The following is a 72089-nucleotide window of genomic DNA, read 5'->3' as shown; positions in this document are numbered from 1 at the left end:
TATGAATTTCAAAAAAATGAATTAATAAATTATGAATGAAGAAAAATAGTATCATAAAAAGTTAATAAAAACAAATTAATCATATTTCAACTAATAATAACAGTGTTATGCGCATGTATATGTAAAGTTCATTTTTTAATTTAAATTTCAGAGTATTTAACTCCTTGCCTGCCTTTGACAGCAATAGACGCCTTTGGCAGTGAATGCTCATGTTTTAATGTAATTCACGCTTTTAGACGTACAATCCTTCTTGACTCTCAGTCTTTCCAGTCAAAAGGGACTGGACGTCTAGTGCCGTCAGTGGCAGCCAGTGAATTAACAACAGCGCAGCTTTTAGTTACATGCTGTTATACTGCAAGCACAAACAACAGATGGTACTGTAAATGCTCCACTAGCACCATTCTGCACCCATGGTGCTGTGTGTTTGCATAAATGCTCGTCTGCAGTGCTGTGCTTTATGTAACCGGTAGTTTGGGGCCGGTTGAAGGTGTTACAGTAACACGTTGTGCCCTGACTGCATGTGAGCAACAACTCACATGGGGCCTGCAGCTCACCCTCCTTCCTCCCCCTTCAGGTGTTTGGATTAGAAGAGGAAGGAATGAGTGGAGAGCAGGAGGAGGGGCCTCGGAGGGTATTACTGTGAAATCCTTCTGCTGCCCGTTCCAGCTTCATATTTTGACTAGTGTCACTTTTCAGGCTGGTCTAGGTGTATTCACTCATACGGTTTAATTAGCGTGTTTCCCCAGTTTTGATTCACTGAGTGCTCCATATTACGGAATAGTGCCAAACCCATACACTTTATCATTCTTCAGATTTAAATGTGTTTCATGTTTTATCAGGTAAAGCAAATAGACAGCAATACGCCACTGTTTATGAGGTTATTGGCCCAGTAAGCCAACCTCAATTCAGTTTGTTCTTCAATCTCCAATGACCCAGCAAAGAAACAGGAAGTCCACATCCACGTGTATATTGTCTGTTTGTGACACAATATCAACAGTGGGATGTGGACTTACTGGCCTTTGTTGATTCCAGGCAGAACAATTAAAGTGTCTTCAGTCTGATGACAGAAAATAGTAGAAACCTGTGTATCCACATGTTGCCTTCCCTACAACAGAATGAGTCATAGCTGCCTGTGAGCATATCAGCTTTATCTTCACATTCATTTCACATTGAGTAACTCACTTTGTGAAACTTGTGGAAGTTGAGAAACACTGGCTCACAGTGCTTTGTGAATGTAAATTTACAGAGGGGATAAATGGACCAGAACACGAGTCCATAGGCTGCTCTACTTACTGTCACTTGAACCAGGCCGACTCTAGACAGATGGATGGGCCTGTTGACACTAATCCACAGTATGAGGTAATGGAGTTAGCTTGTGTTTATTCACTGCTTCCCTGCCACTCCTGACTTACTGACTGCCCTACTTAACCAGGAACTCACGTGGCACAAAAACAAGCGCACACACAATCCGTCTTTCCCAGAAGCTTAGGGGATCATAACATATTGTGCTTGAGTGTCAGTTGATCGAATGGCAGCTTTAGTCCAGTTTGCGTACCTGTTACTCAATGGGAATGCAGTGCGATACCGATTAAGCCATCTTCTCCCAGCAGGATATCAATGAGATTGAACAGGCATGTGTTGATTTGAAGTTTGTGAACGTTTAAGCATGTGTTGGTTTGTGAAACCTTTACTCCTATGGGTAAAGTATGTGTAAAAAGTGTGGCGGTATGGTAAAGGTACAGTCAAGGTGAGAAGAAAATGCACAATCCGTGAGTGGCTAATTAGGAGGACCGGGACACCTACAGGTGGGCCGACCTGACGTTTGGGCTGGTCGTAATGTAAATTTTTAATTAAGCTGTCAGCTAAACTTGTTTATAACGGCATTAATGCACCCCCCTTTGAGGGAGAAATTATGGTACTTCTAGCATCCCGTAGTTTGGAACCCAAGACCCCGAGACGTGCTCCCTATGCCGCCAGCCCTGGGACTGTTGACTTGATCCTGGGAAAACGTAATTTTGGGTTTTAATGGCTGAAATGAGGCAGCGTGACGAACGTGAACCGTCTGGGTGTTGGCGCGCTCCATTATGATTGTTTTCGAGCATGTTTGGATGAAAGTACAGCGAAGAACCTACACTGAAAAAAATAGCTGGTGGCTTTACTTGATAAAATCATTATAACAATTTGCATTTACTTCTATTAAGTAAATTTGACTGCTTGTGAACTGAACCTAATACGGCAAGCAGTGGATTTACTTGATAAAATCATTGTAACATTGTAATTGGGGCGGCCGTGGCGCAGTTGTTAGTTGGAATTGTCCTTGGACAGAAGGGTCAGCAGTTCGGCTATGACTGCCCATTGTCGAAGTACCCTTGGGCAAGGCACTGAACGCTGATTTGCCTCCAATGAGTTGAGAGTGCCTTGCATGGCAGCAGGTCCATTGGTGTGTGAATGTGTGCGTGAATGGGTAAATGTGTGCTAATGTAAAAGCGCTTTGGACATGGTAAACATGTATATAAATGCTTTATATAAGTACTGACCATTTAACAATTTGCACTTACTTCTATTAAGTCAATTTCGCGCAAATTGTTACAATGATTTTATCAAGTAAATCCACCAGTTATTTTTTTTAGTGTACCGGCTTGTTGGGCAGCTGCCGTGTCCGCCCGAGACGCCCATTAGGTGGGCAAAAGCACACGGAGGCTTGGGTTGAAATCCTTAACTTTGTGTTTTTTAGACCAAAATGTGGCACTCTTGCCATTTATTACTGGCATGCACAGATACAGTAAACAGTGAAAATACATGTTGAATAAAATCATTTTAATGAGAGCACCACTAAAACTTCCACCATGGAGGCTCCAGGGACTTCGTGCTCCTGTCGTGGCTGCCCGAAGCTCACTATTTTTGGGCACAAAGACGGAGGATTGGTGTGAATCCACGATCTCAGGCAAAACATAACTTTGGCATTTTAACCCAAAACATGGCACTCTGAGGTGGACTGATGGGCGCGAACTACCCTGAAATGCACAGATGTTTGAATTGTGTAAGTGCTTTGGAAAACAGCCGTTTAGTTGAGTTCAATCATTTTATCTTTCACATGTAATTTTTTTGCAGTTGTACTTTTAAATCATAAATAATATGAAATCAGTGATAACCAATGATATATTACATTAAATTATTTACAGTACTCCCCGACAAATTTGAATATTAAGAAAGAGTTGTTTTATTTTGACAATTAATACAAAAGATTAAACCAACAAAATTGTAGTATATGTCAATTTGCATGTAATGGCTCATCTCAATCAGTTCCTCGTAACTTGTCTGATTCTGAAGATTTTTCAGCTTACCATTAACAAACTTAAAAAAAAAAAAAAAAATGAATAAGATGAAAAGCTTCAGTTTTGTAAACACTTGCCACGTGAGTTAATCAAAACACCTGCAAAAGGTTCATGAGCCTTTAAAAAGTCAGTTTAATATGTAAGATAAAATTAAAGATAGTACCCCAAAAATAAAATGGTAACTGAAACTCCCGGGCTGAAAATGAGTCCCACTCTGGCCCTGCTCAGCATCACAAGAAGGGTACACAGTTTCAGCCTGTGCATTACTACTTTCCACGTGCAGTCCATTGAATTACAGTACAATTTAGATGCCGTTTCCAACACGGTCTAATTTTGGCTCTTAAAATTGCACGCCAAGTTTATTTTACGAACAAAAGAAAAATATTTCTTCCCATAATTGGACCTTGATGAGAATTCCCCTGTGACTTTCATTGCAATCCTTTGTTTCATTCATATTTTTGTTTTCTTTCAGTGGTTCCAGTCAAAGGTACATGTGAGAAATACCATATGAGTTGAATGACTAAAATGAAATTCTGTGATGGGCCGTTTAGGCCAAAAATAACATTAACCGCATGAACGCACACACCCACACGCACACACACATACAAATATTTTCACTCACTCAAACAAAAAGACTCACTCAAAAACCCACAAACAATAACCAAAACACATTCAATACCCACCCAAAATCTTTCTCATGGACCGAATAAATCTCCAACGTACTTCCAAAAACCTCTCACATGCACAATAACCCCCCTTTATCCCCCTCCCAAAAACTCCAAAAACATCCTCACAAAAAAACGTTCATGCCTTCTCACACACCCAAGCAACTGTCACACTGAGCAAAAACCTTGCACACTTTCTCAGGATTATATTTTGGGGTAATTAGGTCAAAGGTCACAGTGGTCAGATAAGGAATTTTGCGATAACTCAAAAACAAATAAAGGGATAATCAACCTTGCAGGATATGTTTGTAATATGAAACGGGAAATGGGGTTAAATTTAAAGGTTATAAGGTCAAAGGTCACACATAGACTTCATAGTGATATTGACGGGTCAGATTCGGCCTTCAGTACGCCATGCCTTCACGTAGGGGGCCATCCCACAATCCACCAAAATTATTCGCAGTCGGTCGCAACGACACATGCAGCGATCAAACGCCGGCTTTATGTAGAAAAAGTACAAAACCTGTACCGCATTGTGAAAAAAGTCAATGGGAGAAATTTGCCGCTACAGCATTAGCATTAAACTTCACAATATTTACTTAAAATAAATGATACCTGCACGTTTTTTTTTGCTTTTAACCAAGAATCGAGAATCTTTTACATCCATACCTATAAAGAATTCAGGGATTTAAGCACTCATTCACAAGAATTTTCACAGGAAAAGTTCTGTTTACATATGACGGCCGCCACATTGACGGACAGACTAGTATCGTAATTCGACATATTTACGTGAAATAAATGCTACCTGCACGTTTTTTTTTTTTTTGCTTTTAACCAAGTATCGAGACTGTTTTTCGTCGATATCTAGAAAAAAATTAAGGGATTTAAGTAGTTTAAGTATTTAGCCAACCACTAATTGTGCAAGTTCACCCACTTGAAAATATTAGAGAGGCCTGTAATTGTCAACATAGGTAAACCTCAACCATGAGAGACAGAATGCGGAAAAAAAGACCAGAAAATCACATTGTTTGATTTTTAAAGATTTAAAAAAAATAATTATAATAATGAATAATAATTTTTTTGAAGAATTTATTTGCACATCATGGTGAGAAATAAGTATTTGGTCAATACCAAAAGTTCATCTCAATACTTTGTCATGTACCTTTTGTTGGCAATAATGGGGGCCCAATGTTTTTTCACAAGCTTTTCACACACTGTTGCTGGTATTTTGGCCCATCCCGCCTTGCAGATCTCTTCTAGAGCAGTGATGTTGTGGGGCTGTCGTTGGGAAACATGGACTTTCAGCTCCCTCCACAGATTTTCTATGGGGTTGAGATCTGAAGACCGGCTAGGCCACTCCAGGATCTTGAAATGCTTCTTACGAAGCCACTCCTTTGTTGCCCTAGCTGTGTGTTTGGGATCATTGCCATGCTGAAAGACCCAGCCACGTCTCATCTTTGATGCCCATGCTGATGGAAGGAGATTTTCACTCAAATCTCTCGATATATGGTCCCATTCATTCTTTCCTTTACACATATGAGTCGTCCTGCTCCCTTTGCAGAAAAACAGCCCCAAAGCATGATGTTTGCACCCCCATGCTTCACAGTGGGTATGGTGTTCTTCGGATGCAATTGAGTATTCTTTCTCCTCCAAACACGAGGACCTGTGTTTCTACCAAAAAGTTCTATTTTGGTTTCATCCGACCATAACACATTCTCCCAGTCCTCTTCTGGATCATCCAAATGCTCTCTAGCGAACCGCAGACGGGCCTGGACGTGTACTGGTTTCAGCAGGGGGACACGTCTGGCAGTGCAGGATTTGAGTCCCTGGCAGCGCATTGTGTTACTGATAGTAGCCTTTGTTACTGTGGTCCCAGCTCTCTGTAGGTCATTCTCTAGGTCCTCCCGTGTGGTTCTGGGATCTTTGCTCACTGTTCTTGTTAGCATTTTGATGCCACGGGATGAGATCTTGCATGGAGCCCCAGATCGAGGGAGATTATCAGTGGTCTTGTATGTTTTCCATTTTATAATAATTGCTCCCACAGTTGATTTCTTTACACCAAGCGTTTTACCTATTGCAGATTCAGTCTTCCCAGCCTGGTGCAGGTCTACAATTTTGTCTCTAGTGTCCTTCGACAGCTCTTTGGTCTTGGCCATAGTGGAGTTTGGAGTGTGACTGACTGACTGACTGACTGACAGACATTGTGGACAGGTGTCTTTTCCACCGATAACGAGTTAAAACAGGTGCCATTAATACAGGTAAGGAGTGGAGCCTCGTTAGACCTCGTTGGAAGAAGTTAGACCTCTTTCACAGCCAGAAATATTGCTTGTTTGTAGGTGAGCAAAGGTTTTCCACTCTAATTTGGAAATAAATTCTTTAAAAATCAAACAGTGCGATTTTCTGTTTTTTTTCCCACAATCTGCCCCTCATGGTTGAGGTTTACCCATGTTGACAATTACAGGCCTCTCTAATCTTCTCAAGTAGGAGAACTTGCACAATTGGTGGTTGACCAAATACTTATTTGCCCCACTGTATGTCTGCTCTATCACAATGGTTTCAGTTAAACCACATTTTTGGGTATGCAGCAGCCATTGTGCAATTTTATACCTGGTTGTTTTTCCCTATCCTTCAGCTGCTTTTGTGGAAATCTAACCTCTGGCTCTTTTAGGAAATGACTTAATGGTTTTCCTTCTGAAATATGAAGACATACAGTCTTACACAAGTTGGACTGAGATGTCCAGAGCCTCTTTGGTCTCACTCACCTGAGGCCCGGCCTCTTGCTTTCATGCCTGCTTTGCGACCAACTGGATAGAACTGGATGAGAAAGTAGGTCTGTGTGGCTTTGTGAGCACACATCATTATGCTGTGACACACTCTGGGCTCGTGGGTGTGTTTGTGTTTGAACAACGTGAGGCACAGTAACTGACCAAAACGTGAGCTGAACATATACAGTGTCAATAAGGCAACAATGCACATGTGCACTCGTGCTCTGGTCCACTTTATGCACAGCATGCAAAAATGTAACACACTTGCCTCTAAACTGATTTTTCTGTACAAAAGCCAATTTGAGAGTTTTGGATGTCATTCTAAATCAAAATTTTCTTTTTGTATAACTATTACTCAACTTGCCATTAAATACAGTTAAGATTATCGATCATTATTTTGTTCATCTTACTTCTGACTTATATCTGCCCTTGCTTCCCACTGTATCTATCCCCTGTCTTCTGTGAACCTCCTGCTGATTCCTGGTAATGTGGCATTAGCCACTGTAAGATGGATAGTACAGCCCCCTGATGATTTAAGTTAAGTACGATAAACACACCATATGAGTTATGTTCCTTTGATACATTTTGGCAAATTTTTAGAGGGAAAGAAAGGTATCAGCTAATTCTTGGTTCGAAATGTTTTCTTTTGATTGAGTTCATACTTTTAAACATTGTAGTTGTGTGAATAATTTTCTCTGTGATCTTACAAAAAGGGCTGCATCTCTCTAGTCCTCCCAATATGATAGTTTAAACTGTTCCAAATGATTATGCAAATGGTACTTTTCTTAGATTTTCCTTGATAGTCAGTTACACTGAGCATATATTTTTCGAATCGTCCACTTTTGGAGCAAAATCCAAGTTCCCCCTGATGACAATGGTCTTTTTTCTCTTTTTTTCTTTCCCCACAAATGACAAAATTTCGGTACAATACAGGAGAAAAACAATTACCTGGTCAAAAAAAAGTGCCATTTCAAGACATTTATAAATTGTTAGACGAAACAAAAAACAGCTAAAAGTGCATATCCTTTATCTATCATTTGAGAGGCATAAGACAGTATAGCAAAAATTATTACTAATTAATTAAAATTATTACTATATATTATATATTATATATATTATATATTTTACTATACTGTATGTGGTCCCTGCCCTCCACACAGACCGATTTCATATGAAGATATACCGTATATTGAAGTACCTTTTCAATTGACTGGCCCATAATTTTGTGGGTAAATTATGCACTAACACATTATATACATACCGGTATATGGCGGAAAACACTCATATGACTTAATGTTCCGCTCTGAAACCCCCCCCCCCCCCCCCCATTTGGACAAAATTGTCCTATATGCATGTATGGTACATCCTTGGAAAGCTTAAAATCTTCTATTATCTGGGGGACAATTTTGAACAGGAGGGCATTTTTTGAGACCTTAAAAGTAGGTCAAATCAGGTGAGTGAAAAATACACATTTTTGAGAGCTTTTTCGTGAAATTTCTCATTGATAACAATGTTTTGGAAACCCATCCTGGTACATAATAAATAACGAACACTTCAAGAGGATCCCACTTTGTCTACTCAAGTCTTTGATATTCAATGTGAATGCACTAAGATGTGGGTGGATGTACAATAATAAAGGAAATTGGTGTTTGAGTAAATGTAGATTTAATTTAACCCTGTGTTTTATTTTGTAAATAAACATGGCTAAACGGGGAGTTAGCTCTATAGTTAATGATAACTTTACTGCATACAGTTTTTGATCTGGCTTCATTTTAATCTGTGCAAAGATAAAAAAATCCAGGGGAATTTTAGGGGCTAAATTATAATACCATAATATTTTAATTTTTGCAGTGGGCTTTTAAAATATTTTTCCAATTATGATTAGATTGTGAATGCGAGATGCTGAGAATAAAAGGCACGATACGCATGAAGGGAACAAATAAATGTGAGTACATAACACTATCTATTTATTGTATTTAACCTCGAAGCCTAGGACCTAGGGTTCATGATTTAAGCATCTAATGTATCTAATACATCGATATCATCCCATAATAAGCAATCCAAACGGCAACTGGGTCAAAAAGATAATCGACAGCATGCTAGTCAGTTAGCCTGCTGTGTCCATAATTCTCGCGCTAGTGTTCGACTGCAATGTATGTCTTTTTGTGGCTTTCTGGTAACTCGCGGTGAGAGCATGAGAGGGATTAATGAAAGACACCATGATTTGAATGGGATATTATCGCGTATTTACCTTGTTTCGATCCAAAAACTCGGTGTAGCAAGTATCACTGAGTGTCAAGACACAGCTGTGAATGGCCGCAGCCGGACTTTGTAGGGATTTTATGTGTGAAACACGGTAATATAAAGAGTCACAATGCAGTAGGCCCAGACAAAAAATAGTGAGCGAGATTTTCTTTTTCAAATATTTACCCGTTTTTTAATATATACATATATAAAATATTTAACGTTTTTTTTTATTTCAATTTTTCTTTCTTTGGATCGATTATTTATCATCTAGAATATTGGGGGAAAAAATGCAACAGTAAAAAAAAAAAAAAATACAATTAAGCAATCGTTATGAGGTAGATATCCGTGACCTATTTAAAGACACTATTTTTTCCATTGTGACGTAATTTGTTTAAACGTTTAAAATATGCAAGTTTTTTAAAGTCACGCCAATTTTTTAAACTAAATATTAGACATCAATTAATGATTCTAACCTAAAAATGATTGACATTTCAAATAATAAATATAATTACCGTACTTAGCCACTTTTTATGGCTGGGTCGAAACAAAAGTGCTTGCAGAGGGTCTGTAAACTGGGGTCTCCAGGGTAAAACGGCCAAATTAACTAGAAACTGCTATGACAGCATATACAGCATATACATATACTGTACATTTTATTCTATCAAACATAACAGTTCTTTTGACTTAAAATACAGCAGTTTATTTTAAAGAGGGGTGCAAGAGCAGAAACTGCTTTTTCAGCCGTGTCTGTGTTTTCCGCCATATATATTTATTTATATATATTTATTTTTAATTTATATATTAATCTATTTTTATTTTTTATAATGTGTGTGTGTGTATATTTTAAATCAATGTATCTTTTTTAGATGAAATGTGCTAATTTATTCAGATTTCTCTATTTCTATTTTAATGTGTCTTAGTTTAATCGGTTTTACTATGGCTAAAGTTATTTGTTATTGAAAGATTCCGTGAGTTGAACATAGCCCCACAAAAAAACCATTCATTTTTTAAAACTACTTAAATCTGTTAATTATTCCTAATTAATGTGTTAAAGTCCCACCCTTTCTTTTCTTTCAGATTTTGAAATCTACCTCAAAAGAACAAAATTCCAAAGTTAACAAACAACAATTCAGTCTTCTAGGAAAGCATGCTTTGAAGCAATTAATCCTCACTGCATGCACTTTCAAACTCAAAATGATTAACACTGCGAGATCGCCTGAATTAATGGACAGAAAGTGTATTTTGGCAAACATGTGACACACTGACTTAACTGCTCTGCTTTCATAACGGAAGGTTGTAGTCATCCACCCGCCATGGTTGCTCACTCAGCTGCTGCCGGCACCCCCCGAAGATTGGCCTTTACATTCCAATCTGTGGAGCAAATAAAACTCATGGCATCATTCTTTCCTCCATGCATTTCTGCAAATTACATCTTTCATATGTGTAATTTGTTAGTGCCTCCTTAAAAGGCACCTTTGTTTCTGTAACTAATACTGGGGGAAACACAACCTGTTGATTGATAACGGCTCCTCTCAAGAGGGGTCATCGCAACGACAAAACATTCCTGCTGCCGGCTGTTGGAATCAAAGCCAAGCACGACACGTGACTGGAGTGAAGTCTGCTGTTTTGTGATCCAGCTGGCTCTGTATATGGTCAGGATTCTTGGAGCTCAGACCAGATTTCCTCTCAAGTACATCAAGGTGGGAAAAAATGGAAGGGGAGGAGAGTCCAGGAGACATAGCCATGTTAGGACGGCCATATTTAACTCTTTTAGTGCAATTGAAAAAGATAAACGTCCAATCATGTGGCTCCTTTAATCCTTCTGCTGTCAATTTCACTTAGTTTGTCACTAGTAGACATCATCCAATTGAAATGGATGGCAGCGACTGAACATTAGTTCCTCCTAGTTCAAATGGATTGGACGTCTGTTGCCGTCATTGGCAGCCAACGAGTTAAACATTTGGCTTCTGTTGCTGCTGCCTCGTTTGGCTTCGATAAACTACGTCCACTGCACCTCTTTTCCCTGTTACCCCACAAACAGCTGTTTTATCGAGGGTAGGTTCACTCAAGGCTTCGGGTTGGAAAAGTTACTTTGTGGACAAGTGAAAAAAATAGGTGGTGCCTTATTGAAGTCATTGGGAGGAGTTGACCTACTTGTACATTTTTTGTGCTGCCTCCAGTATGCAGGATTTTGAGCAACCTGAAATCTGTGTGTACTACTATTACTACCTCTACTATGATTAATAAATGTACTGTTTGTGAAAAACATCTCATCTTATGAGGCAAATAATGGTTTATAGAATGGATGAGTGCATGATGTCTAACGCACGGATGGTATACTTTATTATGAATCACGACCATAATGAATTACATTTACGCTCATGATTGGAAGGTTTTTTTTTTTTTTTTTTTGTGTAACTTGTAATTTTAAGTAACCTGACTAGAAATGTCCCCGAGCCGATCATGTTTTTCAGAGCATCGAAACCGGGTGAAAAGGATCGGTTTTTAATTTAAAGAAAATACCGTAAATATAATTTATGCATCATTTTTAAGGGCTAAAAAGTAAGAAAATAATGCAGAAATGCAACCAAGCAATGGCATTAGCAAAAGAAACTAAAATATGCACGTTTTATACTCCGCAACACTCCCGGAAAAATCGGAAGAGTAAATACTACTGTAATACTACTGTGTGTGTGTTTTTTTTTTTCCGGTATTGGATCAGAACTCAGTATCGGCAGATTCTCAAAATCAGGTGACTCGGACTCGAGGGCAAAAATATGCGATAAGGACATCCCTAAACCTGACGCACCAGATTGACTGTTCCATACATCCGCCACGCCAGGGAAATATTTTACAAGTTCATCTGGGAAAGATCCAATTGAGACCGTTTTCATGAGTAGAACCTTCAAAAAAAATTTGCCTGCTGATTGGATTGATTATAAGTCGCATTTTTGGGAGAACTTTACTTGATAAAATCAAAACACATAGAACAGATATGCCATCTTGAAAGGCAATTTAAAATAAAAATGCAATAGAGAACATGCTGAATAAATGTATGAACATGATGCATGAAAAACGAAATGCGAACGTGGCTGGTATGTTAACGTAACATAGCTATTAAGAGGTTTTCAGATAAGTAAGCCTTGCAAAAGTATTCGGCCCCCTTGAACCTCGCAACCTTTCGCCAAATTTCAGGCTTCAAACATAAAGATATAAAATTTTAATTTTTTGTCGAGAATCAACAACAAGTGGGACACAATCGTGAAGTGGAACAAAATTTATTGAATAATTTAAACTTTTTTAACAAATAAAAAACTGAAAAGTGGGGCGTGCAATATTATTCGGTCCCCTTGCGTTAATACTTTGTAGCGCCACCTTTTGCCCCAATTACAGCTGCAAGTCGCTTGGGGTATGTTTCTATCAGTTTTGCACATCGAGAGACTGACATTCTTGCCCATTCTTCCTTGCAAAAAAGCTCGAGCTCAGTGAGGTTGGATGGAGAGTGTTTGTGAACAGCAGTCTTCAGCTCTTTCCACAGATTGTCGATTGGATTCAGGTCTGGACTTTGACTTGGCCATTCTAACACCTGGATACGTTTATTTTTGAACCATTCCATTGTAGATTTGGCTTTATGTTTTGGATCATTGTCCTGTTGGAAGATAAATCTCCGTCCCAGTCTCAGGTCTTGTGCAGATGCCAACAGGTTTTCTTCCAGAATGTTCCTGTATTTGGCTGCATCCATCTTCCTGTCAATTTTAACCATCTTCCCTGTCCCTGCTGAAGAAAAGCAGGCCCAAACCATGATGCTGCCACCACCATGTTTGACAGTGGGGATGGTGTGTTCAGGGTGATGAGCTGTGTTGCTTTTACACCAAACATATTGTTTTGCATTGTGGCCAAAAAGTTCAATTTTGGTTTCATCTGACCAGAGCACCTTCTTCCACATGTTTGGTGTGTCTCCCAGGTGGCTTGTGGCAAACTTTAAACGAGACTTTTTATGGATATCTTTGAGAAATGGCTTTTTTCTCGCCACGCTTCCATAAAGGCCAGATTTGTGCAGTGTACGACTGATTGTTGTCCTATGGACAGACTCTCCCACCTCAGCTGTAGATCTCTGCAGTTCATCCAGAGTGATCATGGGCCTCTTGGCTGCATCTCTGATCAGTTTTCTCCTTGTTTGAGAAGAAAGTTTGGAAGGACGGCCGGGTCTTGGTAGATTTGCAGTGGTCTGATGCTCCTTCCATTTCAATATGATGGCTTGCACAGTGCTCATTGAGATGTTTAAAGCTTGGGAAATCTTTTTGTATCCAAATCCGGCTTTAAACTTCTCCACAACAGTATCTTGGACCTGCCTGGTGTGTTCCTTGGTTTTCATAATGCTCTCTGCACTTTAAACAGAACCCTGAGACTATCACAGAGCAGGTGCATTTATACGGAGACCTGATTACACACAGGTGGATTCTAATTATCATCATCGGTCATTTAGGACAACATTGGATCATTCAGAGATCCTCACTGAACTTCTGGAGTGAGTTTGCTGCACTGAAAGTAAAGGGGCCGAATAATATTGCACGCCCCACTTTTCAGTTTTTTATTTGTTAAAAAAGTTTAAATTATCCAATAAATGTTGTTCCACTTCACGATTGTGTCCCACTTGTTGTTGATTCTTGACAAAAAAATTAAATTTCATATCTTTATGTTTGAAGCCTGAAATGTGGCGAAAGGTTGCAAGATTCAAGGGGGCCGAATACTTTTGCAAGACACTGTACCTTAGCTGGGAGCTACGATGAATCATTAGTATAAATTCTTCTATTGATTATAATTTGAAGATCTTTCAATACTGTTGATTTTAACGGAGGCGTCTACTGCTTTATGATGGTGGCTGTTTACTAATGCCAGCGACTCTCTCATTTTGCATCTAGTCCTCTATACATGTGCTAACGCCGCCCACTCTGTGATTTCGCATCTAGTTCTATATACATAATATCGACCATAGCCGATGTAATAATACGACTTATTCTCGTACTATTTTCCATCCATCCATCATCTACTGCTTAATCCAGGGTCGGATCGCGGGAACAGCAGAAGACACACGTAATTGATTGTTTTACTTACTTTTCTGACTGGTTAGAGCAGGGGTCCCCAACCTTTTTTGCATCACGGACCAGTGTGATTTGGGTCTTTTTTTCACGGACCGGTGTTCTGTCAAATTTTGCTCCCAAAGCTTTTGTGGCGTTGAAAAAGGCCCTCTTTTATATTCAGTTGGACTCTCAATGTTATCCAACGGTGCTAAAGAACTATTTGCATCATAAACATACATGTGCAACATGAAAATGGCGTAAATTAATGCTTGATGACACAGCGAAGTCCTTAAGTGACAGAGCTGCGTGCAGTTGTTATGTGCAGCTAACATGTCAAACGTAAGTTAATATTCCTTTCTTTAAAGAAAGTTTGTAGTGTGTACTTTGGAATCGCTGCATTCGCCTTAATTTTTAACGTTACGCGCATGCCAAATTTGTCTGAACACCGGCAATGTGCGGCAGAAAAATACAGCAAACATAAATTAACATTTGTTTTTAGCCCCGTCGTGTTAAATGCAGGGAAAGTACAACTTGTTTTGTTGAGACGAGATGGTCCCGAGATGGGAGAGTGAGAGAATCCTGCTTCACAAAGATACAGTGTTGGAAATTGTACTACAGTATTTAGTGCTCTCCTAGCGATGTCAGGATATTCCGAAATGACTTTAATCCAGAACCTCGGTAGAGTTGTTGTCTCAAATGTACGTTTAAGGTCGCCGTGATTTGCAATCTCTACAAGCTGATATTCCTGTTGCACAGACATGCTCGAATCACTCGGTTTACGAATCCACTCCTTCGCAGTTCCTGGGTCTTTAGTGAAGCATAGATTTTGTTTTCTTCGAGATTGTAGGCTCATCTTCTGGCTCGTCAGGGGCCCTTTTCCCCGTAAAAAAAAAAAAAAAAAAAATCGTCTGTTTTTCAGTCATTCTAGTGTGGGGGCTAATTATTTCCGGGAACAAATGTGATGGGCGACGACTTACGTCACACGTTATTATCGAGGCCAAGTGCACATAGACATACAAAACAAGATGTACTGCTAACAGTCCAATCAATGCATTTCTATGACGACCTCCTATCCTGTAGTTGCATACTGTATCTAGAGTAGACAGGGATATTGGTGTGTTAAGCGGCACAGGCCAAAGTCAATCGGTCAGAATGCAGTCCTTAATAAATTATTTATTATTTCTGCGCGGCCCGGTACCAAATGCGCCATGGACCGGTACCGGTCCGCGGCCCGGTCGTTGGGGACCCCTGGGTTAGAGGACCGGCACGGCACTCAGCTATGCTATTCGGCACTTGTATTCCATGAAGCCAGATGTGTTTAATGATACTCGTCGTGCAGCCACCTTTGCATAATATACTGTAGTTGTGTTGCAAATGTTGCACGGAGCTGACCGGTCTTTTTTTTCTGTAAAGTTGAGCCAAACTTTTGGATCGCAGCCGCACTTTGTCATTGGTTGTAATCAAGTTGCAGTGCACAAGCACGCACTTCTTGTGGCTTCTTCTTCGTGGTTTTTGGCAGCAATTTTTTTCTGCTCGGCGGCCAGGGCATCGAAACATGGAATCTAAATTTTAAAATTCGAACGGTTCCGGGACCATCGGAGTGTTAGAACCGGTTCCCATCGATACTTGATGCCCAACCCTATTTGTAATAAGTGCAACTATGTGACCAAGTAAATTTTGTGGGAAATCATTAACTCAATTACATTTTAGAATGCTAGCGTGACAAAGTAAAACAGAAAGTTAACTAAATGAAAAGAGTGAGAGAATGCGGAACAAAATGCTAAATTTGCATCTATGTGCAAGTACAGCCTGTCCATCTGATTGGATGGAATAGAAATGAAATCTTTATTGTCATATACACAGTACAACGAGGTTTCAAGCTTCACCACAACGTGTACCACATTAAACACAAGCAAAAGTGCAATCAAGCTGATATACAAACAAAGTTTACAGTGTACACAGATTGGAACTGATAACAGCAGCGCCAGACAGCGACAAAAAGTAGAAACCCTATTATGAATCCAACAGCCAGGATTGGCTGTTAATTGCCATTTTTCAGTGCCACTGGCAAAATGCATTGGATGTCTAGTGCCGTCAATGACAGCCAGCGAGTTCAACAACTGTTCTATAAAGGGTTAAAGACGTTTTATTTTCTTTGTTCTAAATTCAGAAATGGTTTACCTGAAGTGAAAACTTTAAAATGAGGAATCTTTGCATTACCTAATATGGAAAACTCATTGCTTTAATGAAGAACAACTTCAAATGATTGGCTTGCTTCATCTTAAAGAAATGAGTTGACACAAGTTTTAAAAAGTCAAAGCTTAAATAGAAGGTGTGACAGATTGCTACAGTAAATTAATTAAATTCATCTAATATTCCTTTATTTTCAATTGTACTTTACTGCAACTACAGTGTTTCTTCTTTTTATTCTGTTCTCATATTTTTCTTTGCTGCTGAAAAAGCAAAACATATTAACACAAGAGGTTATTTTTAATCAAAATGTAATTGGTAGGATCTCATTGGAATTAGTGAAGGTCTGCAAAGTGTCACTTTAATTTCAGGTTTTCTATTTAGAGGACAAGCTGTTTGCTTGTTAATCTTGACTTATTCTTGACCTCATTTAATAGAATCCCACCATGATTGGCCATTAAATATGAATCACTGTTGTAAATATACTTGCATGACACACTATTTGCGCTTTGTTGGTCCACGTTTTCAAAATGGACACGTGTTTGACGTCCATATCGGCTCTTTATCATCATGACACAAGTCGTGCTCTTTGATATATCTTGCCTGCCACTCCTTATGGATTCTTGACACCATATAGACAAACCACCACCTAAACACTGTATGCTCCAATAACACGTATGACTGTGACTTTCCACAAGGTCACTGAACCTGGAGCACTTCCAAAGTCAACAGCAAGTATAGCACATGACCAACTGTCATTTCCATGGTACTCAGTGAAATAAAAAGACATTTTGTCTTGTATCATGTGTATTTGCCTTGCAAAGGTCGACTGAATTGAATGATAAAAGTGTTTTCCATAGCGCTATGAGCTAAAAACTGCTATGAATTTTCTTTGAAAATATCTGTTTTTGTCTGTATCTACTCTTGCTGAAACACACAACATGTGACTGCTGACCTAATTTTCAGCCACGGATGAGGAATTGAAAACAAAAACATTGGCAAGTGAGGCTAATTTGCCATGAGTGAACCTTCCCCTAATATATATTTGAGTGTACACACACATGCACGCATGCACGAATGTACACACACTACACCTTCCAGGGCCCCAACTGGAATCAAAACAAACATTCCACAAGCACCCAGCCCTGATCTCTGGGTAACACAAGCGGCTATGTTACTCAACTTTAACTACAGGCTGCATAGCAGCAAGGTTATTGTGTAATATCTTCAACATGCTTTCCAACCTACACAACAGGTGTTTTTGTTCTCCATTGAAAGTATTTACACTCACACATAATACAATACTACGACGGCGTATAAGGACTTCACGAAAAAAGAAGAAAGAAGAAAAAAAACAGGCCTACGAAAATAAAGTAATAATATTATGTGTTTAAACTTGTACTATTATGAGAATATAGTCATAATATTTCATAATTTTACATACGCAACATCAGTGTTGTTTTTAACAGCTCTTTTAATTTTCGTTTCTTTCTTAGTCTTTTGGACGAAAATACTTATTAGTTTTACTCATGTTTTAGTCATTTCAAAATGTATTTGTCTTCATCTAGTTTTTGTTGACAAAAACTAAGACAAATCTCATCTAGTTTTAGTTTTAGTAGGTCATTCAAAATGTTTTCGTCCGTAAAATAAATAAGTAAAGGTTTTGAACAATTTCAAATGAACATTGACAGACAAGCACATATTGTAGGGTCTACAAGGACAACGCCAACCTGGTGATAATAATACACACTCAGCAAGAAAGCAGTACATTATTTTCAATCAATTACACCCATTTGGACGCCACAAACTATATGTAAAAAATGTGATATGAGAGTTTAAGAAAACGCTCGCTGCTAACGCAAACGTGAATGCTATGCTAATGCTACGTGTTACAGTTAGTGTGTGATGATGACTCAGAACAGAGCTCTCAAGTCTAAAGCAACAATGCATATTCTCTCTTGCTAACAAGAAATCTTACCATGTGTTTCAAAACAAGCAAGTCTGGAGTCTGCAGCACGTCACATGAGTGACACAACCAGACAGTGCTACGATGCAGGCTAACTACACATAAAAATGTTATACAGTGGTAACTCTACATACGAAGTTAATTCTTTCCAGGACCTTGTTTGTAAGTCGAAATGGTCAAATGTTGAGCAGGATTTTCCCATAAGAATACATTACAATTCTATTAATTCGTTCCACAGCCCAAAAACCTACACTAAATCCTTACTAAATACTGCTGTTACTGTGCCAAATAGCAATTGCAAAGAGCAAAACAAACAAATTATGTATAAAAAATGGAATAATGATGTAATAATAGTAGTAATAATATTAATAATACCTGTCATGATGTAACAAATCGGGTTCTAATTTGGAGGTTGTCTTTTGCGTGGTGTACCTGAATGCACCGCGTGGCCGACGACAGAGTGCAGTTGAGATTTTACTTCCTCTTTTAATGTCCTGTTGTTGCTGGCGTCAGCTGACAGTTGCCATGTTGTGATGCACAAGTTCTGAAATAAATGATTAAAAACCTGACGAAGCTGGCGATCTCTTTGGCGATGGTACCACAATAATAATTATCACCTTAACTTATAAAGACCGGTTAATGGAAATCGGAGGGGTATTGTCAAGCAGTTCACGTATACGCACCCCACGCTCATATTTTTCTATCATTTCCATCTTCATTTCAATGTCAAGCCTCACACTTTTTCCTTTTTTCTCCACTTGCTTTAACATTCTTGGAGCCCATGTTGATTTCTCTCACAAAAAAATCCGCCGTGCGCCTGTCTTTCGGGAAAACAATGAAATGGCGACGCTGTCATAAATCATCGTATTTCTAGAATTTCGTTGGATGCAGAATCAAATGGCGAGTCAAATTTTACGTCGGATGTCGAAAAGATCGTGTGTCAAAGCGATCGTACAGTATGTTGAGGTACCACTGTACATTGTGAGCATGTGATGGTAACTATGGCACGTTTTTGTCTCGTTCTCGTCTTGTTGGATGAAAACTAGCATTCGTCTCGTTATGTTTTAGCCTCCCAAGCCCCGTTTTTAGCGTCTCATCGTGTCATGAAAAAATTGTTCGTCGACGAAATATTTTCGTTATCGTCACTGCTGACGAAAACAACACTGCGTACCATAATGTAATTTTCAAAATTTTGTGAGACGTAATGCTGTGCTATGAATTTAATGACTGTATAGTATTTGTGTGAGAATCACATGCGAATATTACGTTTCATAACAAACGTTGTAATATTACAAATTAGCCGTGCTGCATCCATACATTTTACGTAAAGAAGTTACATAACAATAATACGCCTTTAAAGTCTACTTATTGTCGTAATGTTCCAATCTTTTTTACTGTAATGTTACGACTTGATTCTCGAAAGACTATTTTTTCTTTGTTTGGTCCTTATACTCCGTCGTACAATACGAGCAAAAACAGAACAAATTAAGTAAAAGATCATGTTCGGTTTTTCTCATACGCTACTAATTTGGGATGTGTCATCAAACGTTTCGTTTATGCATTTTCTGCTCCCTCTTCCTTCGCCATTTTTTGTTCTGTTTTGTTTTGTTTTGTTTTGTTTTGTTTAAACATCACTTACTGTAAGCCAAGCAAAAATGATTTTGTTGTGGTTACATTTAAAAAACATTTTTGTTTTTTGGTAGGACATCAAGATGCAAGTTACGATTATGTTACCCCAAATCATAAGAGGAGAAGCGGAAACATATGCTTGAAGGATTTATTATTGCAAATTTATGAAAGATCTTGTGCAACTGTGAAGATGCCCAAAGAGGTGGCTTTGCTTAGTTGATTTTGCAAATTCTATTTCAAACTCCTACTTTGTGACAATGATAGAGATCCAATCCAATTGAAGTGGGTGGGCAAATCAATTGGAAGCAGGGGCGTCACTAGGTTTTAAAAACAGGGGGGGCTTAGCCCCCAGGAGTTGCACAAGAAGTGGAAGTAGGTGAACGTAAAGTACAAGCACAAAACTTCACAAACAGCTGACAAAGAGAAAGGCTAATGCCATGACTTTTGCTCACAACACAGTAATTGTTTGTTCTCAAATATTTGTAAATCACACAGATTACATATTGGGCACATATGTACCAAAATTGCCTGTAATTTCAAACCCTGAAAACTACTACTAATTACTTGATAATATCGTAATAATATAAAAGATGGTACACAAGAAAGCCTGCCCGTCTCATCAGACCACAGGACATGATTCCAGTAATCCATGTGCTTTATTGACTTCAACAAACTGTTTGCGGGCTTTCTTGTGTACCATCTTCAGAAGAGGCTCCCTCCTGGGGTGACAGCCATGCACACCAATTTGATGTAGAGTGCGGCGTATGGTCTGAGCACTAACAGGCTGACCCCCCACCTCTTCAATCTCTGTAGCAATGCTGATAGCACTCCTGTAACGAGTCATGTGACATTTTGGAGGGAAAATGACAAGCAGTACTCAATCTGGACATTTAGGGATGTACTTAGATTTTAAGGGGTGTACTCACTTTTGTTGCGAGGGGTTTAGATATTAATGGCTATATTTTGAGTCATTTTGAGGGGAAAATAAATTAGCTCTAAAATATATAAGCTGCACACAGACTGCTTTTCATTGTGTCAAAGTGTCATTTTGTCAGTGTTGTCCCATGAAAAGATATACTTAAATATCTGCAGAAATGTGAGGGGTGTACTCACTTTTGTGATACACCAGATATCCAAACATTATACATACATACATACATACATACATACATACATACATACATACATACATACATACATACATACAGTACAGGCCAAAAGTTTGGACACACATTCTCATCCATGCGTTTTCTTTATTTTCATGACTATTTACATTGTTAATTGTCACTGAAGGTAATTAAACTATGAATGAACATGTGTGGAATTATGTACTTGGCCCAAAATTGAAATAACTAAAAACATTTATAATATTCTAGTATCTTCAAAGTAGCCACCGTTTGCTCTGATTACTTTTTTTGCACACTCTTGCCACTCGGGGTTGGGATCTCCCTTTTTGTTGCATTGAATGAGGTGTTTTGAAACTTTTGGCCTGTACTGTCCGTGAATGAGTTCAGCTTCTGTACTCATCTATGTGTAAAGTGAGAAACAAAGCAGATGCTCCAGAAGGAAGTCACCCCAAGGTAGTGGTAAAAAGACTTAAATCTGTACACAACCTAGACCATCATAATGCATTTCAAACTAACTAGCTAGCAACAGCTAAGTAGCAGCGTTATTTTAGAACTGGGATGTAACTTTTGACAGCAAAACAACAAAGGTCAGACGTGCGCAGAGATTGTCTGTAGTGTGCAAGCCACGTTTTTATTTGTCAAAGACAGAGTATTTGGTTTATTAATTACATGGAACTTTCTGTTGTTAGCTGGGGGCTGGAGCTAACTAACTGTTTCTACCAGCAGTGATAAATACTTTCTTGAAAACCTTCTTATGTCCATCCTTCATCCATCTATTCACATTCGCCTCTCTGCTCTGTGTGTGTCAGAGGTAAGGCCCCACCACCACCACCACCACACACACACGCACACAAGCAAGGTCACAGGGAAAACAACGCCACTGATTGGACGTAGTAGTACGAGTAGTAGTGCATCCATGCATGTGGCGCATGCAGTGGACAAATCTTCAACCCCTTACCTTTCACCCCGCTCCTTTGTGAGCAAAATTGTTTAATTATTTAGAACGTGTTATGGAACTCTGCTAAAGCGGTTAGCTGATTCTCGAACTGTGATAACATTTAGTTCTACTTACCTCATGGCTTTGACAACATAGTGCTACAATCTGCAAGCCTTATCTTGAAAATAGCCTACCCTAACTGGGTTCTGGGTGGAGATACTCACACATATGACATATACATTTTGACAAAATTCAGAACTGCTCGCTAAAAGTTTTCATAAACAGTCATCTCATAAAATGTTCATTTATTTTTATGTTGGTAAACACTTTGGAGACCCAACCATATGTGTGCAAGCATAATAATACGCCCGCACAGATTTTAGGGGAAATAATTAAAAGAAATGCACAACAACCTGTTTTTATAATATATGCCCCTGTTACGTCAGTCCGAGAGGGAGTTAGGGGCTGCAAGTCAACAAGGACTTCTGTGCTCTCACATGTTCATGAGAATGTGCATGGAAACCGCACTAAGAGAGGTTGATGGAATGGTGAGTGTGAAGTTGATGGTAATATGGGTAGTGTTACGGTGTTCAGTGTGGGTGAGGGGATTACAGTCATACGTGGGCCTGACCACTCCTTGTTCCGGTGTTATTCAAGCTGCCGGCTGACTCAAACAAGTTTGATTGTGACAGGAGCAAATGTGTCATTATTATCCTTGTGCATTTAGGCAGACAAAAGTGTTTCAGAAAGTAGAAATAACTAATGTTTTTTTTTTGGGGGGGGGCTGTTTCAAGTTAAATCTCATCTCATTCAACAAGCCTGTTCCGAAACCAGTTTTTATTATATTTTGTCAAACTGGACTTTTCTTTAAAAAACTAATCCATTGACACTTATAAGTGTCCATTCATGCAGCTCTCTCCATCCTTCTGCTGTGAATCGGAAACAGTTTAATACTAGTAGACGTACAATCCATCTGAAGTGGGAGGGGTGGCAACCCTCTTCAAATGGATTTGACGTCTATCACTGTCGAAGGCAGATGACGTAAACAGAATGTTAATGTTTCTACGGATCATGAATATGCCGTGTTCTGATTTCCTGTGTTGTAACTGCATGTACTGTAGTAATGAAATATCTGTCAAAAAACAACTCTAAGTGAATAATGGCACTAATGTGCCATAGCTAAACTTCTCTCTGTACTTATGTGCTATGTACTTTTGTTATAGTGGCTTGTTTAATGGGTGCTATTATCTTTGAGTGTCTTTAGAGAGACATTCCAGATGGGTTTCTACTTCATAGTTGGCCAGTATTTATTCTGATTCTGTCTGCACTAAACAGTATTCATGAATCTTTCAAAAAAACATTCACGCGTATTAGGCAATATGTCATATACAGTGTGTCACAAAAGTGAGTACACCCCTCGCATTTAAGTATATCTTTTCATGGGACAACACTGACAAAATAACACTTTGACACAATGAAAGGTAGTCTGTGTGCAGCTTATATAATAGAGTTAATTTATTTTCCCCTCAAAATAACTCAAAATATAAGCCATTAATATCCAAACCCCTGGCAACAAAAGTGAGTACATGCCTTAGTGAAAATTGTCAATATTAACATACAACATGTCAACTGTCAATATTTTGTGTGGCCACCACTATTATCCAGAACTGCCTTTACTCTCCTGGACACGGAGTTGACCAGAGCTTCACAGGTTGCCACTGGAATGCTCTTCCACTCCTCCATGACGAGCTGCCGGATATTTGAGACTTTGCGCACCTCCACCTTTCGCTTGAGGATCCCCCAAAGATGTTCTATTGGGTTCAAGTCTGGAGACATGCTTGGCCAGTCCATCACCTTTACCCTCAGCCTCTTCAATAAAGCAGTGGTCATCTTGGAGGTGTGTTTGGGGTCATTGTCATACTGGAACGCTGCCCTGTGACCAGGGCCGGAGTGGGACTCATTTTCGGCCCTGGAATTTCATGCCTCAGACCGGCCCACTCATTTAAAATTATGTCATTATGCATACACGTGTTAAGTTCAGTGTTCTCTAAAGCCGTGTACTGTAATTCTGTGTGTTCCAATTCAGTGCAGGTCATGGTTGTTTAACAAGGTGGCTTTATTTTAACAAGTGCAACACAACATATTTTGAACAAATTTAAAAATGGATTTTAAAAAAAACTATATTAAATGATACATTTGAAAAATAAATTAGGCCTGTCAAATGATTAAAATTTTTGATCGAGTTAATTACAGCTTAAAAATTAATTGTAATTAATCGCAATTCAAACCATCTATAAAATATGCCATATTTTTCTGTAAATTATTGTTGGAATGGAAAGATGAGACACAAGATGGATATATACATTCAACATAAGGTACATAAGGACTGTATTTGTTTATTATAACAATAAATCAACAAGATGGCATTAACATTATTAACATTCTGTTAAAGCGATCCATGGATAGAAAGACTTGTAGTTCTTAAAAGATAAATGTTAGTACAAGTTATAGAAATTTTATATTAAAACCCCTCTTAATGTTTTCGTTTTAATAAAATTTGTAAAATTTTCAATCAAAAAATAAACTAGTAGCCCGCCATTGTTGATGTCAATAATTACTTACACAATGCTCATGGGTGCTGAATCCTATAAAATCAGTCGCACCCAAACGCCAGCGGAGGGCGGCAAAACTCCATAAAGCACAATTAACAAGTGGGCATGTCATTGTACTGTCATTTAAATCTGTCTGAGCAGGGCATGTGCGTTAATTGCGTCAAATATTTTAACGTGATTCATTAAAAAAATTAATTACCGCCCGTTAACGCGATAATTTTGGCAGCCCCAAAATAAATGAATAAATAAGACCTTTTCTGCAACATCAAATATTAACAAAATGAGTGCTTACAGATAAAACAAACATAGCAACATAACAATATGAAAAATAAAGAATACGTATTGCACATTGTAACAACTTCTAATGATACTATTATCCATTTTCCATTTCCACTTTAAAAACGCCACGTAATTGATTATATTAATTCTAATGTTCACTCGCTGAACGACATGGCAATCCTACCTTCCAGCTCTGCACCTGTGGTGTGTTCATTATGGCTAATGCTTGCTGCTACATATCCCTTGTGAGGTGCTACAAGAAGCCAAAGTTTCCACAATTACATATTGTCGTATCACACGGTGCAAGTTGCATTTTATTCGCCATCTGGCCTTACCACTTTCGTTGTAATCCTCTGTAGTTTGAGGCAGCAAGGTCGTTGCATGAAAAAAATTAGCTATTTTCGCGCATTTTGCCGATTCTTTCACGAGTGCTTTTCTCTTTTTAATTCTTATTTTTCAGCGCCACCCTTGCTCTTTTTATCCATCCGAGCACCGAGATAGCAGCTAATTTGGCTCAATACAGACTACAATTAGGGGGCGGAGCTGCATGCTGTATTTTTCGTCTGCACACGTGAGGATGAGTCTGGAAAAAAAAATAATACTGTTTTTTTTTTTTTTAAGACGGCCCACAGGGACAGCGGTAACAGAATGTAAGTTATACTCAGTGACACTGTCATAAATAAATACCAAACAAAAAATGATAACAGTGTAATTTTTTTTTTTTTTTTTTAATAAAACGCGGACCGGCCCATCTGGCCGGCCGGCCCTTCTGGAATCGTCCAGAAGCTCCCGATTAGTCACTCCGGGCCTGCCTGTGACCCAGTTTCCGGAGGGAGGGGATCATGCTCTGCTGCAGTATTTCACAGTACATGTTGGAGTTCATGCTTCCCTCAATGGAATGTAACTCTCAAACACCTGCAGCACTCATGCAGCCCCAGACCATGACATTCCCACCACCATGCTTGACTGTAGGCATGATACACTTATCTTTGTACTCCTCACCTGGTTGCCGCCACACATGCTTGAGACCATCGGAACCAAACAAATTAATCTCCGTCTCTTCCGACCGTAGGGCAAGGTTCCAATTATCCATATGCTTTGTTGACATGTCTTCAGCAAACTGTTTGCGGGCTTTCTTGTGTACCGTCTTCAGAAGAGGCTCCCTCCTGGAGTGACAGCCATGCACACCAATTTGATGTAGAGTGCGGCGTATGGTCTGATCACCAACAGGCTGACCCCCCACCTCTTCAATCTCTGCAGTAATGCTGACAGTATTCCTGTGACGATCTTTCAAAGAAAGCATTTGGATGTGACGCTCAGCACTTGCGCTCAGCTTCAGTGGACGACCAACCCGAGGCCTGTTCTGAGTGGACCCTGCTCTTTTAAAACGCTGGATGATATTAGCCACTGTACTGTGGCTCAGTTTCAAGGTGTTGGCAATCTTCTTGTAGCCTTGGCCATCTTCATGTAGCGCAACAATACGTCTTTTAAGATCCTCATAGAGTTCTTTGCCATGTGGTGCCATGTTGGAACTTTCAGTGACCAGTATGAGAGAGTGTGAGAGCTGCACTACAAATTTGAACACACCTGCGACCTATGCACACCTGGTCCTAGTAACACTAACGAGTCACATGACATTTTGGAGGGAAAATGACAAGCAGTACTCAATTTTGGACATTTAGGGATGTAGTTTCTAAGGGGTGTATTCACTTTTGTTGCCAGGCGTTTAGATATTAATGGCTATATTTTGAGTTATTTTGAGGGGGAAAAAAATTAACTGTGTTATATAAGCTGCACACAGACAACTTTTCATTGTGTCAAAGTGTCATTTTGTCAGTGTTGTCCCATGAAAAGATATACTTAAATATCTGCAGAAATGTAAGGGGTGTACTCACTTTTGTGATACACTGTAGACTGTACAGTACAGTGGAGTACAGCACACATACTGCATATGCGTGATATACTTGCTAAATACAAAACTCACTGCGTGCTTCCTATTTTTGTGCGGGTCACTGTGCATGCTACATGTGACATGCAATGTCTTCCACTATGCAGGAAAGGGAAATCCTTAATCATGTGACTTGAATGGGATCTGGATGTGCATACTTCTAGAACATTTCATACGTCCCAATGCAATCTCTCTCTCTCTCTCTCTCTCTCTCTCCCTCTTTCTCTCTCTCTCTCTCTAAATAAATAAATAAATAAATAAATATATGTATATACTGTATGTACAGTATATATATCTCTATATCTATATATATCTATATAATCGGTATTATTCCTGTCATCTGATTTTGAGTCCATAAGGGTTTCCCTTAGGCTGCAGAGGGGGACCAGGTAACGTGAGATCCTTGTTTTCTGCTCTGTTTACCATGAGCATCTTTGCCGCAGGAAATCAACAAGAATGGCACGAAAGGAACCAACCTCCATCACTCCAACCACTAGCATGCCCCCCTCCATGGTAGCTCTTCTTAACCTCTCCTCTCCCTTCCTGCACACATTGACCTAGTTTCCTTCTGACCTGCTTATGCAAACTACTGTGAAGTACACGTTTAGTCAGGAAACTGGAAGATGCAGTAAAATCCTGCTGCTTGCAGGAAATATTTAATGTGATATCAGACAGTTAACTGAGTTTTCCTTTTGCATGTGTGAGTGTGTGTTTGTTAAATATGATTTGAAGCATTGTGAAGGGCATTGATGTATCAACCTCAAAGAGGTGCTTTGTTTGCAGGCTTAGATGGAGGTCGTGGTTACCCCCCCCTTGTTTCCTGCTCTCACTCCCTCCCTTCTTCCATCAGCCGTCCCTCCCTTTGCCCTTTTTGTTGCTATTACCATGACCTTGTTTTGGTGCACTGAATGGTGAGAGGATTGCTGGGGAAAAATATTAAATAAAAACTTTATTCATTGGCTGCCATTGAAAGGGATAGATGTCCAATCCATTTGAAGTGGGAATGTGGCAGCGAATGAACGAATGGACATCTACTCGTCAATGGCACTGAAAGAGTTAATATTCAAACCCTTATAATGGTTAATGACATCAGCTCTTGAATATAGATCTATTCATCACTATGATACAGTGTGATAATATTAGCCATAGTAAAAAAAAAAAAAAATGCGGGGCTTCTCAGTGTTAACACAGACTCTCACTTGACATGGATGTGGGCAGCAACAGCCAAAGGCTCACTGTGTCGCTGCCCATTATTTGTGCACATCTAACAGTGATGACTCACCCTCTACGGTTGTAGGATGTTTTGCTTACAACCTGCTCTAGTTAATGTTATGTCTACTGAAAACATTTTAAGGGACAGCCTTGTCCGAGTTGCTCAGTCAAAAAACAACAAAAGTGGACTGTCCTGCGGTCTTTTTCAGTGCAAAAATATTATTGAATTTATAATTACCTAACCACATACTTACTGTAGCTTTGGGCGATAAATCAGTGTTATGAATTAATTCGAGTTGTTTTGTTTTTTGTGCGGATGATTAAAAAAAAAAAAAAAATTGGAGTTCTGTTGTTTTCTTGCCAAAAAAAGGAAATTAAGCAACCAGTTATTCAATAGATTATTCCTTAAGTAAGAGTTTTTCTTTTTTGTGACGTTATCACTTTGTATTTGGGGCTGACAGAACAAATGGGAGATTTTTTTTTTTTAAAGACATGTTTTGCACGTTATATATATTTTTTTTCAAGATTTAACATTTCCTTAAACGTTTGGGGCAAGTGACTATTTGTGCTCATTTCAAAAAGTACTTAACCCTATAAACACATTTTGTCATGAAGGTATTACTATTTGGTATAAGTGTAGCCTATACATGACTCAAAAAGTGATGTCCACATATGCCTTGTTTTGTGTTTGGGCCAAAATTGACTTGTTTTCAAGTTTGGATGTGTAAAAATCAATAGTACTTTTTACATACTTTAACTTGAAAACAGATCAATTTTGACCTGAAAACAATATACTGTACTGTACGTCAAACACTGCTCCAATTTGATTCACTAGCAACAATGTGGGCAGATTTTTAACACAATACAAGGTTAACCAACACCAGGTCTCACTTATAAATATATATATTTTAAGTTATTATTCATTTATTATAGATTAGACAAAAAGGTTGTTGTATTATCGATAGAGAAAATGTTAATTGAATATAGGTTTAAAAAATATTTAGTTGAATTTACTTAAACCAACACTAGGTAACTTTCTAGTTTTGGTCGATTTTACCAACGTTGGTAGACAAAAGTAGTAGTGTTTTGCCTTAAGAATGGTGGACCAACGCACACCCGCACAGTGTCATAAAATTTGGATCTCCTGGTCATCTGCAGGTGGACTAAACGACATTTCTGTTTCCAGAGGCTGTAAGAAAGATGAATAGTAACAAGGTAATGAATCCAGTTGTGGCTAAAGAACACCATATGATGGTTAGCAACCATGTGGCTTAGTGTAACTATGCACCCCCGCCCCACCTGAACTCATCAGCACTGACGAGTTCGGTTGAAGGGGGTGGTTGGCATCGGGCGTCACACCAGCGAGTGAAAGCCGGGCTAATGTTTATTTTTGAGTATCCTTTTATCCCTGGTAGCCTTCCTTTTTTTCCCTCCTCGGACAAAACGCTTTGTCTCTTTGGTTGCGCTGTCATCTTTGCAGAATTCACACGAAAGCGTTCGCATCGACTTCCGTCTTTATAATAAAAGGGTGAAGTGAAGTAAGCCGTAAAGCAGTCAGCACATTTGTAGTTTTTTGTGTGGCAGGGTTCCTGCCACCCTCCTCAAAGTTAATCAGTGCCGATGAAAGATACAGACCCCTCAAGATATATAAGAGGTGTCATTCAACTAGTTGTCAGTCGACATATAATCACAAATGTTATGAAAATATTTTATAAAGGTTGAAAAGTTACCTAGTATTGCTTTAAAAAAGTTTTTTTTTTTTTTTTTCATGTCAAGTGTGTGCCCGAATTAAAAAAAAAAAAAAAAGACACAATTTTGCTATGCTCTATGAACAAATCTGAACATCACCATAATAAAAGTATGTAGCTTCAGTTTTAAATAATTTAGTTTATTTTTCAACTATGGTGAAGTCAATAAAGGCTCTTTTATGGCAATAGTTTGACTCTGCAATGGGTTGATTCAAGTTATTTTTGATGGGAAATAAATAGCTTTTACAGACACTTATGGTACGAGCCAGTGTTCTGGAATACCCTGTATTGTATTCCAAGGGCGTAGTAGGTATGGTCTCAGTATTGGTAGGGACGATATAACAGAATAACCTGCATGTACACTTTTTGCTGGGGACGGGAATTTAATGAGACCAAACAGATTATTGAACGGGGGTTAGGGCTACATTTCTCATGAATATGAACCAAATTAATTGCTAGCCTAAATGATTAATACAAAATACAGTGGGGCAAATAAGTATTTAGTCAACCACTAATTGTGCAAGTTCTTCCACTTGAAAATATTAGAGAGGCCTGTCATTGTCAACAATGTTAAACCTCAACCATGAGAGACGGAGTGTGAACCCCCCCCCCCCCCCACACACACACACAGAAAATCACATTGTTTGATTTTTAAAGAAGTTATTTGCAAATCATGGTGGAAAATAAGTATTTGGTCAATACCAAAAGTTCATCTCAATACTTTGTTATGTACCCTTTTTTGGCAATAACGGAGGCCAAACGTTTTTTGTAACTCTTCACAAGCTTTTCACACACTGTTGCTGGTATTTTTGCCCATTCCTCCATGCAGATCTCCTCTAGAGCAGTGATGTTTTGGGACTGTCGTTGGACAACATGGACTTTCAACTCCCTCCACAGATTTTCTATCGGGTTGAGATCTGGAGACGGGCTAGGCCACTCCAGGACCTTGAAATGCTTCTTACGAAGCCACTCCTTTGTTGCCCTGGCTGTGTGTTTGGGATCATTGTCATGCTGAAAGACCCAGCCACGTCTCATCTTCAATGCCCTTGCTGATGGAAGGAGATTTTCACTCAAAATCTCTCGATACATGGCCCCATTCATTCTTTCCTTTACACAGATCAGTCGTCCTGGTCCCTTTGCAGAAAAACCGCCCCAAAGCATGTTTCCACCCCCATGCTTCACTGTGGGTATGGTGTTCTTCGGATGCAATTCAGTATTCTTTCGCCTCCAAACATGAGAACCTGTGTTTCTACCAAAAAGTTCTATTTTGGTTTCATCTGACCATAAGCCATTCCCCCAGTCCTCTTCTGGATCATCCAAATGCTCTATAGCGAACCGCAGACGGGTCTGGACGTGTAATTTCCTCAGCAGGTGGACACGTCTTGCAGTGCAGGATTTGAGTCCCTGGCGGCGCATTGTCTTACCGATAGTAGCCTTTGTTTCTGTGGTCCCAGCTCTCTGTAGGTCATTCACTAGGTCCTCCCGTGTGGTTCCGGGATTTTTGCTCACCGCTCTTGTTATCATTTTGACGCCACGGGGTCTCCACTTGCATGGAGCCCCAGATCGAGAGAGATTATCAGTGGTCTTGTATGCCTTCCATTTTCTAATAGTTGCTCCCACAGTTGATTTCTTTACACCAAGCGTTTTACCTATTACAGATTCAGCCTTTCCAGCCTGGTGCCGCTCTACAATTTTGTCTCTGGTGTCCTTCGACAGCTCTTTGGTCTTGGCCATAGTGGAGTTTGGAGTGTTACTGACTGAGGTTGTGGACAGGTGTCTTTTATACAGATAATGAGTTAAAACAGGTGCCATTAATACAGGTAACGAGTGGAGCCTCGATAGAAGAAGTTAGACCTCTTTGACAGCCACAACTTTTGCTTGTTTGTAGGTAACCAAATACTTATTTTCCACTCTAATTTGGAAATAAATTCTTTAAAAATCAAACAATGTGATTTTTCTGCTTTTTTTCACATTCTGTCTCTCATGGTTTAGGTTTACCCATGTTGACAATTACAGGCCTCTCTTATCTTTTTAAGTAGGAGAACTTGCACAATTGGTGGTTGACTAAATACTTATTTGCCCCACTGTATATATATATTCTATGCCTACAACATATGGGAAGACAGTCTAAATTTCCTATATAACTGAACTCATTATAATAATGCAAAAAAATTGCTTAAAAGTTGGTGGAGACAATTTGACCATCCTGAAAAGTTATGTCCATACCATCCCCATGCAAACCTACGCCCTTGTTGTAGTCTAACTTTGATGCTTCCTGTAGAGCGTGTCTTTGTCTGCCCATAGACTTCATAATATATTGACGGACACGGGGCGTGGGCCAATTAATAGGGGGCCTATCTCTGTCAAAGCTGACCGAGTGGAAACACAAAGAGCTTTTTACGTTGAAAATTCTTGTGAATATATGCTTAAATCCCTAAATTTTTATAGATATGGACGTAAAACAGTCTTGATTCTTGGCAAAAAAAAAAACGGGCAGTTAGCATTTATTTTACGTAAATATGTAGAATGTGCTGCTAGTCTTTAAGCCACTGTGGCGCCGCCTTATCACAACAGAGCTTTTTACGTTGAAAATTCTTGTGAATAAATGCTTAAATCCCTGAATTCTTTATAGATATAGACATAAAACAGTCTCGATTCTTGGATAAAAGCAAAAAAAAAAAAAAACAACGAGCAGTTCGCATTTATTTTACGTAAACATTGCGAATTCTGGCAACAATGCCGTAGTGGTTAGTTCTCCCAATGATTTTTTTCCCACAACATTTCAAAATGCATGCTTGGCATGAAAAATGTAATAATTACCTTGAATCCTCGAAGAAATCACTCCTGAGACAATCCTTCCTATTTGTATGCGGTACAGCTTTCGTACTTTTTCAACCTAAACCTGGCGTTGCGTTGGTTTTAAGAATTATTGCGACCAACTGCGAAGCATTACTTAGCCTTAACTGAAGCTTAGTGTGGGAAGGCCCCCTACCGTAGGCGTGGCACAGGGTCTGGTGGAAGTGTCATGTCAATATATAATGATGTCAATGGTCTGCCATACTGTATAGAGTGTGTTTCAGTAGGGCCTCCTTTTTCTGTGTTGCTGCTTTATTTTTCAGGCAAAAAAAGGGTATTACTGTACTATACAGTATTGTGAAATTGTTACTGGATTTTAATTGTTGTTTAATATTTACAGAATTATTCCAATATCCAGTGGCGGACTTGGCAATTTTTGGGCCTAAGGCGAACATATCCAGGGGCCCTCTTCATGGGTCAGGGGTTCAAAAGGTGAGAAGGGTGTGAAGGAAAAATGTTCTGGTACACCAGGGCTGTCCGAAAGAACAAATTTTCTCCTGATTAGTCAGCCGACTAGTTTTACGATTAGTCGACTCATCTAATAATTTTCTTTTTTACTAATTTAGCAATGAAATTTTTGTTGATGCTTATTAATTCACAAAACTATTTTGGAACACTTAAATTCTTTATTAAAGTACAGATAATCATGTAAATAACAATAATTAATCACAAATAAACAATTAGGTTAAATGCTGATAGCATTTACTAGTGCAAAAGAATGGAAAGTAAACAGATTCAAAACACTGACTTTGCCTTTCCAACATTATTCAAAACCATTCTTAAAAAAAAAAGCATTACTATTATAGTATACAACTATATATAATAGTAGTATAATAATTATAATAATTATTCATTGCCAATCATATTTGTCATAAAGAGTGTCATTTGAAAGCTATTCTTAGTGCAGAATCTGTATTCTGTAGTATTTACTCAACATATTATAATATTAATTCTGAAGTATGTGGGATTAACTCTAGAAATCATTATTTATATGACGAACATGATGTGCTTTTATTTTGAAATGTTCACCGGAGGTGCGTTCGCTAAACCGCTAACCGAAAGCTTTACGCTCCATAAAAAAAAAATCTTCGTCATTGCTTGTGGTGTCACTAATAGATTTAATTTTTTTTCGTTAGCAAATGCTGTTAACCAACTGTTGAGTGTTATTGTATGACTGATTGGAACTGTACTGCATTGTTTCACCACAGTGTGTGCTGTTGTGTATTTTATGTTCGGTGTGAAGAAGAAGAAAGTTAAAACAGGCATTAGCGGCCTGTTCTCAACTTCTCCCTCACTGCACTTTGGCTCTCATGGAGAGCACTTCGCTCATATGTTCGAAATAAATGATAGCCGACGTGCAAAGTAGCAAGTGAGCTGCAAAAATAGCGACCTTAGTGGCGTGAAAAACGCGGGAGAGCTAAGTGAAGCTAACGAACAGCTAAGCGGAGCTAAGCGATGCTAAACAAGCTATACGGCGCTAAATGATGCTAAGCGACTGATACTCAGTCCGTCATCGTGGAACAGTCCATTGTAGTGCGTGTGTGTGTGTGTGTGGGGGATAATATAAATACAGTATTCAAATGGCTTTCTTTTTTGTTTTGTTATTTGTTTGTTTGGTATGCTGACAAAATTATACATAACAAATAGTTGGGGGTGCTGCTGGCTCCAGTGGCCCAAGCCCTTGCTCTTTGGGGCAAGGGCAGCTGGTTGGGGGACCCCTACTGGTTGGGGGCCTAAGGCGATTGCCTACTTCGCCTGAATAGTAGATCCGCCTATGCCAATATCATGACTTTGCTGTGTCTTCAATTTGATATATATTTTAACTTTTGACCTGATTTTTCAGACAACGCTAAAAACATGAAGTATGACAAAATAAATACATAACATCTGGAGTTTGATTGATTCAACATTCTTTTTTATTTCTTTTTCGATCTTGAAATGCTCCCATCTTCATTAGTGTTGTTCCATACATTTTCACGTCAAAAGGACGCAATGGTCGAAACCAGCCAGATTTACTGCTACCTATCTTGAAATACCACTTTATCTGTGCCCGTTTCCTTTTTCTCCCACTTGTCTTTTTCAGCAAACCATCACCAAAATCACGAACATTACTGATTACACACTGAAAAGAGGGAGGGGAGGGCATGGTGAGTATGAGGCAAATACATGTCATCACAGTCAAAAGGGAAAACGACAGTATAGGGAACAGAACAACACCTTGATGGAGGGAAAAAAAACGATATAAAACCAATGAAAAAAAACATTACAGTGTTGCTCAAGGGTAAGGGAACTTTACATTTATACACAAGTGCCAAAAAGCCTAACATGGTACATATACATTTGTTTAACTAGGATCCAGTGCAGGCCACAGGCATGCTCTTTGCAGTAGCGCTAAATTGAGAACTGGATAGTAGTTATTTTACAGTGCCGTTGACGATGATTGACTTCCAACTATTTAGCACTTTTTATGAGGATTTTATCAATAGTACACGTCCAATCCATTTGAACTGAGAGGGTGGCAGCGAATGAATGCTCGCTACCACCCTCCCAGTTCAAATGGATTGGACCACTATCGCTGTCAATGGCAGCTAATGAGTTAATTTTAATAAAGCAAACCATTTTTTGGTCAAATGTGAATTCCAATGCTTATCATCAATATCAATGAGGACATGGTTTGTGTGTTTGAACCTACATCACAGTTCAAAATAAAGATGGCAGTGGATCTTTTTTGTAGTTCTATACACATTCTGTCTATGTTCCTGTGGGCTTTTTATACAGTAATGGGCGAGTGGATAATAGGGAAATAAATACATTGGGCCAGTGAATGGTGACAACAGATATGGTTCATAAAGCTCAAATAAACTAAAGGCTTACAGCCTGCAGCATATTTAAAGGCTGGTTATAGGTTAAGAAATCCAAACATTATAATGAGGCACTCGCCCCAGAAAACAAAATGTTCTCCATTCAGTGCTGTTGGCTTTCCAAACTGGACAGCCAGTTCTGTGTAAACAGGTCATTAACAAATGATTAATGCTAAAGCTTAACAATCAAGAAAAGAGGCATTTCGATTTGAGTGGGTCCTGTAGCAACAGCAGACAGTGTGGCCGTACAGTAATTTCATTCCGATTTCTTAAAGGATGGTCGTTTCAAAATCCTTTATCGTTGCAGATTTGTATTCAATTTTTTGTAAAATATATATTTAAGAATAGATACATATATTTATATATCACAGCAATATACAAAACAAGTGCTTAAAAAATAAAGGTGATGCAGATTTTTTGTGAAATGAGGGGGAGAATATGGATCGTAGAGGTAGGGTCTGGGAAGAGGTATGGAACTCATAATTTTTTTAGTAGTGATGGTGGTGAATCGTCTTTGGTCAAGAGAACATTTGTGAATGTTTCCGTTTCATTCGAATTAAGGCATATACAGCCAAACATGCTTGTGTGCAGTCAGATATGTGTCCATTTTTTTCTTATACTGATAAAGCTTGAGACTGATTGTTTTACATTCTGTTTTGATTAATATGTGTTTTGAGTCTGTTTCATGCTGTGAAATTATTGTCAAGCAACGAAAAGCCTTAAGTTCCATTCCTCCTCTCATCTAATAAAAAAGTGCTTCTGTTGGTATGGAGAGAATGTAAGAAATGACAAATCTGTACAAAATTTACAATTATAATACAATCCTACAAGTCGAGAAGTCCAGCCTTTTTGGTGACATTGCAGTTTTAAAATAGCCCGACTTCATGTACCAAGGGCATCAGAAGGTAATGGGAGTCAAAGGCATGTGTGGCTGGATAGTGACAGAGGAGAAACTGTCTTTACTGTACATGTGTGGATCTCCGGAGGATGCTTAGCTGTGACCAGATTTGAAATGGCCTACTCTCGCCTCTTATTCCGTCGACCACCTGTGTCCTTTTTGCCGTTAGGCTTCCTTGTGTCTTCCTTGTCTGATTCTTCCAGGTACAAGGCGCCAGCTGGGTTTTCTCTCTGAATGTTCTGTTGTGGTGACAGTGATAAATAGGGATGCTGAGGAAGGGGTGGCGATGTGGCAGAGGGAGGTGTAGTTGGGGACTCTTGTCCAGAGCAATGGCCTCCACTGCTCCCGGAGCTTATGGCTCGATGTTTAAGCCTGAGTTTGTGGGGTAACGCCGTGCCCTTCACCTCGCCCTGGGGGTCTCGGCTATGGGCATGAGAGTAGCTCTGCGATGAAGGTTGAGGGGAGGCAGGCTCGTGCATGCTGATGAGATGCCGGTTGTGGTAGTTGTCTGAGCAGGTTGAGGAAGGAGACTCGTCATCGTCAGTGGAGGCTTCTTTGTCAGAGCTCCTTGGATCTCCATCACTAGATGATGTGTCTTTAGTAGAGAAACTTGATTGGACTTGATAGTAAGCTTCATTTGGAAACTCGCCCTCATTGGTAGCAACAGGTGGCTCCTCATCTTGGGAAATAAGGTATGAAGGAGGAGGCTGATGGTTGTAGAGATGGGATTGACTGATGTCCTCCACTTGTTGGGGGATATAATCTGTAGGCAAATGAGACACCTGCTGCTCCTGCAGGGTCTGTTGTGGAGATTGGAAATTCTTGTACACGTGCCTCTCTTCAGCTTCATTGTGGCTGCCCGAGAGTTCGTATGAAGTACAGTCTGATGTTTTCTTCTCAAGTGGTTTTGTCACCTCGGGTAGGGGCTCTGCAGAGCTCTCTACAAAGGACTGGGGTGGTCGGCCGGCAAAGGCCTGACTGCTACTTCTGTTCTGCTTCTGCATACCAATATCTTGGGACCGTGTCAAGCTGTCCACAGGATAAGAGGCACTACTGGGACCAAAGAGAATAACACTTGTCTGGGCAGCAGGTGGTTGAGGGGCAAGCTGGTTATTGATATTGGAAACAGGCTCCTGATGGGGTTGTTGTTGGTGAAACTCCTGATGCTGGCTATGATAAGCAGCCTCCATCTCCTGAGAATGTTGCTGGAGCTTGTGATGAGTGGGTACATTGGCCAGACCTCGGTGAATGTTAAAGATGATCTGGGTGGTAGTTCCATTGGCAATATCCATCTCTAGCCTGTCACCTTCCTGCTTGATCTCAAAGGGAATTGGCTCCGGGCTGTCTCTGGAGGAGCCATCTGACATGTCAGACAGGGAACCACGTGGCGAGTATAACACCTGCTGCCTGTGGCCTGCGTTGAGCCCGGACTGCTCGGTTTCGGAGGAGTCAGAATTGATCATCACCTGAGAACTGCTCGAATAACAGCTGGAGTAGTACTGAGAAGATGATGAAGAGGAGGAACCTCCATTTCCTGTGCTGTTTTTTCCTTCAATCTGCTGAGTCTTTTCGATGTAAGAGGCTGTGCTTATAAGGCCAAAGCGTAACTTCAGTTGTAGCAGCTCACTCTTGAGCTTCACGTTCTCATTGTTCAGTGCGATGACACGGTTCTCCAAAACCATATCATTAAGACGCCGTTTTTCACGGGAGCGCTTGGCTGCCTCATTGTTCTTGCGCCGTTTCTCCCAATAAGAGGCATCTTTCTTCTCATCTGAAATGAATTCACGTTTTCGCCTGCAGGTCATGTTGGGTTTGGATTTCATGATACGGCCCAGGCGAGACGGTGTCTCTTGGAGAGGAGTCATAGACCCTTCATAACTGGAGAAGGTCTCAAGGCAGTTTATGTTACTTCCTGAGTTTTTGAGGACTGAAGTCAGATTTTCCATTCTGGTCTAGTAGTTGCCAGTTTGAAATGGACACTGGACAAAACAACAGGCCAGGGACAAAGGTGATTACACACCTTTCAAAGCTCCGTGGTGATCTCGATCAGTCTATGTATTGTAAATTCAGGTATGACGGGCGGGAACCCAAGTGTCCTATTTAGCCAAGATTGAGAAGAGTTGGAGCTCAGCATTAGACACCCGCATTTATCCTCTTGTAGCTTTGTGTTGTGTTGTTATAGGAAATTCTGACTCCTCATTAAGACACTGAATCTGGAAATGAAGGGGAAAAAGCATGATGTTTAGGGACAATTGGATGATATTTTTGTGTAATCACGGCACACTGAAGTGACACAGATCTGAATCCAAACAGAAGCAAGTAGGTCTGTCAGTCTACTGTACCTCATTGCACCAGTCTCTTGGGGAATCTTGCTCGCTTTCCCTCTCTCCTTCCTCTGTTCTTTCAGTCGATGATGTCAAAGTTGAAATCTGCAGGGGTAAAAAAAAAAAAAAAAAAAAAAAAGAAATACTTATTTGATTGTTTTAGTTAACTTATTGGCTGCCAGTTCAAATAGATTGGACGTCTACTAGTGATAAACTCCTTTCCATTCACAGCAAAAGGATGACAAGAGCAACATGTTACAATGTCTATTATCGTCAATGCCACTGAAACCTTTTACCTTTTGCACAATGCTCATAAGCACTCTTGCCTTAGCATGTCTGGCAGTGTCCCATGGCAACCAATAAGAAATCGTTTAACCACACTGTCTGACCTCTGTGCTCTCCTATTGATCTGCTCTGTCTGTGAGCCTATGACCCTTGACCCTTAGCCTGACATTTTGACTTTTGTGATGTAATGTGGTCACTGGGTTCATTGAAAACTGACGGCCCAATATTTGTCTTGTGAAAACATGTGAGCTTTTGTAACATGCACCATTAGAACGTGGGCAAATGCACGGAAAAAAATAGTGTAAACTAAGCATTACAGTCTAAGAACTCAGATTGAAAGTATAAGTAGGTCAAAGGGGTGAATCAATGAGAGGCTTTTCGGATTCTGCAGGAACAGCATCACTGCCATTCCCCAGGAGATTCTTCATGTGTAAACACTTCTGAAAATAGCCAAACCCCCCATGCATTCAGCCACAGAGGAATGTGGCAGCATTCTTCACCAAAACAACTCAATGCCAAATCAATGATGCAGGGAGAGCAGATAAGGCAGACAAAGGCAAGCAGCCAGCGCAAGAAAGGAAAAGAGGCCGAGATCGGTGCATGAGATTGTGAGGTATAAAGGTGTGTGTGTGTTTTAGTGGGTAAATATAGGTCAAGGGCCCCTGGAAAGAAAGAATGAGGGGTAGAGGCAAGACTAACAAACCTTGATAACGTTTGCTAAAACTAAAACATTAGAGTGGATAAGTTAACCCATTGGCTGCCACTGATGGCGAAAGAAGTCCAATCTTGTGATTCATTTAAAGACTTTTTCTTAGTTTTGATAGATTGAACGTCTATTATCGTCAATGGCACTTAAAGCAATAATGAGGTTGAGTTTGATTCCGATTAATAATCATAAAGTAAAACTTCTTGCAGAAATGATTAGGATTTGAATTGGGGCTGTGCGATATAGCCTAAAAATAAAGTCTGTTTTTTTCACCCAAAATTTGATTGATGATCAGTGTAAAAGGCTGCCATTGACGGCACTGGTTTTGCACTTTATATTTGTTCTATATTTAACTTTTTTTTTTTTTTTTTTAATCCTTTTATAGGTCAAGTGACTAATTTAGTAACTAATAGCCCAATAAAGATCACATTTAGGTCATGTAAGCATGCCAAAATCTGAATATTGTGTCCTACATGACCCAAAATGTGATGCCCACAAATCTGGACGCCAGGTCTTTATAGGCCACAAAAACACCTTAAAAAAAAACAAAAAAAAAAAAAAAACTTGAAATATTTTTTGAATAATCCACGATAAAAAATCTCAAATTAATACAAAAAATTATCACCCAGGCCTCATTTGAATATGTTTCAACATCATTTAAGTAAGTGCAAAGCCTTGAGTTGCATAAAAGGTATTCATGTAACATCAGATCTATTTTACTGTCTGCGTTGGATGTAATTCCACATCTGCTTTTCTAGGTTACACAGCATTAGTATTACATGGCCTGGAAAATAATCCCATCATCTAATCTCAATATCTAATTTATGGTTCTCTGAATGACATGACATTATTATGTAACATTTGAAATATTTATATGCAATGTTACCAAGTGCATAATTATATACTATTCATATTTTCTTATTTTAAATCATTCCCTTTTCCCCCCTTAAATCCAGACTAGGTCAAATCTGGTTGGAGCCAGTAAACTTTCTTCAGTGAAGTTTCTATGTCTTTCCGGTTTGGACTGGAATGTTTTGCGCTGACCAACGGTTTGGGGTTATCCTCGTGAGCCTTTAACATGTGGCAGGGGTGAGACACAATGGAAAGAGACACGTTCCACAGCGTGTCCCACTGACCCAGAAAGTCCATGTGCCTTCACTGTACCAAATCTAGGTCATCAGAACTGCAAGAGATGTAACTGTGAGAGAGAAGCCGGAAATCGGAAAAAGGACAAACAAAAGTGATGGAAAAAAAAGAAAAATAGACAGTGTGCAAATATCTAGCTTGTGTGTGCTGATAACAAAGGAGGGAGCGCACACAAAGAAGTGCATCAAAGCAGGAAAATTGTAACAAAGGATGAAGTGGTAGCTCGATAGGAGGAAAGAAATGGAGACTACAACAATGTTGGTATTGCGTCAACAGATGGAATGTGTCACCCCAGGCAAGGGGGGAGGAGGTGTCACATCAGATATCAGATCCCCCACAATCAAATCTGCGTGACATGGTCCAAAGCAGATGATTAGTTAGTATTTTCTAATTTCAAAAGAACACTGTATATGGCATCACTGATCTCCCTTGAGCTTCATGAGTAAACATCTATTATTGTCTCAGTTACATCTCGAGCACTTCCTTTGTTTTTCTCTTGCTCTTTTGTGACACTTGTAAGACAGAAAATGAAAGCAGCTATATGATTTGCATGAGTAACTGGCATTCGTAGCGCAAATATACAAATAGATTAGGCTAAAGCAAGCAAACCTGATCTGCTTCTCTAAATAAATGTCCATGACCTAGATCAATTCATACACATCACGTGTCACTGCCTGGTCTCTGTGGCACTTGTGGAATGATATTACAGTAAAAGAATCCAAGTTGCACTCGTTCACACAAACTACTGGACCCAAACCGCGAGAGTCTAAATGTGGTAAAACGTACTGGAAACAGTGGATTGAGTTCAACCCCTGCACGTGTTCCTGTGGAGCATTTCAGGAAATAAGAGCAGGCTTAAAATAAAAGGCGCATGCCTCAAAAGAAGAGAAATGATGAAATAGTCCCCTCTTCCTGAAGAGGAGGGGGTTCATTACATGGCACGTGGTGTAAAATTGGGGGTCGATGGCATGGGTGGGGTCTGTCTGAATTCCAAATCTGGGTGCAGACTTTATAGCCACTCATGGAAAAAAAAAAACATGGAGGGATGGGGCGGGGGATAAAAAATCTGAAAGCCTGCCAGCTAGGTGGAGTCCTATCGAAACTGGATCCTTGTTCCAAGAACACACAGCCATATCACCCCTCTCTCACTGGAAGAAGGAAAAAACCCGAGTGACTCCGTCCATGTGTTTTACCAGTCACATGCGCTCCCTTGGCCTACTAAATGCTGTAATTCGCCTGTGCTTGCAGCAACAACCACAGTGCAATAACAAAGCACACCACTCATCTTTTATCATCTCACATGTGCTCGGAAACACACACAATAAACATGCTTCACACTTCTCTAAATGACTTTTTCTGATAACGCTGACAACAATTATCATTCTTACTGGATTTATTGAATATATTTTTCACTTATGTTAAGAATTTTTACTTTTTATCATACATGTGGGTTTTTTTAATCTAAAGCTCAATTTCTGTTGACTGATGAGGGTTCTATTTTGCTAAAGTGCTTCTGATACTGCTGCACTACCATGCCTTTATTTTGCGCCTCACCTCAGCGGCACCCCCTCCCACAGGAGTGATGTGACCTACATTTATAGCTGGCATGGAGACCCACTGTACGCCACCCAATTGGCAGTGACCACGCCACAGTATACAGACAGACAATCCACCAATTGCATAATAAGCCCTTAAAAACAGTAGATTTTAATTTATTAATTACTGTAAAACGTCATCATTGTATTTGAAAATGCAGATTTTACTTTGATTACATTGATTCATGTGCACCATGTCTCAGCCAATTCAGGAAAGCATTACTGTGAATACCAAATGATGAGATTTTTAATTGTACAGCTTTATAACTAAAACTGGAGGATGACTGAAAAAACAGCAAGGGCATGTGGGGTAACGCTACGCATGCACATGTTGTTCTTTCCTTTATAAAAATCAATTTGTACTAGCAGTAAATTAACTCCAGTTGGATCCATCTTCAATTACATTCAATTCATTTCTCTATTATTAGTGGTGATACGCTGTGATGATATTTCTCACCGCAGTGACTTCTTTGTTATACTGTCTGACAAATCGCATTCATGCGTATTTAGTTGAATCCTCAGTTCATCAGTTACAACTCATTCAAAAACAACGAGTCTACTCATAAACACAATTAACTTGTTAATTGTGATCACCTCTAACACTGACCCACGTCTGACCCACATTTGATCCAGATGTTCCACACCTCACCTTGCAGCCGGTTAACTTCAGCATTCTTCTATCAGTCTTTTTTTCGGGGGGACTCCCATTTTAAAAGGAAAAAAACAAATATCCAAACGTAAAAAGCATGCACTCGTGGTTCGATCGGGTCTGACTTTGCGCTTCCCGGTTTGTGTTCTTAGCGGCGACTGAAGAGTTAAAACCGGAGGACCGCACAGCCGCGTTAACCTTTGCAAAGAGCAGCTACACGTGACACAGAGAAGTGTGGCCACGGAGCCAACGTACGGCATCGCTCTACTTGTCTGCACGGACTAGCCTACATTCCCAAATCCAAATAGGTCGCTTGTCAGACTGTGTCATTAAAAAAATGAATATACCACAACATGATTAAATCATGAAAATAAACACCAACCTACCTTATATTATTATAATTAATTGTATATTATTAATATCATTTATATGACAAATAATATTAACCATAAATAAATAAGCAATCATTTTGTTTTAACTCTATATTATCATCTATAGCTGTAGTAATAACAATAGTACTATTGTTATTGTTATCATTAGATTCATATGAGCATAGTAGTTGTTGCATATTGTGCACTGTATCCGCAAATGTGTTTTGGATGCAGCTGTAAAGGCAAAACGGAAAGATTCAAATATTGAATCCATTCATTTTTCTATTATAATACCAAAACAGCACTTTTCTGAAGAAATATATAATCATCCTCGGCTCTTTTCTCTCTTACAGAAGACCCACAGATAATCGACAGTGACATCTGGAAAATTGCCACCCAAGGTATCAAATAAGAACCCTCTAATCATCATTTTTACACTAAAACACTCGTTGAGGTTGTGAAATTATTGAAATGGAACTCACCCAGTTGTGTAAATTATAGAATCCACAGTGGGCACCAAGCCTATGGTGTATGCTCCTAAACACACCGTTCGCCACTTCGCACAACTCCAGCTCTCCGTTCAGTGCAGGTATAGAGGAGGAGTTTGAACACAGTGGATCTTGTTTTAGTGCCTTGCTCATGTCATGTTTGCTCCAATTCCTGCCTCTCTCTATTTCCCCATCTCTCTGTCTAAATCTATGTTAGTAGGTCAGTTGTTGCATAACAGGACGCTTTGGGTGCCTAGTCACGTTTTTTGTTTCTCTTCTAGTTCAGCCCCCTCCCCTCTCTCTGCGCCTTCGAATCCTGTTGCAGAATGCAGAGAAGGGGCGGGGCGAGTGGGATGTAACAGGCGGGGCTTCAGCCTTCAAAAGCTGTTCCTGTATGATAGCCTTAATAAGGTTAGAGAGGAGACGTAGTCCTGAATGGAAACACGTGATGTATAAAAATAGAAGAATAAATAAACAGATATATAAATAAATAGATGAACAAACAAACAAACAAATAAAATAAAATAAAAAGGTTTGGCGCCATTTACTATAAGTACTGAAAATCATTTGGGGTGAGAAGTTTGAAGTATGCAGTGCAACAAAATCTGATTAATATACAAAATATGGACGTATGGGTTGGTTTGCATGTATGGGTTTCACAGTGCACTGTGACGAAATGGTGGGCTAAAAATATGGGCCCCTTGGCATCATTTTGCTTAGGTCCACCAAATGGCCTGGGCCGGCCCTGTTCTCACTTTAAGAATGTCACCTGAAAAATGTCATCGCATGGAATTGACTTACCAATAATTGAATTTAAAGCGAGAGATCAGAATTTTTTGACATAAGGATTAATCTTCAAGTTAGCGGGGGTTTAATAAGTCGATGGAGTTGATTTCAACCACCATTGACTAGCGCTTGCTTTGCCACTCCGGAGCCCTGAAACTAACAAATAACTGACAAACTGCATGGAATTTGTTGAAATCAACTCCACCGACTAATTAAACCGACGCTAACTTGAAAATTAAGCCTAATGTCAAAAATTCTGAACGTCGGGTTAACAGCATATCAGTGCCAATGTAAAACAATGCAAATTGACTGCACAATAATCAACAACACACATATGAATTGCACAGTGCAATAAACATAAAGATGGGGGCGGGCGCAGATACGCGTGCACAACCCGGAAGTACGCCGTACACACACGCGGTCAATTTGGCCACACAACGTGGCGGCAACTAAGCACTTTACACTCAATCAGACTGACAACACATCCCAGTGATGCAAAACGAACACGTCACCTCATGGCATAAATGTGCAACACGAATATCATGTAAACAATGCTTGCCAACTTGGAGTGATGACTGCCAGCCGTTGCAACGAAAGCTACGAAACGGCCGCGCATGTAGGGGGTCCAAACTATCACTGATATCCTTGAGAAAGAAGGAAAAGTACTCACATTCATTCGTGGATGTACACAAATCAACTTTCCCTCACACATCTCGAAACACCGCTCGAATGTGCAGACACCTTGGCAGTTTGGCCCACGCTCGGTCCCAAAACACGCGAGTTGCTCACGTACCGGGGACGTTTCGAGCATTTTTCTATCATACATGACTACAATATTCTTCATTCTACATACATTATGCAAACTTGACTTCCGGTGACTTCACCAATAGCTTTTAACAATCAGTGCATCAGAAAACTAAGGATAAATACACTCATACTTAGACATTTGTACAGTGTTTGACTTGAGTGAGATTCCACTTCATTCTTCATTTTTCCACTGACCTGTAGTTGCACTGTTCAATATAAATTCGAGCGTTGACCCGTTTATGTGTGACATTACTTCAGCAGTGATGGGGCGTCAGCGCCAGCAGGACCTTTTCCGCTGGCCAAAACCCTACCAGTGACACTGACCTACATTTACAACCCAAATGCTAACAGAGTTCCAAGAAACTATCAATTTAATCTATTGTCTAAGTTTTTTCGCATGTTTCGCGACTGCACTATTTCCACAGCGTGTATGTGGTTGTTAGAATCCCCCCCCCCCCCACCCCCCAAATTACATTACTGGAAAGTATTCTGGCCATCATCTTAGGAATTATTAGTTCTGGCCAAGGGAGTAGGTTTGCATAGGGACGGCAGGGACATAACACTACCAACTTTTCAGGATGCCCAAATTGTCCCCACGAACTTTTAAGCAGCTTTAATTGCATTATATAATGACTTCAGTTATATAGGTAATTTAGATTGTCTACCCATATGTTGTAAGGATAGAAATGACCCTACCATTATTAAGTAAATTACAGTACTTTTATTATGTTCAGACTCTTCACTTGCTGAATGTGCCACTCCATTTCCCCCCCCTCAAACGCATGTTTGATTGACTGATGACTCCTCCGCCCCCTTCCAAGATGACGGATATTAAAAAAAAAAAAAAAAAACAATTCCCGCCAGCAGCAGCCACTGTAAAAAATGTAAAAAGACGTCAATGTTGTGAAGGTGAGGAACACACCACTAATTTTGCTACTGAAAATCCGGCCTGCATCAGAGTTAACGTGACATTAATCTGTGTGAATTTTTTGAACTCGAGGAGGAAGCTGCTTTGAGAGGAAGATCCTCCTGTATGTTTTCTACCATTAACGTTAAAAGAAGTGACCGAAAATCAATAGGAAATGACGCGAAATTGGTAAGTACTCCCAAAATAAACAGGAAGTGAACTGTAAATGCCCCAAAAGGAAAAGGGAATGGCCGAAAACCAACAGGAAATGACTTGAAAAGCCCATTACTTGAAAAGCTCCAAAATTAACTCATTGGCTGCCACAGACGGCCATAGACGTCCAATCTGTTGAAGAGGGTGGGATGGCAGTGATAAACTCAGTCCAATTCACAGCAAGTGTGAGAGTTCGTATAAGCCAATACAGATTTATTTTGCATTAATTATTTAGCTAATATGTCGTTCGGTTCATATTGGTGAGAAATGTAGCCCTGACCCCCGTTCACCCAAGCTGTTTGGTTATATTAATGTCCCGTCCCCAGCAAAAAAGTGTACATGCGGGTTATGCTGTTATATCGTCCCTACCAATATTGAGACCAAACCCATGCCCTTAGTTCTGGCTGATGGAATACATGCTTGCTCTCGATAACGTCAGCATTTTTCTATTCTCCGATTTGCTGGGCAAAGCAAAACAGAGTGTTTACTTTCTGATTTGCCTTTTATTAAACACTAGATTACCAAATACATTTGATAATCAGAACACCAGTGAGTGTGATATATTTTAGTTACATTTAATGTTTCTGTCATATAATTATATGAAAACTGAATCAGAACTGTTCCAGATGATGTTACTTTGCACAGTTGTACGCTGCTGTATTGCACTTTTTGGATAATTTTTATTTAGTTTCTAAACATGGTGATGTGAATCAAGTGAAGTAAGTCCCCACTGAAGGAACAGGTACTAAATGTAACCAAAGCAGGCACAATGCACAGAGAAAGGCTCGTGAAATGAATGGATGATCCTTTTACAATAGTAACGCATTGACTGTTCCAAGGTTAATCTGATTGAGCCTGTCACATTCAATGTTTCCCTTGTGTTTCTCCACATAGTGTTGAATAACCCGTCTGCTATTGAAGCACATGTTGTGATCCAGCTTGATTACAAGCGAGAATGTCTAACATGCTGGCAAGCTTGACGTGCGGAAATTGAGTCGCTATGGTGCAACAACTCGACATTGTTCGACCGAGGAATTGGACTTTATGGTGTCCCAAATAGTTGACTGGCTATCAAACACGGCTGCATTGCAGGGGTGGGTGGTCCACACAGTGCATTGGGATGAGACAGATCTGGTAAGTGTGACCCTCTTTCCCCATGATTACATTGGACACGAGGTGGGGTACAACCTGGTTTGGTTGTCAGTAACTTACAGCCTATGAACAAACAAACATGCACATTAATATTCATTCATGCGCACAATTTGTAATCTTAGATTTTTTAACTGACATATGAGAGGAAAAAGTAATTTGCCAAAAAAGAAAACTCACATAGAGTGGCCAAAGGTACTTGCTGATTTTTTCCCTCCAAAGTAAGATGATTGTATTGTTGTTTTCATTATTTTCACAAGGGTATTGAAATGTTCTTCATGTTTTTAGGCAGCAAATCTTTTTCAAGCCATTTTCATTTTCTTCTCAGCTGCATCGTGGTCACTTCTAAGTCTAAGTCTTCTAAGTCCAACTCACCTGAGAACTCATTCACTGTCAATGTCAATGATACATCAAATCCATTTAAACTGAGATGGTTGGCATTGAGTATTCAAGTTTCACTGTCAATGACGGCGATAGACGTCCAAGCCAATTTAACTGGGGGGTTAGCAGCGGTTGAATGATGTGCTCTTAACAATGGCAACCAATGAGTTAATAAAGAAAAGCAGTTCAGAAAAGAAATGGCTACTGGTGCCAAATCTAGCAATGCTGGTGAACACCTATGCTGGATTTGCTTTTGTGCTGATCTCGCAGATACAGGTGGAAGACCTGTTAAATGAATGAATGAATGAATGAATAAATAAATAAAGCCATGTGCTCACCATTATGTTGTATTTTTCATTAGCAGAAAGGTTGACCTGGAAACGAATTAATGATCCAACCTCTCTGACATTTCTACAGTACCAGGGACCTAAACAGACCGGAGAAAAAACACAGCAAAAAACACCCTTTAAAGTCAAGCTCTGATTTTTATTTGATTCAAAGTCTAGCTGCACGATAATTAGGAACACACTGTACCCTTTGTTTAATTTGATCATCATAAAAATCAGCTCCAGGAATTGTGTTTGCTCATAAGATATGAATTTGAAATATTAGAGACTGGACTTCATTTATGAGTGTGAAAGTGAAATTCACCCAGTAACCTGTCTATACCTTTTTTTTTTCTTTTAGATTGTGGATATTTACATTTTGGGAATTGAAAGGGACCATCTTAAAACGCTACTCTTTGTTTCCCTCCATGGATAAAGGAGAAAAATAACACTCAAGGAGCTAAAGCATTGGCTGTGAACATGGATGCCCTTCCCCCATAAAAACATACATTCTCTCTCTGTCTCTGCATCGTTCGTTTCTTTTTTCACCCCATCCTTATCCCCGCCCTAGCAGCCCCCCAGCTCTGTCTGCAAGCGTTCCTATGGCAACTGTCGCACTGCCTGCCTGGCAACAGGCTTTATCCTTTCACTGAAAAAGGATGGCAGTGGCTGTGGGGGCAACAGATTGGGGGAAAGAGGGGGTTGTGAGAGTTACGTAGATGTGAGTAGTAACATATTGCAGTAGCTTCATTAAATCACACTCATTTCTCCATCCCATTTCACTGCTGCAGCATCTGTCGCATAGCGGCTCTTTACCATTACACTCACCAAAATATTGTATAGTTTACAGAAAATTATGTTTTCAAATGTAAAATAATTTTCAAACATATTTATGGCCACATTTAGGATTATCTGGTGAAAATTTCAAGGTGTGTACTCTTACTGTATACTTAGCCATAATTAGAATCGAAGTCAAAGTATAACATTCTAGTGAAAACATCTCTCAGTGCGTCATTCCTGCAGTACATATTGACTTTTTCTTATTAGCAAAAGATCAAAAATACGAATGAAGTTTCTAAATTTAAAGTATCAACAAGTCAAATACCTTGTTAGCATAATAAAATTAAATCCTCTACTGATTAAAGATTGAATGGACGGTGACCCTCGATGATACGATCTTTGCTACCCCCTGCTGGACAACTCACTTAAAAAAAACTAAACAAGTTTGCAATTAGACGTCCAATGTGTTCTGTCATGAGGCTCTTTTCAGCCTTGTTTTGGATTTAAATGAGTTAGTCACTGGTTAGAAGTCTATTTTTTTAGTGGGAATCAGCCCTCCCACTTCAAATGGATTGGACGCCCATCGCCGTTAATGGCATCCAACGAGTTACGGTATTGTGAGAAACTTATTTTACTTTTCTTCACAACACAGTGGAGTTTTAAGATATATTTGATAGACTAATAAGTCATGAATTCAGATATACGGACTTGTCATAGTTTTATTTTAGTTGAAATAAAAATATACAGACACTATTCAAACTCAGCACGAACAGAGAAAAGGACAACAGGCAGTAACTGTGCCCTATTAGAGGCTTTTCCTGAAAATAAACACACAGTAGACCTAAGAGTGGATAAACATCAACCAATACATTGAAGGAAACACCATGTTTTTGAGTTTTCACCTCAATTTAATTCGTGCCTGCTACCTTCCAACCTAAAATACCTCAACAGTAGAACGCCTTTTCGTATGAAGTCAAAACTACAAATATTTTGCTGAAAATATTTCAGGTTGTGACATTATTTGCAGTCTTTGGTTGTTACAGTGCATTGGAATATTGAAATAAATGTACAGGCAACCTTCGCCCATTACGGTAACCATTAGCAAAATTCACCTATTTGAGGATTTTTCTGTCCTCTGTTATTTGAAAATAATTCAATAGTATTTTCCTTTTTGTGATCAGACCAAAACAATGAAGCTATTACTTTACAGCTCTCTTGTGGTAATGTGGCAATTGCACATTTTTTTATGTCAATTATGCGATATCCTTGGCAAAACTGACACTGGAAATCTCAATGACGAGACGTGCAACCTTGACAGCAGACGACAAGAGAAATATACTGTACATACATTTATTACTAAAAATACAGTCTTTAAAAAACAAAACATCACATTTTTAGAGGTTTCAGTGCGAAGGGCAAAGTATACTCTTTCACAAAATCTGAAGAGAGCTTATTAGTTGACATTGGCCATGAGCTGCTCTGTGAAAAGTTTCTTCAACTGAGCCACCTCTTTGCTCAAAGAGCTCAGCTGAGACTTCAGGTAATTGTTTTCGTGCTGACATTTGACTTCTGTGTCTTCTTGAGCAGGAGACTGCAGGCTGAAGTTTGAAGGTGAGGTGACATACTGGGGAGACTGTTTGCCCCTCCTGCCTCCATCGCCCTGCAGAGGAAGCCACGGGCCTGAGTGGCCCTCTCCTGTTTCGCACCCAAGCAGTTCATGGCCTTTAGGGGTCTCTCGCAGACCCTCTGATGTAGGAGGTGCAGGGCTGCGCCGAGTACTGCTGGGATCCCCTAGCGCATCGCACACCTCACTGTTTCCGGGGGTCTTGAAACGCAGCTTATGGGGTAGGTTCTTCATAGCCTCGGCTTGGTCTGCCTTGGTGTGGTGGGCATCAGCAGGTGAGTGGTAGAGGTCCAAGGTCATTTCCTCTGCTCTGTGTGGTGAGGATTTCTCATGGTCACTTAACCGGTCTTCAAAGTAGACAGGGCTCCCAACACTGGACCCGCCTGGAGTGGAGAACCCCGAGTCTTCTGACAGGTTGCCGCCATCCCGGGAGCCTCGCACACAGGCCTGACCTGTCTGGTTGTTGGTGTGTGAGGATGAGGAGTTGAGGAGATAATAGTGGGAGGACACACTCGGATTGTGTGGAGGAACTGCGGCGAGTGGAAGAATGGACGCATTGGAGGGGTCTTTCACCAGACCAAACCGAAACTTGAGAGCCAACAGCTCGGCCCTGAGGCGAGCGTTCTCCTCCAGGAGGGCCAGCACGCGACTCTCCAAAACCATGTCGTTCACACGTCGCTTTTCTCGTGAACGCTTTGCTGCCTCGTTGTTCTTCTTCCTTTTATCCCAGTAGCCTTCATCTTTCTTTTCAAGCGGGATGAACTCACGCTTGCGTCGGATGCTGGACGAGGGACTTTCTTTACGCTTGACTGCAGCCGTACGGCCCAGCAGTGAGCGTGCCAGCAGGTTGTTGGAGGTCAAGACAGACATGGTATCATCTGGAAAGGATAAAGGCACTCCCTCTCTTTCTCCTGTGGACTCCACCGTATGGAGCATAGCTACATCCTGCTGCACCCTCATTGCCTTGGAAACTTCCTCATACATTGAGACAGGAGAAGCAAGTCAGATCTCAGGTTCCCTGTAGCAACAGTGCCACCTATTGGACAGGGAGACACAATGAAGGGATTTAATGGTTACGCAAGAGCCATTACAACACAATATTACGTAACCCTATTACACTACTGCCGTTTAACTGGGGCAACTTGTACCATATAATATGTGATCAATATGTTGTAACGTCTAATATGGCGTAATACCTTGATGCTTTAGTGATTGTAAAATCCTGTTTGACTTTGACCTACATTTTCATTTCACCCAACTCATAAATGGAATACTTCTAGAAAGCGCACAGTCTTATATGCATTGCGTAGCGCACTTTAAGTCATTCACTTACATGACTGACACAGGCATCAAATCCATTTACTCATGTTAAACTTCCATTGACGGCGATAGATGTCCAGTCAAATTGGATTAGACGTCTATCCCCGTCAACGGCAGTCAATGAGTTAAATAGATTGGAATTGCGGTCTTCCGCCAACAGTACGACCGACCCACTTCTGACGGGAACACGCTGTTCAAAGTGTCCAGACGAGAAAGGACTATAAAGCATTTTACTTCATTCAGAGCGGCATTCCCTACGTATTAACATATTTTTAGAGATAACACGCGAATGCATTTCGTTTTCAATACAATCATTTTGGAGCATCTGCTACAGATTTTTTCTTTCATATAAAATAAGTTGTTAATTATTCATGTCCGCAAACCCTGACCTACAAAGAGAAAAGTGTGGGTGTATAATAAAAGACATCACAATAATTACTCCAATAATAATACTACCACAAGTAGAAATAGTACCTGTAATGGAAGATGTACTCTCAGTCCGTATGCGGTCGCGCCAGATGCTATCTGCTCTATTATGTTACTTAATATTATCAGCCGTGCTGTTCTTCACTCTGCTCCACTTGGACGAGCGCAGCCCCTTATTTGTAACACGGAGTTCAGCTTGGGACGGTGTCTATCCTCGCATGAACCAGCCGGGGCCCTGTTTGTGTGCAAATTGGACGCTCTGGGACCGCCTTCCAGAATGACCACTCTCATAAGCCCTCCCCCACCCGGCCCGTGCAGAGGAAAGCTCCGGACGGTTGCCGCAAATAGCAGATGCCGTCGTCATCTGACCTCATTGACTCCTCCCCCTCTGGGCTAAACGCGTCATGAAGCAATGTTACGACACTGCAATACAGCACAAAGCAAGGTACAAATTGTTAACTTTCCAATCTTTGATTCAAAGTCTTTGTTCATTGTTTATAAATGTGCAATATTAAGCTCTGAAGCGGCAGCCTCAAACCATTGTGTGAGACGACTTCTTCAAAGGGAGATAGTTTCCAAACCTGCAGTAATTTATTATTGGAATAATTAATAATTTAATGTAATAATTTATTATTGGAATGATTTATGGACGGGGATCAGGGCTACATTTCTCACCAATATCAACCTAATTAATTGATAGGCTAAATGATTAATGCAAAATAAATCTGTAATGACTTATACTAACTTTCACACTGCAATTTTAAAAACATGTTAATCTGATCATTTTCCTTAAATCTAGTCGAATAATTTTCTCCATCTTGTTTTGAGTGTTAAAGACTAGTTATCAGATTCTTCCATTTACTTTAAGTAAATATTACTATTTGTTCTGTTAAGCCCATTTATCTAAAAGTAGGTCATGTCTCACCTAATTCAAGAAAAATGCTTTCAAATAAGGTTTTGAACAATATCCATTCTTGAATTAAGAACATTTCTGACATGTTTTTTTAAGATTAAAAATACTAAACTTAGTTTCTGCTGGCTATCTTGTTATTTCACGAAATCTGAGTAAAATTTACTTGAAGCACTGGCGAATAATTTCACTTATTAGTAGATTTGCACTGAAAACAAGGGAATTAGCCCCCCCAGTTTTAAGGAGGTGGGTTTTTCTAAATTACCTGTATAACTGAAGTCATTATATAATGCAAATAAAGTTGCTTAAAAGTTGGTGGGGACAATTTGAGCATCCTGAAAAGTTGGTAGTGTTATGTGCCTACCGTCCCTATGCAAACCTACGCCCTTGCTCAAAATTCTTCACAAGTGTTAACCTGTAAAGACAACAATGATAAAATTTATAATTAATATTGATACGTTATGTTCTTTTTGTGCAAATGCAGAGGAAACTCTTTCCCATTTGTTTTGGGAATTTACTTACTCTTAGATCTTTTGGGTTGACCTGAACAACTTGATCAACTCCAAAGTTGAGCCATTATTTTTAGACATATTGTGTTTAGCCTATCCAATATTGAAGAACCAGAAATTAATAAAAGATATGTTATAAATCTTATTTAATTTCAGCAAAATGTCACATTTACGGTTTAAAATGTGTGAATCAAAGACAAAATTTTCATTTTTTATGAAAAATGTTGTTTTATATTTGGACGTTTTAAGTTCCTCTTTGAACCCTAAGGCTTTAAGGACCAAAAGATGTTGGAAACTATACAGCTTGTGTTGAAAATAACCCCAACCCTTTTATTTATTATTTTTGTTGTTGTTGTTGTAAATTGTTGATTGCATGTGAATTGTCTCACCCTATGTTTGTATATTTGTATTTGTTATTAATAAACTTTAATTAAAAAAACATTTATAAATATACATACATATACAGTATAGCACAAAACGATTTTACAATTAACCTTTTATTGGGCAAGTGATTATTTTTGATAATTAAAAAAAACAAAAAACAATGTTGGGTCTTGTAGCCCGCAATATTAATATTGTGACCTACATAACCCTAAATGTCTCGTTCTCATATGTAGACACCTGGTCTCAATTATATTGGTTTAATTTAATCAATACATAAAAGTATAAATAATTGCTATATTTATATAAAAATAAATAATGATAAAATGAACTCACTGGCTGCAATTCACGGTAATACGTAGATGTCCACATGACGTCTTCTAATGACAAACTCAATTCAGTTCACAGCAGAACGATGAAAATGTGATTGGACATCTATAATAAGAGAAATACTGCGTACTTTGTTAATTGCTAAAGTTCATTTATTCATTTTTAAATTTCATAGTATTTAACCCTTTAACACCTGAGCCTATTTTGTCCGACTTTGCATGCCTTTGATGTTGCCTTTATATTTCAAAGAAAAAATCTTCACAAATGCCTGGTTTGGGTTCCTTTTTTCAGGACACTATTACTTTCATGTCCAAACTGTTGTTTTCTTAACTGACCAATTATTAGCAACATTATGGGACCAAAAAGACAAAAATTCCAAAATCATTTGTCAAAATTTTTTAATATCGATGTCCCATTGACAATCAAACTGTTTTGAAGCTTGATAATATTTATTCAGCTTATTAGGATAAACATTCAACAGAAGAAATTAAGATTGAATAGTTTTATATTTGACAATTCAACACAAACAGCAGGTATGATCATAGGCGTTTTTGGCCTTTAGACATACTATGGTCAAAACAGGTTATATACAGTAGACCAGTGGTGTCCAAACTATTTCACATAGGGCCGCAGTGGGTGCTGGATTTCATTCCTACAAAACAAGATGGCATCTTTTCACCAATCTGGTGTCTTAGAAGTGTAATCAGTTGATTGCAGTCAGGTGCTGCTTGTTTTAGCACAAACTTCATTGGTTAAACTGTCTGTGCTCGATTGGTAGGAACAAAAACCAGGACCCACAGCGGCCCTTGCGGACAGGTTTGGACACCCATGCAGTAGACCGATAGTGCAAAAATAGTGAATATATACAGTGCCTTGCAAAAGTATTCGGCCCCCTTGAACCTTGCAACCTTTCGCCACATTTCAGGCTTCAAACATAAAGATATAAAATTTTAATTTTTTGTCAAGAATCAACAACAAGTGGGACACAATCGTGAAGTGGAACAAAATTTATTGGATAATTTAAACGTTTTTTAACAAATAAAAAACTGAAAAGTGGGGCGTGCAATATTATTCGGCCCCCTTGCGTTAATACTTTGTAGCGCCACCTTTTGCTCCAATTACAGCTGCAAGTCGCTTGGGGTATGTTTCTATCAGTTTTGCACATCGAGAGACTGACATTCTTGCCCATTCTTCCTTGCAAAACAGCTCGAGCTCAGTGAGGTTGGATGGAGAGTGTTTGTGAACAGCAGTCTTCAGCTCTTTCCACAGATTCTCGATTGGATTCAGGTCTGGACTTTGACTTGGCCATTCTAACACCTGGATACGTTTATTTTTGAACCATTCCATTGTAGATTTGGCTTTATGTTTTGGATCATTGTCCTGTTGGAAGATAAATCTCCGTCCCAGTCTCAGGTCTTGTGCAGATGCCAACAGGTTTTCTTCCAGAATGTTCCTGTATTTGGCTGCATCCATCTTCCCGTCAATTTTAACCATCTTCCCTGTCCCTGCTGAAGAAAAGCAGGCCCAAACCATGATGCTGCCACCACCATGTTTGACAATGGGGATGGTGTGTTCAGGGTGATGAGCTGTGTTGCTTTTACGCCAAACATATCGTTTTGCATTGTGGCCAAAAAGTTCAATTTTGGTTTCATCTGACCAGAGCACCTTCTTCCACATGTTTGGTGTGTCTCCCAGGTGGCTTGTGGCAAACTTTAAACGAGACTTTTTATGGATATCTTTGAGAAATGGCTTTTTTCTTGCCACTCTTCCATAAAGGCCAGATTTGTGCAGTGTACGACTGATTGTTGTCCTATGGACAGACTCTCCCACCTCAGCTGTAGATCTCTGCAGTTCATCCAGAGTGATCATGGGCCTCTTGGCTGCATCTCTGATCAGTTTTCTCCTTGTTTGAGAAGAAAGTTTGGAAGGACGGCCGGGTCTTGGTAGATTTGCAGTGGTCTGATGCCCCTTCCATTTCAATATGATGGCTTGCACAGTGCTCCTTGAGATGTTTAAAGCTTGGGAAATCTTTTTGTATCCAAATCCGGCTTTAAACTTCTCCACAACAGTATCTCGGACCTGCCTGGTGTGTTCCTTGGTTTTCATAATGCTCTCTGCACTTTAAACAGAACCCTGAGACTATCACAGAGCAGGTGCATTTATACGGAGACTTGATTACACACAGGTGGATTCTATTTATCATCATCGGTCAATTAGGACAACATTGGATCATTCAGAGATCCTCACTGAACTTTTGGAGTGAGTTTGCTGCACTGAAAGTAAAGGGGCCGAATAATATTGCACGCCCCACTTTTCAGTTTTTTATTTGTTAAAAAAGTTTAAATTATCCAATAAATGTTGTTCCACTTCACGATTGTGTCCCACTGGTTGTTGATTCTTGACAAAAAAATAACATTTCATATCTTTATGTTTGAAGCCTGAAATGTGGCGAAAGGTTGCAAGATTCAAGGGGGCCGAATACTTTTGCAAGGCACTGTAAATATATACTGGACTGTCTCAGAAAATTAGAATACACAATATTCTAATTTTCTGAGACAGTCCTGTACATTAATCCACCATTTAAAGCAGGGGTGTCCAAACTTTTTGCAAAGGGGACCAGATTTGGCGTGGTAAAAATGTGGGGGGCCGACCTTGGCTGACGTCCTTTACATAGAACAATATACAGGACTGTCTCAGAAAATTAGAATATTGTGTATTCTAATTTTCTGAGACAGTCCAGTACATAAGTACATATATATCATCTAACACAAAAAGGGTTTGGAACATATTTTTCTCTTTGTGAGGTTAGGTATTGCACCCATCACCTTATCAAAAGTATATACAGTGGGGAGAACAAGTATTTGATACACTGCCAATGGGTTTTCCAATTGACTGTGTATCAAATACTTGTTCTCCCCACTGTACATGCAATCAAGCGTCTTGAACACACGTCTTTATACAAATCGAAAGGATTGATGTTGAAACAAAAATCAAATATGACATGGAAAAAAAGTATTTTAAAAAATATTGACAATAAATTAGTTCCGTTCAATTTTTTCAGGAATGCCACTTGCATTGTATTTCCCCTTGAACAAGACAAAGGGCCACATCATACACTACGTCACACAGCCCACGCTTCCGCCTTTTGCGCTGTCAGCCTGTCACTCTTCCCAACTCGCCGACTCCTCCGAAGAAAACAACAACAAATCTGGTCCATCATCTTCCTAGGGTTGATGAAATAATGCATTAGCTTGCGCTAAATTTAGTTTTTGATTAATTCCGCACATTTCAAAGTCGCTCACTCAATCCAACTGGGCTACTTCGCCTCCTTCTCCTTAGGTGGCGCCTCGCTCGGCAGTTTATTAAAAATGTTCACATTACGTCCATCCGTCGTGACCTCACAACGGCTCCTGGGGTATGTGGTCTTTCGTGGTGCTTTCAGTTTTGAAAAAGGACAAGAAATTATGGAAATATGGACATAAACACATGTTCCATGCAGCGTTTTAATGCTTATTTATGTGGGCAATAAAACTATAAAACTCAAATGACATTGTCTCCCGTTTTACTTGGTTGATCGACTTCAAGCAAAAACGGGCATGGCACCTCTACTTCCGCACTTTTAAATGAGACCAACCAGTGGCACGTGGGTGACGTAATTACAGCGTGACAATGCTTCAAAGATGATATGCGTAAAAGTGTTGCCGCCGACACGTCCGGTTTTAAAGGGTTAACTAATTGCCTGTCATCAACAATGGTAGACATCCAATTCATTAAAACTGGAAATGCTCATCTTTCAGTGCCACTGACGGCGCTAGACATCCCAATTCATGGCAGCCAATGAGTTCAATGAGTGGAAGGCATAAACAAAAAAAGAAACAAAGAAACATTAGTTCATTCGGCCATACCGGTACAAATGAATTTTACGTCTAGCGCCCTTAAATGAACGTACTAAAAATCATTGAAATGCTTTGTGACCTTGTTTCCATTTTTAGTGAATACAGCACTGTTTTCTTGAGAGGGAAAAAAATCTTCAGGTTAAAAGTGACTGTTTGGTTTATGCAACAGGAAGTGAGTTACATCACAGATTTGGTTGCCTTATGAAATAAACGTTACACTTCTACTTTTGAAAGTGCTGTTGCATCAGACTTCTTTAGAAAAGGGTGTGGAAACGCTGCCTTATGTCTTTGGCAGGCCGTTTTTTAAACTCGGTTTTAATCTACATTTGGTGACAGGGGATCAGGAAAAGCTAATTATGAGGCTATTGTTATAGTGACAGTAATTTTGACAAAGTATTATTAGGTTATTATTGTATCGTGTTAACTTGATGCTTAAATGAAAGTTGCTTGTGATGTTTAGATGTTAACTCATGTTAAGATATTATCTAAATATTACAAGGTAGTTTAAGTGATACAATTAAGCAAGAATTCTTGACATTTTAGCCAAACAACTAATGGAAAGTTTGACCTTGTAATTTTCACCTATGTGGAGAAGGAAGGGAGATAAACCTGCAGAGAGCGTCTTGTCTTCACTGAAAAAAATGCCACACAAAAATTTATAAGAGGTTTATTAGCTGGTTGCAGTGTCTTTGACTATGATTGATGTCCATTTATGTTGCTCTTTTCATCCTTCTGCTGTGACCTGAATTAGTTTCTCACTAGTAGACATCCAATCCATTTCAACTGGGAGGGTCCGCAGCTGCCCGGTTTGCTCGCATGTAAAATAGATTAGATGTCTATTGCCGTCAATGGCAGCTAATGAGTAACTTAAATGTGAAGTACTTATAAACAGTGTTTAAGAGAGTTCAAGTATTGAATAACACTAAATAATACTAATTCAGTAATAGTTGCCGAGCACATGGCGAGATAGTGTAAAGCGCTTTGAGCGCCTTGAAAGGTGGAAAAGCACTATATAAGTATAACACCATTTACCATTTACCATCTCTGAGCATGAAAGAAAACAATCACTTTAAGACTTTTGATGATGAAAACGACATGAAAATATGTAACAAGGAACACTGTGTAAGGAACGAAAGCAATATTGGCTATGAACTTTGGGACAGGTTGTACAAGTTTGCATCTATCATTGGCACAACATTGGCATAACAGAAAATCTGGCTGCAGCTCAAAAATGCCACAGAGTGTTATCACATTAGGTAACCCAATGCGGCCCATATAAAGTAGGCCAACTTCTACTTTGCTGCTGTGTAGTGTGCACACTGAGTTCCTGCAGCACATTTGATAAGCTCCATTATTATGAGGTAAACAAGGCGCGAAGGGGAAACAGAAGAGGTATCAAAACAAAACACTGTAGTGTTGAAGTTAGTCAAGAACAGTTTGTACCAACAACAGTGAAATGAAAGTTATTAATGGCACTGACCTTATGCCTGTGAACAGTTAACTGTGTCAGACAATCTTTTGCCCTTTACCAAAGACTTCCCTGCTGATCTATTTTGGGGTAGAAATAGGCTTGATGGACATGCACTTATCTGTCATCTTTAGCAAACATTTCCAAATTCTAAATCTGATTACACCTTAGTGGATGGCTCGTTTGATCCCAGTCTAATTGGATTGGACGTCTATCGCTGTCAATGGCAGTGAAACATGATCACTCAATGCCAGGCATTCCAGTTGAAATGGATCTGATTTCTATCATCGTCAATGTTAGTTAATGAGTTAAGGATTATATAAATGGAAATATGCATTTTGCAATATTGACATGATTGTTTATGAAGTTGGAAAAAAACAATAAAAAAAAGAGGTGTATACTAATAGAAAATAGAAAAAAATATATATCTATGCAGTTACCTCACATCATAGACACAGTGTCAAGCCCCCATTATGCACAGCCCAGATGTATTGGTCTAGCTATAAATAGCACATGACTCATTTTGCTAGACTTGGGGTTCAATTTCATAACAAGTAGACTACGTGAGCTACATGCATAGCTTACTGGTTGCCAGGGCATGCACATTTCAGGTGTTTTAAGGTTGACTACAACCGTGCATACTCCTAACAGCTTGCTATCGCATCATGCTTTCAGTCACAGTGTTGTTAGCCTGTTGTGCACAGAAAAACATTTGAAAAGAAGGAGAGAGCACATGTATGGAACAAGCCAAGAGCTTTGATCAGACCTGCTTTTCTCGCTTTGATTCTATTTTTAGCCTTTGAAACACGTCACACCGTTGCCAACGCAACGCTTTTTTATCGTTTGAGGAGGGGACATGGGTTGGGTTATGAAATGCACCCAGGACAAAAACAAAATTAAGTTAATGCAAGACAACCAAGACCACTACTTACAAAATGTAATGTCAGGGAAAAACTCTTTGCAGTCCAGTAGGTCACTTCCTGTAGATTTTATGTCACTTCCTATTAAATTTGGGTAATTTTCAGATCACTGCCTTGTCAACTCATTGGCTGCCATTGACGGCGCTAGACGTCTAATTCATTTCGACTGGGAGTTTCAAATGACTTTGTTTACTCGAATATTTATTCGGCCCTCCCAGTCAAAATGGATTAGATGTCAAACACTGTCAATGACAGCCAATGAGTTGAATAAGTTCCCTATACAAGGTCAAACAGGCACACCATGTTAGCAAAACTGATAAAACATATTTGATGGTTGCAATTGATTGGCAACTGGCCCAGTGTGTACCGCACCCCTTGCCCAAAGTCCGCTCCAGCTTGCCCGTCATCTTAATGAGGACAAATAATGGCTCCCAATCAGCGCACTCAAACACGCAGTTTCACTGATGGAGAAACATGCTTGTATTTTCCCATGTGGAGATGAGCATCATGCTTAGATAAATATTTTGTAATGTGCCAGCTGCTTAATGGCGTCAACTGAAAATGGTTGGCTCATATGAAGTATTTAATTTGGGAACAAAAGGTTTGTTCAGACAAGCACATAACCATCCCCAGTTATGTAAAGCATTTTATGCAGTTGCATAATCTGTTCTTCATCAGATTGCTAGTGCAGATACTAGTATAGGAGGTACCGTTTCCATTTGTCTACATTCCAGCAGACCAATGGCACGCTGTTCTAAGCACTCAGGTTTACACAAGGTGGATTTTACATCACATCAAACCAGGGATGGAAAGTAATGGATTACATTTACTCTTGTTACTGTAACTAAGTACAGTAGTTTTTTTTTTGTGTCACTTGTAATTTGTGTTGTATTTTTTTTTTAAAATCATTTTACTCAGATTTAAATAAATTTGGTTGGAATTAATTTACTGAATTACATTTTAAAACACTTCTGCTCAGTGGTGCCTCCAGAAATTTTTCAGATGGGGCCACTTAAAATCTTGGGTTGGCCAAAACTAAAAACCATAATTTCAGGTTTTCATTATATTATTGCAGTAAAAAGGTCAGGGGAAAACTATCAGAAAGACTTAAGGACACGGCTACTGATATACTTTGGTGTATTGTGTAATATTTGATGTTACTAATAGTTTAATATGCATAGTCCATAACTGTCCAGTCAACATTTTGAGTTCCACAACAATTCTGTTTTATTGTTTTATGTATATATTAGGCATAAGGTGTACATTTAACTAGGGCTGTCAAACATAGAGGTCAGGGGAAAACTATCAGAAAGACTTAAGGACACGGCTACTGATATACTTTGGTGTATTGTGTAATATTTGATGTTACTAATAGTTTAATATGCATAGTCCATAACTGTCCAGTCAACATTTTGAGTTCCACAACAATTCTGTTTTATTGTTTTATGTATATATTAGGCATAAGGTGTACATTTAACTAGGGCTGTCAAACGGTTAAAATTTTTAATCAAGTTAATCACAGCTTAAAAATTAATTAATTGTAATTAATTGCAATTCAAACCATCTCTAAAATATGCCATATTTTTCTGTAAATTATTGTTGGAATGGAAAGACAATTTGTCAAATTAAACACATACAAATATGTACTGTATTTGTTTGTTATAACAATAAATCCACAAGATGGCCTTAACATTATTAACATTCTTTCTGTGAAAGGGATCCACGGATAGAAAGACTTGTAACTCTTAAAGGATAAATGTGAGTTTGTACATTGTGACTAAATATTGCCATCTAGTGTATTTGTTGAGCTTTCAGTAAATGATACTGTAGCGACTTAACTGTTCTGCCCAAATGCATGATGGGAAGTGGTGTAACCATGACTGTGTGTGGTGGCTGCAAATGCTATATCTTCTCTGCGTTGGGCACACTACAGGGTGTTAAGAAAAAGACCAACTCCTGTCATTCTTCCCCACGTCGCTTACTACAATATTTATAGTTGCTGTGGGAGAGATGACAAAGTTTTTGCCAATTAAAAGTACGGCCTCAATGAATGCTTGTATCTACTCCACTCACTTGACACTGCCTCCTATCTGTGTATGTAAGTAAAACGGCGCCATTGTAGGCTGTTTGCGGCAATGCGTGAATGAGTTGTTCTGCGAATGTGTTAATTGCGATAAATATTTTCACGTGATTAAAAAAAAAAAAAAAAAACACCCGCCGGTTAGCGTGGTAAATTTGACAGCCCTACATTTAACGAAACAAAATAAATGCATTCATTTGGGATGAAGTCCATAATTGATGCTACAACAATCTAACGATATACTGGCAACCGGGGTGACGCCACTGCTTCTGCTACAAAGAAAAAAAAAGGAAAAGAAAGAAATGACATGAAAAGAGACCGAGAGGGGAGAAAAAAATGCTCAATATTACCAAAGATGTCTAAAAGGGGAAATTAACTGGTGGCCATCTTGCTTCAGAGGATTTCTCTGGTGGGTTCTTCTGCAGCGGAAGTGTGGTGAATGATTTCCCCACTAAAATATTCTAAACTCACTTAATTCTTGAATGATTGACAGTGTATCGCAAAAGTGAGTACACCCCTTGCATTTCTGCAGATATTTAAGTATATCTTTTCATGTGAAAACACTGACAAAATGACACTTTGACACAATGAAAAGTAGTCTGTGTGCAGCTTATATACTAGGGTTAATTTATTTTCCCCTCAAAATAACTCAAAATATAGTCATTAATATTTAAACCCCTGGCAACAAAAGTGAGTACATCGCATGGGAATTACGTACATCCCTAAATGTCCAAATTGAGTACTGCTTGTCATTTTCCCTCCAAAATGTCATGTGGCTCGTTACAGGAGTGCTGCCAGCATTGCTGCAGAGATTTAAGAGGTGGGAGGTCAGTCAGTTAGTGCTTAGACCATACGCCGCGCTCTACATCAAATTGGTGTGCATAGCTGTCAGCCCAGGAGGAAGCCTCTTCTGAAGACTGTACACAAGAAAGCCCGCCCGTCTCCTCAGACCACAGGACATGGTTCCAGTAATTATTGTGCTTTGTTGACATGTCTTGAGCAAACTGTTTGCAGCCTTTCTAGTAACAGGTGCTGTTAATTGCACAACTTCGAGAAGCATCACATGATTTATCAAAGAGTGACAATACAGTCCCTGACAAAAGTCTAGTCGCTTATCCATTATGTAGAAATAATTGCTAATAACCTGATTTTTAATAATTCAATTGGTTTCAGAAATGGCTCATATGAAAGCTAAGACCCTCCCAATGATCGTGAATGTACAAATATATATTTGTTTCACTGAAAAAAGATTTATCATTTAATGAAGACATAAAGGTCAAATTTTGGCAATTCAAAAGTTTTGTCGCCTACAGAAAGTAGTGTGAAAATTGAACAAAAAATGTACTTCAAATACAAAAATATGTTACATAACATAAGCGAATTAAGTAGTGATGCTGTGAGATCCAAATTTAATATTTTGTATGACTTGCATGGGCTTTGGCAAGGATTCATACAATTTATTGATGAAGTCATCAGGAACATTAAAGAAAGCAGTCTTGCATGCCTCCCAGATCATCAACATTCTTGGGCTTCGTCTTCCATGCTTCCTCTTTCATCCTGTTCATGTCTGGTGACTGAGCTGGCCAGCCCTGGAGGATCTTGATCTTCTTTGCCTTGAGGAACTTTGAGGTAGAGATTGAAGTATGCGATGGAGCTATTAATCTTCCAGGGTGCAGACAATTAAAAAAACGTGTGGCATTTGCCAAGGCCCACAGCCTGTCAAAAGGATGGACGCTGGAAAAGTGGCAAAAGGTGGATTTCATTCATTCATTCATTTTCCATACCGCTTATTCCTCACGAGGGTCGCGGAGGTGCTGGAGCCTATCCCAGCTAACAACGGGCAGTAGGCAGGGGACACCCTGAACTGGTTGCCATTTTTCAGATTAATCTTCCACTGAATTACAACGCAGTCGCCACAAATATTGCAGGACACCTACTGGAGCCCGCATGGATCCGAGATTCACTCAGAAAACTGGTTTGGTGGTGGCAAAATCATGGTCTGGGGTTACATCCACTATGGGGGTGTGTGAGAGATCTGCAGGGTGGAAGGCAACATAAATAGTCTGAAATATCAACAAATCTTAGCTGCCTCTTACATTCCTAACCATAAAAAGGGACAAATTCTGCAGCAGGATGGTGCTCCATCACATACTTCAATCTCTACCTCAAAGTTCCTCAAGGCAAAGAAGATCAAGATTCTCCAGGACTGGCCAGTCCAGTCACCAGACATGAACATCATTGAGCATGTCTGGGGTAGGATGAAAGAGGAAGCATGGAAGACGAAACCCAAAAATGTTGATGAACTCTGGGAGGCATGCAAGACTGCTTTCTTTGATGTTCCTGATGATGTGATGGACTTTTGTCCGCCCCCCCCCCCTTTTTTTTGAGGGGGGGGGGTGTAAAATTATAATGATTTAATTCCCCCCCCCCTTCTCTTTTGTAATTTTTCATTGGGAACAAAATAAATGATTTTACTACCAAAGCATTTGTAATTGCAATCATTTTCTGAGAGAAATTGAGCATTATCTGACAGAATTGCAGGGGTGCCAATACTTTTGTCTGACCCTTTTTTTTTGGAGTTTTGTGTAAAATGATAATGATTCTTTTTTCATTATCTTTTGTGATTTTTCATTGGAAGCAAAATAAATGAAGATATTACAACCAAATCAATGGTAATTGCAATCATTTTCTGGGAGAAATTGAGCATTATCTGACAGAATTGCAGTGGTGCCACTACTTTTGGCCAGCACTGTACTGCTGACATTCAAAGGGTTTTGGTTTCCTTTTGATGCCTGAAATAGCCATCTGTCTGGTGTCCATCAATCCCATAGTTTGAGTTCAAACTGCACAAGATATTTGTCACCTTGTTTAGCTCAGTGTTCTTCTTCTCATAAAATGCCTCTTTAAACTTAAAGTCATCATTATGAATACTTACATTTCGGAGGATCCATTAAATAACATTCACATGAATTCACTTGAACTAAAATAAAAATTATGCAAACCTCATGACTTTCTAGAGAAGGTCTTTATGTAACTTTGACTTTCACCCCCAAATATATATCATGTCTTTTATGCAGTGATTCAAGAAGTTCATTTCACAACACACGAATATAGGGGATTTTTACTGCAGAAACATAGCGTAATGTTAACTCATTGGCTGCTATTGACGGCATTATACGTCCAGTCCATTTTGACTGGGAGGAGCGAATGTTTCGGTGCCATTGACGTCTAGCGTTGTCAATAGCACTGAATCATGAGCCTTCCCATTCACTCCACACTTTAAATGAATTGCAATTCTGTTGTAGTCAATGGCAGGAAACGAGCTAATTTTTGATTTTTTCTAAATTTCATTTAAGGTCAAATACTGTACCCCCTTGAGGCTGGTGCTTTACAGTGGAATCTTTGTTTACAAAGCCAGTAGAAATTCCAAGAACTTTTATGGCTCATCATGTGCTTATAATTTTGGGGGATCTTCACTTTTATGCAATGCTGCAAGCAATGCTAAATGAACTTTGTCAGGGCACATTTTCTTACGAGCTCTAAATTAGTTGTAAATGTTCAGATTCAGAATATTTATTGTCATTGTTACAAAAAGCACAACGAAACTTTGTTTGGAGCATCCATACAGCTCATGCAGCTAAGTTGGTAAAGTGCAAAACCCATAAAATAAATACCCTTCAGTACCCAGTGTAAACATTGACACAGTTTTGGACATATGTACAACAAAGATTCCACAGCAGCATGAGGTCATGTCAATGCTAAAGTGCAGAGCAAAAATACACCAGTTAAAAACAGTCATAAATCAGTGCAAAACCCAGATAAGTTAATCAAGTACAATCAAGTATAGGCTATGTTGTACAGTCAATATAATAATAACCACTATCAGATGATATCCAATGGGTACTGAGCTCTAATGTCGATATTTAATCTTCAGAGTTATGCCAGAAGAGAAATATGTCCTGAAAAACCTATGAAAATCTCTTAGGTTGGTTTCATAGGTCTGACAACCAATGATAAAATTATTTGGGGTTAATCAGTTCTCATTTAACATGAGTTGGAATATTTGGTTAATTCGAAACGTAGCCTCATTCTAGTTATAAGAGGCTGTGAACACTTGTACAATCACATATTTTAGCGCACCCCCCTCATATAATTTAATTTAATTTAATTTAATTGTTTTCTTCCCCTCTGAAAAATATGCACAAAAAGATTATATAGGTCACATTAATGGTGGGAATCGGTTTGAAATGATTTATCTTGGACTCGGTTTTTCCATATTTCCAATCCCTAGCATTTGAACAAAAGTGAGCAGTCTTGGAATGGTAAAAGATTTACAGGAAATACACAACAATGTACAACAACCTAAGGCAATAAGTATCACCCATTCCTTTATGTTATCACGCTTGCTGTGTCTATATTGTTGTTGGACTCTGGCAATTTGATCCCACGACATGAGGCAACCACAGGAACAGGCTGCAGGGAAGAGAGAATAGGAGGATTTGTTGAGGACAATGAACAATCAACAGGGCCATTTGAGGTCTGTTTACTCTGCCTTGTGTTCTAACGTCTCACTGTTGGCTTATTCATTACTTTTCAGTGACTTAAACCATTGGCATTTAGAACATGTCCATCAGTAAAGTAAGGACATATGACATTCCTCACAGGGATGTTTATTTTTTATACACAGTGCAATGACCAATCACCTTGCCTTTATATAACTGCATTTATTTATTTACATTATTTTGTAGTTACTGTGTTTGTATGTGATCAATCCGGGCTATAGGAGGAAATGCGGGTGGCAAGGATGAGTCATCCTTCATCTGGGTTTTGAGTTGCTAGTGCTGGTACTAGTGCAGAGGTGAGTCAGGCTCTATATCTCACAGTGATGTCAGAGCTGTCGCTGCTCTACTCTCTAACTCACACACAAAGTGTTTTGGTATTTGTGCATCTGCAACTTTGGGCTGTTTAGTGACAACACTCTGTAGAGTGCATTATCTGAACTCTTGAAAAAAAAGTGGCTGTTACTTTCAGGATACAATGGCTTGGCACTAAATTAGGAATCACCTAAGCCCTCAACAAAGAGCTGCAGTTGGCGTTCAATTGGATCTCGAATAACAAAGTGGTTCTTAACATATAAAAAAACTAACATCATTGTACTTGGGACTAAACATTCATTAAGATCCAAACCTCAGTTGAATCTTGTACTGAACAATGTGGCTGTGGAGCAGGTACAAGAAACCAAGCTCCTAGGGGTAACCTTAGACTGTAATTTATCATGGTCAGCACATATTGATTTCTTAGTGCAAAAGATGGATAGGAATACAGTGGTACCTCTACATACGATCACTTCGACACACGATCTTTTCGACATCCGACGTAAAATTTGAGCCGCCATTTGTTTCTACATCCGACGAGTTGCTCGAAATACGACGACATGACAGCACTGCAAACGAACGCACGGTGGATTTTCTTGTGTGAGAAATCAACACAGTTTTCAAAAAAAGTTGATACAGTTGGAGAAACAAGGAAAAAAGTGATGCTTACCTTTGAAATGAAGATGCAAATTATAGAAAAATATGAGCTTGGGGTGCGCGTCCCTGAACTGGCTCAACAATACAGCTCCATGGTCCTCTTCCGACCACCGTTCGCCACTATTTATAAGTTAAGGTGACAATTATTATTGTGGTAACATTGCCAAGGAAATCGCCAGCTTCGTCACGTTTTTATCATTTATTTAAGAACTTATCCAACACAAAACGCCCATTGTCTTAAGCAGTTGACTGCTCTCAAGAAAACGAAAGTACAGTGGTACCTCTACATACGATCGCTTCGACACACGAACTTTTCGACATCCGACGTAAAATTTGACTCGCCATTTGTTTCTACATCCGACGACATGCTCGAAATACGACGACAACGGCAGCACCGCAGACGAATGCACGGCGGATTTTCTTGTGTGACAAATCAACACAGGTTTCAGAAAAGGTTGGTACAGGTGGTGAAACAAGGAAAAAGTTGACGCTTACCTTCTAAACGAAGATGCAAATGACAGAAAAATATGAGCGTAGGGTGGGCATCCGTGAAATGGCTCAACAATACATCTCCACGGTCCTCCTCCGACCATCATTCGCCAGTCTTTATAAGTTAAGCTGACAATTCTTATTGTGGTAACATCTCCAGAGAAATCGCCAGCTTCGCCACGTTTTCATCATTTCTTTCACAACTTATTCAACACAAAACGCCTGCTGTCTGCCGCAATTAACGATGTTCTCAAGAAAGCATTGAAAGCGAAAGTAAACTTTCACCCGCTCCCCTCCCTCTTTGTCACGTCAGCGCCGCGGTGCCTTCAGGTACAGAAAAAAACGTCCGCCTTATTAGAACCCGTTTCGTTACACTATTACAGGAATTATTATTATTATTATATTATTAATCCGATTTTTATTTATTATTTATTTGTTTTGCTATATGTAATTGCCATTTGTAATAGTACCAGCAGTATTTTTTAAGGATTTAGTGCAGGTTTTTGGGCTGTGGAACGAATTAATGGAATTATAATGTATTCCTATGGGAAAATCCTGCTCGACATACGACCATTTCGACTTACAAACAAGCTCCTGGAACGGATTAACTTCGTATGTAGAGGTACCACTTGTATTATCTCTACCGCACTGACCTATCTCACTGAGACGTCAGCTTCGCGGTGCGTTCAGGGACAGTAAAAAGTGTCCGCCATATTAGAATCCGATTCGTTACATTATTTACAGGAATAATTATTAATTATTCTTCTTATTATTATATTATTCTGAATTATTTACTTATAACTTATGTTTTTCTATGTTTAATTGCCATTTGTAACAGTGCCAGCAGTATTTATTAAGAATTTAGTGTATGTTTTTAGGCTTTGGAACGAATTAATGGAATTATAATGTATTCCTATGGGAAAATCCTGCTCGACATACGACCATTTCGACTTACAAACAAGGTCCTGGAACGAATTAAATTCGTATGTAGAGGTACCACTGTATATCTGTAATGAAAAAATGTTGACCATTTTTAACACGGTACACCTCAGCTGACCAAACAGGTTTTCCAGACCGTTGTACTGTCACACCTGGACTACCGTTCTGTGGTCTGGTCAGGTACAACAAATAGGAATCTACAGAAGCTTCAACGGGTACAAAACAGCAGCCAGGCTTTCCTTTAAATGCATCCAGAGAGCCAACACAGACAACATGCATGACCAACTCTCCTGGCTTAAAGTTGAGGCAAGGCTGCAAGTATCGCTTCTCTCCTTTATAAAAAACATTAAGACATTGCACAAACCAGACAATTTTGTTTAAGCATTACACTCTTCGCTCAACTCTGCACACATACCCACCAGACTTGCTACTAGGGGTAACACTATACCAATCATGAAAACTAACTAAAAACAACATACACTATTATGTAGAGCTGTGGTGGAATGGAATGCCCTTCCTGGCCAAATTTAAAAAAAACAAACAAAGTAAAGTTAGTTTAAACAAACAAATAAAGCAGTATTTTAGGGTTAACTATATTTAATCTTTGATGCAAATTATACTGGAATTCTCTTTAAAGAAAAGTTTTTGATTAAAAAAAAAAGTGCTGGGCAAAAGTATTGGCACCCATGCAAACCTTTCAGATAATGCTCAATTTCTCCCAGACAATGATTGCAGTTACAAATGCTTTAGTAGTAATATCTTCATTTATTTTGCTTGCAATGGAAAAAAAACACAAAAGAGAATTGTGGAAAAAAAATAAATCATAAATTATAATTTTACATAAAACTCCAAAAATAGGCCGGACAAAAGTATTGGCACCATTTGAAAAATCATGTGATGTTTCTCTAATTTGTGTAAGTAACAGCAGCTGTTGCTTACCTGTGGCACATAACAGATGGTGGCAATAACTAAATCACACTTGCAGCCAGTTAAAATGGATCAAAGTTGACGCAACCTCTGTCCTGTGTCCTTGTGTGCACATTAAGCATGGAGAAAAGAAAGAAGACCAAAGAACTGTCTGAGGACTTGAGAAGCAAAATTGTGAGGAAGCATGGGCAATGTCAAGGCTACAAGTCCATCTCCAGAGACCTGAATGTTAATGTGTCTACCGTGCGCAGTGTCATCGATAAGTGTAAAGCCCATGGCACTGTAGCTAACCTCCCTAAATGTGGACGGAAAAGAAAAATTGACAACAGATTTCAACGAAAGATTGTGCGGAGGGTGGATAAAGATCCTCAACTACCATCCAAACTGTCCTGCAGCAGACCCAGCGGCATGGGCGGGCATTCGGGGGCCGGGCCCGCCCTGACAGACTGCTGTGCCCGCCCTGGATTGATTAGACTGTACTGTGTAATTTTTTATTTATTTATTTATTTTATTTATTTATTTTTCTAATCTTCCACAAAAATACACACGCACACATACAGAGAGAACGAAGCCTCTATATATCCTATCTTGATCTGTCGTCACTCAATTCAACCTATCTGAAGAGCGAATGAAGGCACTTTCTAGCCAATCACAGATAAGAGGGGTGGGCCAAGTAGCCGGCCATTGGGTACTGCGGTTGGATAGGGATTGCTTCATTTACAGAAATGGCAATTGAGCGGCTCCTCCGTTGCTAATTCAAATTGGGAATGGACATCCGTGTTTTTTTCAAGAAGCTAAAGACAAACTCAAGCCATGACAAAGACGCGGCCGAAAGTCAACGTGAAGGGATAGCGCTGCCACCTCCTCCTACAAGCACTGATGAGCTGAGCATTGAAGTCAGAACTCATGCTAGGAGGGTTAGCTGCAGCAGCTAGGGATCACGTTGAAGAAGTGTGCCCCCCCCCAAAATGTAATGCCCCCCCTGTAATTTCTTTCTGCAGCCGGGTCTGTCCTGCAGTCCGAGGATACAACAGTGTCTACCTGTACTATCCGTCGGCATCTGAATGAAA

At 39.4% G+C, this 72089-nt stretch overlaps 2 protein-coding genes across 4 annotated transcripts; both read right to left on the bottom strand.

Annotated features, from left to right (window-relative positions):
- Positions 1–34478: 34478 nt before the first annotated feature.
- On the bottom strand, positions 34479–48570 carry LOC130904545 (uncharacterized). 3 transcript variants are annotated; one of them, XM_057817383.1, is made up of 3 exons: positions 48502–48570; positions 38699–38785; positions 34479–38569 (listed from the first exon to the last, which is right to left on the bottom strand). In XM_057817383.1, exon 3 carries the CDS (start codon positions 38300–38302, stop codon positions 36476–36478), a length of 1827 nt encoding a protein of 608 aa, XP_057673366.1. In that variant the 5' UTR covers positions 38303–38569; positions 38699–38785; positions 48502–48570; the 3' UTR covers positions 34479–36475. The 3 variants fall into 3 exon arrangements, with proteins under 3 accessions (XP_057673366.1, XP_057673364.1, XP_057673365.1); XM_057817381.1 differs by lacking the exon at positions 48502–48570 and adding an exon at positions 43915–44163; XM_057817382.1 differs by lacking the exon at positions 48502–48570 and adding an exon at positions 43062–43508.
- Positions 48571–49970: 1400 nt separating this feature from the next.
- On the bottom strand, positions 49971–52958 carry nfil3-6 (nuclear factor, interleukin 3 regulated, member 6). The gene is made up of 2 exons (XM_057817384.1): positions 52688–52958; positions 49971–51929 (listed from the first exon to the last, which is right to left on the bottom strand). The coding sequence occupies exon 2, from the start codon at positions 51875–51877 to the stop codon at positions 50723–50725; it is 1155 nt and encodes a 384-aa protein (XP_057673367.1). The 5' UTR covers positions 51878–51929; positions 52688–52958; the 3' UTR covers positions 49971–50722.
- Between the last annotated feature and the right edge of the window lie 19131 nt (positions 52959–72089).

The sequence above is a fragment of the Corythoichthys intestinalis genome, chromosome 16 (genome assembly GCF_030265065.1).
Source record: "Corythoichthys intestinalis isolate RoL2023-P3 chromosome 16, ASM3026506v1, whole genome shotgun sequence".
NCBI classification, from domain to species: Eukaryota; Metazoa; Chordata; class Actinopteri; order Syngnathiformes; family Syngnathidae; genus Corythoichthys; species Corythoichthys intestinalis.
Note: the sequence above shows the minus strand (reverse complement) of the source record. Positions and strands in the feature narration are given on the sequence as shown.

Coding starts and splice junctions, on each gene's coding strand:
- nfil3-6 (XM_057817384.1), bottom strand. CDS start 51,877: ATGTATGAGGAAGTTTCCAAGGCAATGAGGGTGCAGCAGGATGTAGCT.
- LOC130904545 (XM_057817383.1), bottom strand. CDS start 38,302: ATGGAAAATCTGACTTCAGTCCTCAAAAACTCAGGAAGTAACATAAAC.